Source organism: Dipteris shenzhenensis, chromosome 31, assembly GCF_047967505.1.
Source record: "Dipteris shenzhenensis isolate YYH24624 ecotype China chromosome 31, Dip_SZ_1.0, whole genome shotgun sequence".
NCBI lineage: Eukaryota > Viridiplantae > Streptophyta > Polypodiopsida > Gleicheniales > Dipteridaceae > Dipteris > Dipteris shenzhenensis.
In genome coordinates, this window is record NC_141626.1 from 25,309,919 (window position 1) to 25,382,007 (window position 72,089).

The 72,089-nt window shown below is 40.9% G+C and overlaps 1 protein-coding gene across 2 annotated transcripts; it reads right to left on the minus strand.

The window, feature by feature from the left end:
- Positions 1-34,547: 34,547 nt before the first annotated feature.
- LOC147881251 (uncharacterized) lies at positions 34,548-47,608 on the minus strand. Of its 2 annotated transcripts, none has more exons than XM_087369739.1 (6): positions 47,023-47,608; positions 46,261-46,939; positions 41,477-41,714; positions 40,737-40,816; positions 35,345-35,449; positions 34,548-35,048 (listed from the first exon to the last, which is right to left on the minus strand). In XM_087369739.1, the coding sequence occupies exons 1-6, from the start codon at positions 47,457-47,459 to the stop codon at positions 34,986-34,988; spliced, it is 1,602 nt and encodes a 533-aa protein (XP_087225865.1). In that variant the 5' UTR covers positions 47,460-47,608; the 3' UTR covers positions 34,548-34,985. The 2 variants fall into 2 exon arrangements, with proteins under 2 accessions (XP_087225865.1, XP_087225864.1); XM_087369738.1 differs by having other exon boundaries at positions 45,433-46,939.
- Positions 47,609-72,089: the final 24,481 nt, after the last annotated feature.

The window sequence follows — 72,089 nt, forward strand, 5'->3', positions numbered from 1 at the left end:
TATCCCTATGGAGGTTGACGCGAAGCTCTCAAACGAAGATTCATCACCACTGGTGGATGAAGCGAAGTACAGAAGGCTTATGGGCAGCTTGATTTACCTGTGCAACACACGGCTGGACATCAGTTTTGCGACTGGTGTACTAAGCACGTTTTCCAATAAGCCCCAGGAGAACCATTCGAGGGTAGGGATGCAGGTGCTGAAATACATCAAAGGCACACTTGATTATGGCATCACCTATACCAATGGCAACATCTTGACCGGATTCTATGACTCGGATTGGGTAGGAGACATGGATAGCAGGAGATCAGTGACAGGGTACTGTTTCTCACTTGGATCTGGAGTTGTGTCATGGGTCAGCAAGAAGAAACCCACAGTTGCTCTTTCTTCTACCGAGGCCGAGTACAAATCTGCATGCTTTGCTTCTTGCGAGGTAGTGTGGTTGAGGAGGATTTTGGGGGACATGGGTGTAGTGTAGAGCAAGCCTACGCAATTATCATGTGACAATCAGAGTTGCATGGCGATTGCAAAGAACCCGGTGTTCCACGCTCGTACAAAACACATTGAGATTCAATATCACTTTGTACACAAGCTCATCATGGATGGAGAGGTTGACTTGGAGTAGTGTTCGACTACAGAGAATGGTGCAAACATCTTCACGAAGGCTCTTGGAAGAGACTTGCTAGAGAGGCATCTTCATCGACTTGGCATTGGGCCGAAAAAGTAAGTTCACTTGCGGGTGGACATTGAGGGGGGATGTTAGATATCAATGCTCCACTCTCATGTAACTATGCGGGAACCAGCTAACTCTACTTGTAAGCCCCCCATATGAGGAGTAGGCATTTGAGTAGCTCGGTTATCTGGTAGGTCCTCGTTTGGACACCAGATGGGGGCCATGTGTGGCCTGATGGCTGGATGGCTTCAGATAGAGTTGGCACACTTCCAACTAGGCTACATGCAAGTGCGGGAAGGCATCCCTTGACTGTCCGCACTGAGGGTAGACGGAGCATTTCTTGGGGCAGCCCACTCTCAGGTTGCGAGGCCCGTTTGGAGCCTCAGATGATCCCGGATGGGCTGAACGGATACCGTAGGTTAGCTGCTCTGTGTTGCGCACCGGTTCTATCGTATGGTCAGTGGCCTATTTTGGGACCAAAGAGCCCCAGTCGACCGTTTTGGGCAGACTGGGTTGGCCACCCAATTGAGCCTAACCGACTACGACTGGTGGCTATATAACAGCAAGCCCGTGAAGCCCATTTCATCACTAGCTACAGCAACCCTAATTCTTTCACAAGAGTGCGCAGTTGGGAGGCAGCACCATCTATTGTATTAGTTCTACAGTAATCAAATTTTTGATTCTCCATACTATCCTATTTTCTCTCTTGCATACGAGATCCTGTTATCTGTTGAGCACAAACGTTGTATTATTTTCTTACAATACCTTCACACTACCAATGTTGAAATGAAGATAGAGATGTGGATATGGAGATGCCACTACCAATGCCGGGTCCAATTGATCGAGATGGATTTAGAGATGAAGATGAAGATCACAATATGAGCTAAGAGGAAGATGTGCATAATGACATCATATGGGAGGAAGATGGAGATATTGAGGAAGAAGATGATGATCATTAAGAATCACCCGACTTTATTGAAGAAGATGATCAAGTCTATGGTGAACGTACGATGCTAGAGTACGATGATGATATAGGAGATCAACTCAAGATAGAGTTGGAGATAGACTTGTTTGGCACACTAGACTTGGCTCAGGTCTCAAACGTGGACATGAATATATGAGCTTCAAACTTGATGTACATGCTCTTGTACTTTTATTCTTTCAAAGGTTCAAACATGTATGAAAAGAATTTTTTTTTGTCATTAGGTAAACTATCTTTAAAGGTTGGTATGGGAAAAAACACTCTCTATAAGACATCGCTATATAATGACCTTATACAAGTCTGGCAAGTGTTGCTATATAGCGACACTTTCATAAACATCACTATATAGTGACGTTTATAAAAGTGTCGCTATATAGCGATGTTTATAAAAGTATCACTATATAGCGACACTTTTTAAGCCTGCTTTGCATACCGATGATTAGTGCCCTCTGCGCATGCTAAATGTCGGTGTGTAACCGTCAGAAAAGGGCCTATGCCTTGTAGTGCTTCTATGTGTGAAAATGTCAAAACAAATGAGAACAAATGAAATTACATATTCCCTTATGGTGAACTCACGTGATAGTCATATAAATTATTGAGTTCCATGAACCCCTCGAGGATTCAATTGATATAAAATAGTTTCCAATAAAAGTCTACAAAGCAGGTCTCTTTAATTTTTAGACATTCTTCCCATGTGGTGTACTTTTGAGGGTAGAGTTGAAATCTACCCATGCGTTGGAAGCACCATTGGTTCCCAAACTGGCAACAAAGGTTTTCCAAGAGCATCTATTTTCCACAACTCTAAGCCACCACTCTTTGGCATCTAATGAACTTGCATATGGTTCATTTTGTAATGCATTACTGGAATGCCATCATGCATCAAAGAACAAAAATGTAGTGGCTTTGAATGCCCAATAAATTTATCTTGGCCTTCACATAAGTAACCATCAAGCTTTCACTTTGAACATTAGTATGATCCTCTTCTATTCAACCATCTTATCATGTACGATGCATAAGCTTTGTTGAGGGCCCTTAAAAGGTTTCAAATGGATGGGTTGAGAAGATCAATACTAGAATCCTCTACTAAGACCAAGACAAAGGCAAACAAGACGAAGATGCCAATGGGGTGACTCATAGCAAGGGACAAGCAATAGATAAAGAAAAGATGCAAAAGGGAAATAAATCAATTAAAAAGACCAAATGGAGGTTGTAGTGAAAATAGAAAGGAAGGTGAAGTGAGTAACAACTCCCCATAGCGAAATACAAAGAGAACAATATGAAGCACATTTTAGAAGCTCAAGACAACAAACCAACCCATCCATAGCTACCAAATCTATTCTTCAACTCTTTCCTTGCCCTTTTAGCCATTTTCACACATTTGAGCCAAAGCTATGTCAACATGGGAAATAAGCATGTGAGGTATTCATACATGATTTATTTAACATTGTGAAAATTATATTTAAGCAAATTCATCCATTTCCTTGTCATAACTATTATGCATTTTCTCCTACAATATACTAACCACTTTGGCCATTTTCATAGATTTGAGCTGAAGTTAGGGATAATTTAGATCACCTTGGGATATTAGTGAGAAACTCATTTATACATGATCCATTTACATTGCCATAACTATTAAATATTGTCTTCTCTTAGAACTTTCCAAGCCTTTTTATCCATTTCACCTAACTCAAATTGAACCCTTGTTGATTTTCCATTACTCTTATATAGAATTGTCACAAGTCAATTTTGGGAATTGTCTTGTCCATCCCAAATTTTTGTGATTGATTTACACCTAATTCTTAAGCATGCTGTTAATCGGTGCCTATCGTTTTACACCACCAAATGCTTAATGATTATTTTAGCCACTTCTCCTACACTACTCTTGCCACATCATCCATGGTCCTTGTGAAGCAACATGTGTGGCTTTCAAGGGGTCTTTGCCTAGGATTAGCTTTGGTTGAGACTTCATGGTTGAAATCTCAAAAGGGACTCAAGAGTTGGGTGGGAAGGGACCCTTTTCAAACTTGAGTTCCAACACACTGGAAAAAAAACGTTTAAGCAGAGAGAGTAAAAAATTCCAATGAAATGATCCCAAATTAAATAATGAAGGGGTTTTCAAACTCTCAAAGTGCAATGGACACCAAAAGAAGGAAATGATTTCCTCTAGAGGTCATTCCAGACTCTTAGTTATCAAAAGGAACAGGGGAACCATCAAAAAACGTCTTTTTCCTCCAAAACCACTTGTAGGCTTGCAAAAAACCACTCAGGAATCTTTTGAAAGGTTTTTGTAAGGTATGTGCCATTAGGGGAGAATTGGGGTCTCAAAAGCGCCTCATAAGGAATGGATTAGGGAATGCTTAGTGGGTTAATGCAAGGGGCTTGGAGGGTCCCAAAGAGGCCTAACCAGCCCAATCTAGGTGGGTTAAGCCCACATTACCTCTCCCCCCATCAATGAGGGGAGGGGGCCACTTTTTGAAAGATGATCCATCATCTACCCTTAATTGTGTACCTAGGGGAGTACCTGATGGCACCATTTTTGCACCTTTGGTGCATGGACAACTTGTTGTCTATCAACATATGCAGGTGGATTCACATCCTGGAAAGTGACTCTCATCATTTCCACATCCCTCATGGGTGTCTTATGCATCTTCTTCTCATTGAAGGCCACATCATGGCTGCATTTGATCTTCTTTGCTTATGGATCCCAAAGATGATAATCCATCTCTCCACTTTCTCTTTAACTCACAAAGATGCATTTCCTAGACTTAGGATCTAGCTTCTTTCAAAGCTCATTTGGCACATGTGCATATGCCTGAAACCCAAATATCCACAAATGATTGAATGAGGGCTTCTCTCCACTGCATGCCTCTTCAGGAATACCACCATACAAACTCTTACTAGGTGATATATTGATCACATGCACTGCAGCCTTCATTGTGTCAGTCCAAAAACCACCAAAAAGACTTGCATTAGAAAGCATACATTGCATCCTTTCCTAAATGGTGCACTTCATCTTTTTTGCAGCTAGAGTTTGGTTTGGAGTATGAGGGGATGTGAGCTCCCTCTTGATCCCACATGTATCACAGAAATGTTAAAAGTCATGAGAGATATACACTCCACCATTATCAGCTCATAGGCATTTAAGTGTTCTACCTGACTAGTTTTCAATCAAAACTAGCCATTTTTTAAATACTCGGAACACATCTCTCTTTTGAGCCATAGCATAAGCCCACACTTTCCTAGTTGCATCATCAATGAATGTCACATAGTATTCAACCCCATCTAATGACCTTGTAGTCATGGGACCACATACGTCTGAATGCACAAAGTTTTGTTTTTCTAGGTCTTTCTTTCTCCTTCTTTTATGGGTGATTTAATTTGCTTGCCATAGAGATAGTGATCACAAAATTAAAGTCAGCAAACTCAAATGTGTTACATGACCCAAATAGCATGAGACTTTCCTTCCATTTTGGCTCATACGGCCCAACTGACAATGCCACGAATAAGTAAACTACTACCATAATAGCATACATCCTAGAATTTCTATAGTCATATCACTCCAACGATGAATTGGTAGAGTCTCTATTGTCATATCACTCTTAGGATGAATTGGTAGACAAATATGGCACCATCACGATTCACAATACATCAGAGATCGCTTAATACCATTCTTGATACCATAGTGATCCAAAAGGCTTTTCACTTCCAACAAAAGGGGCATGTTGAAGTTTCAGGATATTTAGCATTTCTCACCAAGTTTCATTAGGGATGGAATAATATTTCTTACAATCATAGACCCTAAACTCAAGAAAGTAGCTACATTTCTATCCACAATCTTAGGTGTAAAGTGTGGAAAGAATCAATCTCTTCCACTCTGCACATTTGTTCTACTCAGTGGAAAGATGAAACAAGACTAGATTGAACATTTGGTCCTCTTCTTTAAAAAGAAAATCGAGTGTTCATCTAGCCAAAAATGTAAAGTCTCCCACTTATTGATAGTAATCATCAATACGAGGTTCAAAAATAGGATATGTCCCTACCACTATCTCCATTGCAAAAAATTTGGACTCAAAAAGGGCCCCATAAGGGAGCCCTTGGGTAATGACATTGAAGAACAAGGTGAATAAAACCCAATAGAATATTGGCTCATGGAGGGAAATATAATATTGAAAGTGGCCCGACTTCTCTATTTCTTTATTTAATGGCCCAAACAATGATGTGGAGCACCCACTTGCTACCTCAACTCTCCCATCACGTGTTTTAACTGTAACCAAACTGAGAAACCTAGTTTCTCAACCAAACTTGTACCATTTGACCTGAAACCAAATCCTTCCATCCAACTACCCCTCATTTTTGAGCACCATTTCAATTTTTCTTTGCTCCAACTCTCTTTTCAAATTTCTTGCTGACTCTTGACTAGGCAAGTTCTTTCTCTATTCTCCCTATCATGGTATGGACTCTCATGCCAAAATCTCGTCACTTCTCTTCTCTAGATGCATTTCCCTCCTATTTGACTCTCATTCTTTCAAAACTTTCAAGATTTTTGAATGAGATTTAACCTACCTTCTCCTTTCTCTATTTTGAGTGCTTCTCCTTCAAATCTCACCACTTCCTCTCTCATATGATATTCTCCCACGATCTAAAATCATTTCATTCAGGAAGACATGGCAATCAATGTTTTGAGTGAACCATGGATGATGCAGGGTGTTTGGAGCATAGAAGGAGCTACTAGATGAGATTCTTTGACAAATGATCAAAGAAGATTAACTTTTAGGCATCGCAGTTTGTTGATACATGAAAATAAATCTTTGTCCATGTCTCAGATTTGGGCTTCAGGGACTTTGATGCATATGATGTGCCCTTGTACTTCTTTGCGGGAGACTCTCGTCTCATCATATGGTCATATACCTTCTTCTTTGTCAATTTTTTCAGTAGGTGAATTAGGGGAGAGTTGCCTTGGCATTCAGCATCTGCAATCTCAAAAGTAGTATACCTAGCAACTGCATGACCTGTGATGATGAGATTGTCAAGCATCTTTGACATTTGTTTGCCACTTGAATTCATGAGGCTCTCAGTTTTGCAGGGCTCTTAGGTGGATTCTTCAAGTTCCCTTCAATAGATGCATCCTGCACCTTAATGGCTACTAAATCATCTATAGACATAACACTTGGAATTTACAGACATCACACAAAAAAGAACTAAATATTTGTATCTTTTCAAATATGAGCTCATGTATTCACAGCAGCAAATAAGGTAGCTTCCATTTAAACACCCCACCAACCACATGTATCACACAACTATAGTTCATGTAAATCAACCAACTGTACCAGCACTATATAACTCCAAAAATTTACAAATATAACACATAAAGGAAGAAAGATATCAAAAATATGTAAATGGATGCTAAATCATTTACAGAAATGGCACATGACTTTCATAGACATGTATAGAGGGCTTTTCAACTAACTTTATCAACACTATAATCACAAGTTGTTTACATATGTTCCAATAGCACCCATGTCTATTTTTGCCTTCAAGGCCAAGTAATTGGTGGATATTGTGATGCATATGGATTACGTTTCAAAATTTTCTGCAACATGTCATTTGGAAGCTCTCCTATTTGTTGCATGGTAGTCTTCATTGTTGTGGGTTTTGGATTTGTACTTATGAGTAACTTGATATCTTCAACATAGTCCATATCAGCATATTCTGCTGAGAATACCTCAAGAAATAGCTCGCAAGGATCCTTACCACAAGTAGTTTCCTAGAGCTCAAATATGTGCCCTTCATAAGGGAACCTCCTTGCAAATACAAGAACATTTTATCCGAAATGTGCTATGAGCTTGTCACATCCATCACACCCTGACTCAGCTTCTTCTTGTCTTTGCTTTCTGAATCTATATCGAGGACATCCATTGCTTCCTCACTCAGCTTCTGCTTGTCACTGCTTTCTGTATCTTCATTGTGGATATCCATCTCTTCCTCACTCAGCCTTTTCTTCTTACTTCTTTCTATGCCTTCAATGAGGACATTCATTTCCTCACTCACATTTTGCAGGTTGTCATCACTTTCATTATTGTCATTGTCTACTGTGAAATCACATAAAGAAAAAAAATCACATAAAAATAGGTATATAGAAAACTCATAATAATACTCTTTAACAATAAAAATAAAAACCCTTATAAGTTACCATTTGCATTTTTTATTTTGTACAATGATCGCATAGCAGATCTTTTTTTGTGTCCTATATCCTGCTTAACAACAGCATAAGAAAATAAATATTATGCTAATCTATGTATCATTACAATCTATATATCACTACTATATTTGTATTACTATAAGAGAGTACTATCTTAGTACTTATAGTGGTACTACTTAGTAGTGTAACAATACTACGTTTGTAGTTATGTAACAGAGTACTATGTGCTATCTTAGTAGTGTGGTAATAGTTTGTAGTACTATAATGTAGTACTATCTTTGTATTGTAACAAAAGCCCTATATCAGTATTGTAAGAGAGTGCTATCTTAGAGTACTAATATATTAGTACTCTAAGAGAGACATATATCTTAGTACTGTAAGAGAGTACTATCTTAGTACTTTTAATAGTACTATAATAGTAGTAGGTTTGTAGTACTGTTATATAGTACTATCTTGGTATTGAAACAATTCAGTACTATATAAGCACTATAGCAATACTATGTTATAAGTACAAAAGTGAATAACTGAAACTCCAAACGAACTTACTTGGTTTTTTGAATCCCATTGTTGCAACCCAGTCCTCTGAAACAAACTTCTTACAAGAAGACAACACACACTCCTTATGCTAAAAAAAGTGTATTGTTGAACACAACATATGAAATGTGTACAAGTAGGGAGCGAACATAACATCCAAGGAGTTGGTTGTAAATCTAAGGCCAGTCCCACAACTACTCAGGAATTCAAATCCATGACCATATCCAAGAGCACCAAACCCAGCTCCCCAGGCAGTTCCAATACATCAATTACAAGCTGAGGAAGTAGACTCGTTATTTGAGTATGAAGCAGAGTACCCACTGTACTATGTAGAAGGTGTAGAGGGTCTGATACTAGTTTATGCAAATCAAGTACGACCCAACACATTTCGAGCACTAATCAAGTGCTATGATTGTGGTGAAAATCACCGAGTCGCAGAGTGCCCTCATCGTGGTAGCCCAGCTACTTTCCAACCACTCTGTCGAGATTGTGGCATAGGACATGCCTGTATGGATTGTCCCATGAAAAATAAGGTCCCAGAAAGGATTGTCCCATGAAAAATAAGGTCTTAGAACAAAGACAGGTTAAGCCTGACGTCCCAATCGGCATCATTGGGGTGGACCATCAAAGTCTGGGTCCAGCACACTTGCATATGTGTTGAAACACACATGAACTTTAGCATGCACACTAAATACTTGAAAGTATGTTAATGGAATCTTATTGTTTAATACACATTAGAATCACTTCATAGCATGTTGGTTGCTCAACAGGTGCAGGGATCAGATTGTGCAATCCATGATTTGTAAGCCTCCTTACCATATGTTGTGTATGGTATACAAACCCACTTTTTGCATCCAACAGTTCATCCATCAAGGCCTCATGAAGGCACGATGCGTACTTGCTAGCAATGACTTTCGCACTTAGGTTGTCTCTCATTTTCATGTGTTATATTAAAGCCCACAGACCTCTCAGATGAGGATGATCGTGCATTGCTTCTGCTCTATGTTCAACTGCTAGAGCCATGTTGGTCCATCTAATTGACAACATCTTTGACATTGTGCACCCAATCCATTTCTCCTTTGTTTTAGGGGACACCAACATAGCTGATATCACCCTCTTTCTAGCTAGTTGATCTAAGCTGTGCACCCCTTTCACTTTCTATAGGCCATTTCTCAGGTTAGAGAGCACTGCCTCTTAGGCGTGCATCTCCCAAGGTGTTGGTAGGGCTGTTACTCTATGAAATTTAGGGTGCAAGCAAAAGCCTATGAAGACTCAAGACTAGTATTCATGTGAATGGCCTGATGTTGCTACATGAGAATAATAATGATGATACATAATTTAATCTTATAGGCATTGATAATACCATTGACTAATGAAGATTAGGGTGTGGATGATGGATGCCCTACTGACACAACTCCAGAACTACCAGATTTCAAATTGTTAGATTAGTAGACTCTGATATCAAAGGTGATGAAGGTGATCAAGGAAATGAAATCATGCAACAGAAATTTTGTCGGCGAGGCTTAAATGTGAGTGTAACTTGTGCCGAAATGTGCGCGTGATGTAACGAGCGCGTAGAGCACAAAAAATCGAGCGACTTTCCTTTTTGGAGCACCCTCAAATTCTTCCTGGATCAAGAGATATGACTTGATCTAGGTGGAGGGGCAAAAGGAGTGCAAATGGTGCTCAATGATGATGTGTCACTGTGAGTCACATGCAGTGATGATGTGGCACTGTGCTTAGCAAGAGGTGTGCCAGTGAAGCTCTGTGCTGAGGTGGCAGTGCTGAGGTGTCACTGATGACGTGGCACTGATGACGTGGCCAGATGACGTGGCACAAGTGACGTGGCAGATGACGTGGCCTGATGACGTGTCACTGATGATGTGGCAGGTGACGTGGCCTGATGACGTGTCACTGATGACGTGGCAGGTGACATGGCAGTCGGTGCTGACGTGGCAGGTGATGTGGCACTTGGAGATAAGGTTGCCACGTGGCATGAATCTAACCAACTGATTTAACTGTGATTCACTTGACTTAACCACAATTGTTCAACCACGGTTAGGGGCAAACCTTATCTGGTTAACTGACTAGGGTTAGGCTGACCAACCCTATCTGCCACGTGTCGCAAGGTGAGTGTGTGCCTTATCCTCCACGTGTCAGGGCGTGGGTAGCCGGAATCTTTGGAGATGCCGACGGAATCTCGGGATTCCGTCGTCTTCTACGATGGTTTGTTGAGAAAACTGTCTGATCTCTCTCTCTCTCTCTCTCTCTCTCTGTTTTCTCTGCCTTCGTCGTCGCCCGCTGTGTTCCCTGTCCTCCATATGCGCATCCACGGATCATGAAGGAATGCGACCACCTGGTTGATCAAGACGATCCGTCCAAAGGTGCGGGAAAACAGAACGCGTTTGAGATCTTGGTCGAGGTGTGAGCGGTTATCCAACACACTCTCATGACTTCCGTCAAATTCGTAAAATGCGTAGCTTGATCGCAACCTTCATGCTTCTTCGGAACAAGAAGAGCTTGACACGCCTGAAGGTGTTGCAGACTATACGGCTTTGCTCCCCGATGAGTGTTTAGCTTGCATCTTTCAAAAGATGTGCGCCACTGATCGCAATCAGTGCTCTCTTGTATGCAAACGCTGGCACTCGGTGGAGGGGCAGGGACGCCAACGCCTTTCCCTCCTTGCGCACGCTGAGATTGTTTCGCATCTGCCAGCCCTCTTCACTCGATTCGACCATGTCACCAAGCTTGCTCTCAGATGCGACAGGAAGACTGCTAGCATCACTGACACGGCTCTCTTTTTAGTCGGCCGAAACTGTATCCATTTGAGGAAGCTCAAGCTCAAAGGTTCGTCGTTTGCAGTGGAGCTGTAGTATGTCCCTCTCCAGTCCTCAAACTCTGAAAAAAAAAGGACTCTTACTCCCTGGCTTTTCTTTCCATCAACAACTCTCTTTTTCTCTCAAAAACAAGATTTCCTCCTCCAAATCTCAACCTCACGGAACTCTCCCTATCTTTCTCACAAAGATAATGGATGGACAATCTCTCTCTCATTTGAAGGCAGCACAATCTGCCAAAACAACTACTAGCTTTTGCATTATCTCTTAAGTCATTGTTAGTATTTCATTTTGTCAATTTTCCAGTCTTTCAATAGTTTATAGAAAAATGTCCAGTAGATATAGAGTCCTACTCTTTCTGTAAACACTTGGCACCATTTTGTTATTGAAAAATTTTGGGGTTTACTTAGGGAGAAATGGACAGTTGTGGTGTTAATATCTTGGTACTACACCAAGCTATGCTAGTAGATACAAGACTTCACTACTTAGGGAGAAATGGACAGTCTTGGTCTCATGGGATGTTACATCAGATACAAGACTTCACTACTTTTTGAAAGTAGCGATCTGAAATTTTGTGGTGGGTTCAGGTTAGGAAGTTAGTCCAAATTCCTATCCACCGAGTGTGCTAGGTGTTAAGGAGTAGAATAAGTAACCCAACTTTAGTATCGAAATGGTTAAGAGTCTTAAATATTAGAAGTTGTAAGTGAAATACCAACCGTGAAGTTGGATATAGAAAGATTGTAATTGTCAGACTGAGAGAGAAGTATGCAATGTGAGTTCTTGATTGTAGTATCTAAGATCATGAATACAAGTTTAGCCTGATTGTCTATTATGTGCATTATGTTTCCATTAATATTTTTTTGAGTGCAATGTTGAATCTATTTCCTTCTTATTCTATTAGCAATGAGACAAAGAAGTGAATTCTATTTTCAAATCAACAACATCCCAATTATCCTATAGATGTTAGTTCTTTGCTTCAGCCCCAATATTATGCTGATTTAGTTCACATATTTTCCAACCCCAATAGAATGGAGTTTTGTATTTTGTTAACATCATTGGGCATGATTTTTGTTTGGAAATTCTATCTCCCTACAATGAAAAACCCTCTCTATATAACTTCTTGATGTGCACCCATTAAAGAGTCTCAATCTAGTTTTTAATCTTTACAAATGGTTAACATTATCATAGAAATATTTATTTTACAATGGGATTAGGATATTACAACCTTTAGAGGTCTTTAGGCCCAAGATTGTGCGTGTATTGTGTAACTTCATGGTAATCAATGTCATATAATAATAATAATTTATGAAGATTCATTGTAAGGTTTTGAAATTATCTTAATTTTTGAAAAACAAGAGTAATGATTAATAGTATAGAAGAAGTATGTTACTTTTCTCAAAAAGCTAACATAAGTTGCCACGTCTCTTAAGCATTCCCATTTAATAAGATAAGCCTTAAATTGGCATCCATTCTAATCTTAGATGGCTATGGTACCATCGCATACATGCAATATTTGATTGTGAATAAAAATTTGTGAGGAAATACTTTGAAGGATTCAAATGGGATTAAGTTTGAGGTAGAGGTTAGGTTTTGTTCCAAAAATAATATTAACATACACAAGTGCTTGTCACATGAAATGTTTTATTCAATGATATGTTGTGGTCTCATGATATGTTACCAAGTTTACACCACTTTGAATAATCTGAATCCAAACAAAGTATTCAAATGTTGATCAAAAAATTACGCAGTGTAGGTGTTGGGGATAAGTCTTTCTAGATCAATAATTTAGTAGTTGTCTTGGTAACAACAATGCCAAACTAGGTTTTAACATGCTAGCATACAAGTTTCACTCATTCCGTATGGTGTTGATATTGAATAATTCACAAAGATCACTATTATAAAAGGTTTCCAAAAGTATTTTAGATGTCATTGGATAATTGGAATGGAATGAACTTCTCTTTGGACAAACTATGTCGATGGGATAAAGAAGCTGATTAGGTAAAAGTCCTAGTAAGATATTCATATCACCTCAATATGTTTCCCTAATGTCATGCCAAATCAAAGTGCTCAGTCTTATGTGTGCTAAACATTTATTGATAAAGAAGACATTGCACAAATATTCATAACATAACTCGATTTTTCTACAATCTAGCCAAGAATATGCAATTGGTTTCCATTTAGTGTTGCTTCACATGCAAGCACATCTTGATGGATGCCAAAGAGCATGCTCGTTGGCACCTTATAAGTGTAACCATATTGTTGTACTTGATTTTCACAAAATACTATACATTTCCCAAGACTAATTTTTGTTGATTCTTTGTTGCACTTGTTAAGAGTGACAGTAAGGTAGACATATAGTATATTGCCAAGAATTATAAGAAAATCATTGTAGAGATCACTAGGGCTACCCTATCGTAACATATCGCCTTAAAAGAGAAATTTGGATATAAGGTAGAGGCTAAGGAGCAACTTGATCTATGCCACATCATAGTTGAAGAAATAAAGTTTGAACCTCTTCTTACCTATTTCAGCCTTTTGGTCAAGCTAAGAGGTGTACAAGATCTTTTTGGTTATTTGGTGCATATGATAGGAACCAAAATTTGAAAAGAATGCGTGATAAAATAAAAGTAGCATGTGCATTGGTGAGCACTGAACACACAAAGTTTGTACAATGAGTACAACTTAGTTAATCCCCATCTTAAGATATAGGTCATCCTCCACCTTTAGGAACAAATCACAAAAAATAGGTTGAAGGAAAGGAAAAAATAATGAAGTCCACTAAGAGTCCACCTGGATCAAATATTGGTTGACCAAATGTTGGTTGCATGAATGACCATGAATATGATAGCGTGTTGAATATGTCATCAATCTCTATTGGCTATCAAGCTTCTTTGTCAAAGTAGCACTAGATGTGAATCTAATAAGTATAACTGTGAAGATGAAATCAAGTAGATTGTTGTGACAAACAAGTGTGTCACCAACCAAAATAACTAATAACACGTTTGAGGTATGCTGTTTGAGGTATGCTGTAATACAAAAATCTCTATCATATGGTGTGGGGTCCCTACAGACTATGTATTTGGTGTCGATAGAGTTATCTAGGTTGCATAAAAGTCAAGGCTGAAGGTGCAAGTATTTACTATGCTCTACTGAAGAGGCCCAAAACATTTACAAGGCATGGTAGCATGTCAAATGAACTAGAGGCAATATACTATGTCCATGGTTAAACATATGTTGGCATGCAATGTAGCATCTATCATAGGCTATCAAGGATAAGCTAATAGTAAGAAAGCCTAGAAGCCTAAAATACTACTTAAAATGCATAAACTAAACCTAGCTTATATGAGATACTCAATGCTAATGTTGGGATTGTTTTGAAGTCCTAGATCCGACCTACATCAAGATTGGATTATATATGATATCTAAAATTGCCTTTTCAAACACCAAGGCTCCCCAGATTGTTTTATCAACACACTTAATAGTTTCCACTGAAATAGGGTAGGGATGCACTGATGCATAAATGTCCTCATATAGAGGAATGATTTGCTTTTAAAAAATGGTGGTGATCATTGGATCCAAGTGTGATGCAATGTGGCATAATTGATCCAATGCTATAATGTCTTGATGAATAATCTATTGATCGTTCGCTAGTGGAAACTGCATCCAAGGATGTGATATGCTCTGTGCAATAAGTGAAAGCATCAGTGATAGATAATGGATGAGTCACATCTTACGAGCTAGATGCACTAAGGCATTCATATCTGCATGATGCTAGACATATGAGAGCCTCGTACTGAGCACTCACTAATTGCATTGCATATCTGCATCATCTAGTGTCATAGTAGATGTAGTCAAATCTATGCATATATGTGATGGTAGTACATCACTAGGGTCAATATGTTTTGATGTAAAGGAGAGTGCCTTGTGTGATTAGGGACAACCTACAAATGTGCATAATTAGAATATGGAAGTTAACCCATGCTAGAATGTGATTAATTTGATTCCATTCTCTCAAGGCCAATGAGATGAGAACCAAAGGTATAAACTGGTACATAAACTTTGGCAAGAAAAGTTGAAATTAGGTTCTCTTTCCACTTATGGATTTTATTTGGACTCGTGAGTGGAACATCATCTTTGTGACATGAATAGATCAATTTTGGGGACTACGTGGTACTTTGTGACATAGGCTAAGCCATGTACCATCAAGAGTGTCTATCCATGAGCACACTATGAGCTACCAACTCTGGTGCCTATGGTCTGAGTTGCCAGACTGTGGGGCTTATGCTATGCATGTCAACCAATAAACCTCAAATACTTCCTCTGAAAAAAATAATATTTTCTAATCACATGATCCAATCATTTTGAGACGAGTACTCAAGAACTCAATGAACCAAGTCATGGTGGAATAACTATGTGGCACCAAAGATCAAGTCTATAATAGAATTATGGCAACAGTGTGTCAAGAGTATCTTTAAAGAAACTATAAAAAGTCTAATCTATGTGTGGAACCAATGCCAAAAACTATTTAACAAAGTGTGACTTTACATGGATGTCATGTGAGTGCCAATGTGTACACTACCTTGATTCTAAGAGGAAGACTTCTTTGCCAAGTGTTACACTATGTTTACGAGCTGCCAAATGCCAAAAAATTGAGTCGGTGTTAGATGTATGAGTGTGAAAAACAATGATAGAACTAAATGGACTAACACTGATGGGAAATAACATATTGATTCAAGAAATAGATTTACTTGGATTGGTGGAGTTGGATCTCACTTAAGGCTATGCTAAAGTGTAGTGAAAGCTTTTATATTGCATTCCTTTTATCTACTAGCTTGAAGATGCCACATTGAGTCATGAGTTGGATTTGATGAAGAGGATTGAATGATTTTGTACTCTTGAGATTCATAATCCACATCTTATGTGCATAGTGCACAGATCATGACAAGCAACATTGAAAAATTCCTTCAAGATCAAAAGCTATTGCCATTTGAAAATTTTGCCAAACTTGGTCCAAGAGAGTGGTTAAAAAAAGGATGACATGGCATTGTGTGTGTATGTGGTTGTTTATCTTCACGTGCTACTTATAAAGTATGCCTATGTGGTACTGTGTGCTTGTGTGCTTAGATGTCACTTGATGATGCATGTTGATGTGGCCTACGCACAAATTATGGCCATTTGAAAATTGTGCCAAAATTGGTCCAAGAGAGTGGTTTAAAAATGATGATGTGGCATTGTGCGCTTATGTGGTTGTTTTCCTCATGGGCTACTTACAAAGTATGCCTATGTGGTAATGTGTGCAATGTGCTTAGATGTCACTTGATGATGTGGCATGTTGATGTGGCCTTATTGACTTAGCTTGATGATCATGGATGTGCATGTTAATTAGATTTGTTGGCATGGTAATTGTGATGATGTGGGACGTTGATTGTCCATTAATGACATGATATGGGTGCCACATGGCATAGAGGATAAGGCTATTTGCCATGTGGCACTGTGCTAAGACCAAGCGTAACTCTATCTTTAAAAAAATTCCACATAGCCTAGGTTGAACTCCTTGTAAAAAAATATAAAGTAAAAGATAGAAAAACTTGTGATGACTAGAGTGATGGTGTTAAGAAGCTCTTTGATAAGAAAAAGAAGACAGAGGATGTTGACTCATTTTGTCCTTGAGTTGTTAAGGAATATTTTTGGAAGTAGAGTTTATCTTTGTTCTACGCTACCATGTATACTTGGCTTTTGTGTCCATCCCATTTTGCCTTTGTGGAGCAATCATTGCCAAGTCTAGATTCATTGAAGTGTTGTTGGTCATAATATGCTTTGCCTATTATGCTTGATACGTAGTGGCACTTTGTTTTGTGCCACCTGGGCATTGTTGTTTGTGTTTGAAGTGGTTTCTTTCTTTCTCTATCTTTGTTATCACCTTGTATAGTCCTTTCGTTGTCTTTCTTATCACCTTGTACAGTCCTTTGCTATGTGGTCATGGTCATTATTCTTGTTTTTTTCCATTCCATAGCTTTTTTTGCTAGTGTTGTGCTTTGTCATAGTCTAAGTGTTGTTCATTGAATGCTTTGCTTGTGTTGTAGTGACAAACAACTAGTCACCATTGGACTTGCCACTTGAAGTTTTGAGTCCTTCCATAGCTTTAGTGTTGTTTGGTTATTAGGCCACTATGATTTTTGTAGCTTGTTTGTAGAGTAGAGTCCCAACTATGTTGATGCATTTGCTTCATTGCTTTGTTGCCACTGCTTGCTAACTTTATTCTTCATTCGATCTATTAGTATAGTACTATGTTTGACATTGTGTTGGTCTATAGTGTTGTATTTTGCATTAAGCTATAGGCACCTTTGTAGTCCTACTTGTGTGGAGTTTGCCATTTAATCATTGTGGTCTTTGTTGCATACAAACCAGTTGTTACTTTGGCTATTATCAAGTCACTTGAACTCACTAAACTTTTGTCTATTTGTGACTATTGTTTTTCTACATTGTGTGCTTTAAAGTCATTGAACTTTTGTTGTATTTATATGCCATTGTGGCTGTCTATCTATCCCCCCCCTCTTTCTCTCTCTCTCTCTCTCTCCCCACACATGTGCACACATGCGTGCATTTTTGTGTGATCTACATTTGCACATTCATGCACATGGTGTGATGTACATTTGCAAATGCATGTGCATCATGTCGTTCTTCTGTGGTGATGTTGAAATGTGATTTGGGAAGCTCTTATAGTGCTTTTTTTTGCTATACTTTGTACGAAGAGGGGTTTGTTGGTATCAAAACATATCACGTTCTCCAATGGCCTCTCTTGTCTATAGCTTTTAGCTTGCATCCTATGCTTTGCTTTTAGGCCATGCCACCTTCTTTGTGCACCCACCTCTTTTGTGCATAGCTTTTATCTTGCATGCCATGCATTGCTTTTAGACCATGTTGCCTTATTTGTGGATCGTCGTTAGCCCATATTCTTTCCAATTTGGATTATATTAAAATTTGCATGTACTCTTTTATAGGCCCTCTAATAATATGTTCTCTATTACTTACTTGTGTTGTAATTTCATTCTTTAATACACATTTTTTTAACTTTTGATGCTACTACTTCCATCCACAAATTTTTCCTAGTCCATTATTTTTTTGTTTGGAAATTGCATCTTCCTACAGTCACAAAACCACTCTCATTATAACTTCTCAATGTGGAGCAATTACATTCCTTAATCTAGTTTTTGATGGCTACAAATGGTTGATATTATCATAGAAATATTTACAATGGGATATCCCCCCCCCCCATATAGGTATGTAGGAAAACATTGCCTAATGGAAAACTATAGTCCTACTTTAGGAATATTTTATGTTATCCATAATAGATTTTATTCAATGATAAACTTCTTATGAAGGATAGAAAAGTTTCATGGTGGAAATATTATTTTTATACATGTACTAAGATATATGACTTATCCTTTAAGAACCTAAGTGTGCGATTGGCAAAATTGGACATTGGTATTAGTTGCTGTTTTTTGCCTTATAGACGAAGACTGTGCTTAATAATCTAATATAAATTGCCAAGGCTCTTGAGCATTAGTACCTATTAAGAAGTTGAACATGTTGACCCTCAATCTTATTGTTTCGATGCTTATGATAACATTAAACATGATCACAAAAAATATTTAATTGTAAAACACTCAAGGGTGCCAATATATACAAAAATGGAAGATAATAGGTTCATTAAAAAAAGAAGAAAAGGGGTAAAAAGGTTTTGACAAAACATGAAGAGGGGAGAGGAGAAGAGTGGAGACGAGGAGAGAGGGTACGGCTAGAGAGAGGACACCACAAATGACTAACTCTGCACTAGATTTAGTTGAAAATGTAGAATATATACAAACCCATTCAGGGTTAGGGTTAAGGCATCTAACCATTTCCTATATAGCACTCTATATGTGTTAGTGCTATGCACATGTAATCACATGATGTTAAGCGTGGTCTCTCAACACCTTCCCTCAAGATCAACATCATGAACTAGGCCTTGCCTCAAGATGATTATGGGGAATCGAAGAAGGAATGGGCATTACATTCCATCACGCCCCTTTAATGGGAATGTCCTTCTTCTGTGTTAAACCAAGAGCTTGTCGGTGTTTATCGAAAAGCTCTTTACCAAGTGGTTTGGTAAAGATGTCTGCAACATTCTCTTTGCTATCACAATGCTACAATGTGATGTCACCCAGTAACTATGTTTCTCTGATGAAGTGCTCTTTGACATCAACGTGCTTGGTCCTAGAGTGATATATTGGATTCTTGGCCAATGCTTGAGCCGATTAATTATCATAGTATATTTTTGTTGGCTTTGATTCATCAAAATAATCTATTTTTAACAATAGTCTTCTGAGCCATATAGCCTTACATGCACCTATAGTGAGTGCTCTATATTTTGCTTTAGTCTAAGATAAGGAAACAATAGGCTGTTTGTTTGACAACCATGATATAGCACCTTGACCAAGGAAAAATGCATATCCTTGTGTCAATCTCCTGGTCTCATGATCTCTGGCATAGTCACTGTCTCACAGTATCCATGCAACCTTGGATGACATCCTCTATATTCTATTCCAAACTTTCTTGTACCTCTAATGTATCTCAAGACTCTTTTGGCTGCATTCCAATGAGACTATTTTGGATTTCCCATAAACTATGCTAGTGAACTTATTGCATAACAAATATCTGATCGTGTGATAGTCAGATACATAAGAGATCCGATGAACTACCTGTAGTACCTGTCATTGACTGTAGGCTTTTCTGAATCTTTTTTAAGTTTCAAACTCTATTCCGTGGGAGTGGTTACAATCTTGCAATCTGCCATATGAAACTTCTTCAGGAGACTGTCAACATATTTGAGCTGCTGACTCATGAAGATGATGTCTGAATCTCTCTAGAACTTAATTCCAAGACAATAGTGCATAAATCCAAGATCTTTCATGTTCAACTCTGCAGATAAGTCTTGTTTTAGATTTTTGATAAAGCTATCCTTGCTTCCGGTTTCAATCATATCATCTACATACAAAAGTGCAATAGTAATGTATTCCCCTTAAACTTTGTAGTAGAGAGTATGATATGCATTGGATTTTATGTATCCCAGATTAGAAAAATACTTATCGATTCTGCTATACCAACTTCTTGGTGCTTGCTTTAAGCCATAGAGACTTTTCTTTAGATGGCAAGCCTGATTCTCCTTTCTTGGTTCAACTTAAGTTGTTGATTGTTGCATGTAGACTTCCTCGTCTCGGTAACCATTGAGAAAAGCATTCTTGACATCGAGATGGTACACATTCCATCCGCTGAGTGTCGGTAGTGATATCAAGAACCATATGGAATCCATCTTTACTACTGTAGCATAAGTCTCATCATAATCTTGACCATATTGTTGTGTAAATCCTTTTGCAACTAGTTTGGCTTTGTATCTTTCAATGCTTCCATCTAAATTGTACTTCACTTTGTATACCCGTTTGTTTGCTATGGCCCTCTTTCCTGGTGGAAGGTCGCATAATTCCCAAGGTTATTCTTGTACAAAGCTTCCATTTCTTCATTCATTGCAGTTTGCCATTCTATCTTATCAACTGCATCTTTGAGGTACACTGGCTCTTCTATAGCCATGATGGTAGTCATCATAAGAGCATAGTTGCTGGTTTCAACCTAAATTGCTTTGCCTTTCTGAGCATATATCAATCTGGTTGGAGGTCTGCTTTTCCTAGTAGACCATCTGAGTTGCTGTGGCTCTGTTTGGGGTGCTTCTGGAAATTCTTGCTCTTCTTTATCAACCTTTCCATAGATGACTGTGAAATCGGTGCGTTTATCTCCTGTGTATTTGAGGTTTTCCATTTTGATTCCTCATAAAAAATTACATCTCTGGAGATAATGATCTTGTGGTTGATGGGATCATACAGCTTGTATGCTTTTCTTTCTTCACTGTAGCCAACCATGATGCATTTGCATGACTTCACATCCAATTTTCCGCTATGATCATCATGTATGTGGGCATATACTATGCAACCAAATATGCAGAGATGCCCAATGTGTGGCTTATGTCCAGTGAATGCTTTATAAGGTGTCATACCCTGAATCGGTTTGGTCAAAAGCCGATGGTACTATAGCTAGCATTCTGAACAAGTATCCTTCCTTGACTCCTTTTCTTGCTAGTTGAAATCCTTAAGATTTGTCTCTATTCATCTCTATCGAAAACTACTCAGTAGTTGTGTTCCATCATTTGACCTACTGACAAGAGGTTGCTTTGGACCATAGAGCACATCTTTCACCAATTCTTTCGTAACAATGAAATTGTTCATAGGGATAATGCATGTCCCTTGAATTGGATTCGGTGTATTATCTGTTGTGTAGATGACATTCTTCTGACCTTCTAATGGTTTCATTTCTGGCAATTCTAGCTCTTCTTCATCAACCATTTCTATAGATTACTGTGAAATCGGTGCATCTATCTCCTGTGTGTTTGAGGTTTGCTATTTTGATTCCTCATCAAAGATTACATCTCTGGAGATAATGACCTTGCAGTTGATGGGATCATACAACTTGTATGCTTTGCTTTCTTTACTGTAGCCAACCATTCATGATGAATTTATGTGACTTTGCATCCAATTTCCTACTACGATGATCATCATGTATGTGGGCATATGCTATGCAACCATATATGTGGAGATGCCCAATGTGTGGCTTGTGTCCAGTGAATGCTTCATAAGGTGTCATACCCTGAATTGGTTGGGTAGGAAGCCGATTAAGCAAGTAGTTTGCACTGGCTATTGCTTCTTCCCAATACTGATTCGGAAGATGCTTCTCACTAAGCATTTCTCTAGCACTATCTCCTAAAGTACCATTCTTCCTTTCAGCTCTTGCATTCTGGTGAGGATTATGTCCACAAGTGAATTGTCTCTTTGAATGCCCTGACTTGTGCAAAAGTTCATGAATGCTGAAGACATGTATTCACCTCCTCTATCTAATCTCATGACTTTGATCTTTCTGCCTATCTAGTTTTCTACCATGGCTTTGAATTCTTGAAATCTAGAAAAGACTTCAGATTTCTCTTTCAGAAAGTAGACCCGACAATATCTGCTGTAGTAATTGATGAAAGTCAAGAGTAAAGTGAACCATTGATGCTGCGGGTCTAGGCATAACCCCATACATCTGTGTGAATCAAATCAAGAATACCTCTTGCTCGAGAAGTGCTTTTGCCAAAGTTGGTTCGCTTTTGTTTGCTGAAGCAGCATGCTTCGCAAAATTTTCCAAGAAACTATAGCTTAGGAATCCCAATTGCCATATTCTGATTCTTGAGATCTAGCAAGATCTTGAAATTAACATGATCATATCTCTTGTGCCGTTTTGCGGATAGTGGCATCTGTTGCGGTTGAGATGGCATGGCATGCTTATCTAGTATTGTAGCTAGCATTCGGTACAAGCGTCCTTCTTTGACACCTTTTCCTACTAGCTGAAATCTTTTGGATTTATCTCTGATAGTACATTCACCTCTGTTGAAGATGACTCGATAGTTGTGTTCCGTCGTTTGACCTACTGACAAGAGGTTCTTGCTGAGCTTCAGAACGTAGAGTACATCTTTCACCAATCCTTTTGTACCTGTGAAATTGTTCATAGGGATAATGCTTGTCTCTTGAACTCGATTTGGTGTATTATATGTTGTGTAGATGACATTCTTTTGACCTTATGATGGTTTCAACTCTGTGAACCATTCCTAATGATTTGTCATGTGAGATGATGCACCGCTCTCAATGTACCAAGGATCTTGATCTGCTTGGTTAACTTGATAGAGCTGAAATCCTCGTTTAGATTGCAATCAGTGTCTAGATACACTGTCTAGATACACTGTATCAATCTTTTGTATTTCCTCCTTTGCAAGAAACATATTCCCATGTTCATTTGCAAACTGACTGTGACTAGAATGTCCACCGCGATGATTTCCTCTTCCACGAAATTTCCCTCGATTACTACAGGATTGACCACCTTGGTCATACTACTTTTTGCGGCAATCTCTTTCATAGTGTCCAAACTTATGATAGTAGCTGCACTGAATGTTTGACACATTGGTGGATGCATTCCCTTTTCCTTGGAATCTTCCTTGATTGGAATGATTTACTCTTTGCTGATTCTGATGTTGCTGAGGATGATGCTGATGCTGATTCTGACTTTGCTACTGTTGATTTTGTTGCTGATGATGATCAATTCGCTGGAATGATCTACCTCTTACTCTGCCTCTGCTTCTATCTGAAGCTGTGAATGCTTGATCATTGGAATGACCTTTGCGTGCATGAATGGCCTGAGTCCTGAGTTCTTCATGAAGTAAAATTGACTCGAGTTCTTCCAATGTCAGAATTTGCCTTTGAATGGCAATACTCTAGACTAGATTCTCGTATCCCTCTCCTAGTCCATTCAGGATGACTTGAACCATTTCTATGGGATTCATAGTCTCTCTTGCTACTGCACGTTGATTATTATAATCCTTGATTCTGATTATGTAAGCATGACCAGTTTCACTACTATTGCGAAAACTCTGGTTTATCTAGTTTCTCAGTGTGAGAATCTTGGAAGTGTTCTAAGCCCACTGAACAATCGGTTAATGCCTCTAAACACTCTAAAGTATGCTCATTGAACCAATGAACGTCAAGTTTCAGGTAATGTGATAATGTGAAACCGTATGTGAGCGTAGTGGCTAGGAACTAGTCAAGAATTTTGGGCATGGCTTAGATTAACAACTTGGAGAAATTCAAATCGTCTCCACTATGGCGATCTATTCTACTATGATCTAGATCTAGACCAACCATCGATCAAAGAAAAGAACAGCAAATAATTTCTTTTTCTTTGGTTCTTTTTATGTGTTGGGTCAGATGCGTCGATGTAGAGGCTAATGTGTGTGAAGGAAGTGGATTTGTTGATGAGGTTCAAAAGTGAGTGATACTTGTACCAAAATGTGCGTATGATATGATGAGCACATAGAGCACAAAAAATCAAGCTTTTTTTTTTTTGGAATGCCCTCAAATTCTTCCTAGATCAAGAGATACGGCTTGATCTAGGTGGAGGGGCAAAAAGGGTGCAAAGTGCTCAATGATGATGTGGCACTTAGGGGGTCGGATGCACTGACTGTGCCTGTGAAGAGGTGTGCTAGTGGAGCAGTGTGCTGATGTGGTAGTAGGCAGGTGCACTTGAGTGTGCTGATGTGGTAGGCAGGTGCACTTGCAGGGTGCCAAGTGTGCCAGTGAAGGGGCAGCTGTGCCTGACAGGGGACAGTGCCACGTGGCAATTGATGAGGTGGTTGATGACTAGATAGGGTGATGTGGCACGATGATTTCAGCCTAATGACATGGTAGAAGTGATGCGGTAGATGACTGGACCTGCCTACATGGTAGGTGATCACGTGGATGCCATGTGTCAGTTGAGGTGCTAAGGTGACGTGGCAGATAAGCTTGCTGATGTGGCAGTCAGTGATGTGGCTTTGGACATGTGTCAACTCACCTCACCAACTGTGGCCATTGGATAGGGTGAAGTGCTGACGTGGCACTGTGCAAGATGTTGACATGGCAAATAGGAGTCTACGTGGTAGATGGGGTGCCACATGGCAAGACCCTGACCAAGCTTTGGTGAGGGGACCCTGGATGACGATAAGATACGTGTCAGCTTCTTCTGAGTGGCAAAATCTTGTACATACCACCAAAATCTTCGTGGTTTCAGTGACATGAAGAACCTGTGGAAACGCTTTAGTCGTATGTTGACCTGGAGGCTGCTAGAGTAGCGTTGTTTCATAGAGTTCGCCCGTCCGAATCATTTGGAGGCGTTGTCGTAGCCCGTGCTGGATCGTGGTCATCGTTGATGGCGGGTGAGAGCTGCCGGTTGGAGAGGTTGCATGCGCAGTGAGGCTCGGTTGGCTTTGGTACTGTGTGGTCGTCCGTTGTGGAGACGGTCTGGGAGTTGCTGCAGAGTTTGTTGTCCGTCAGGATCCGTGAGGCTATGGCTTGCGCTATCGGCTGTGGCAATTGACTGTGGATGTCACCCCTTCGTTGGAGCAGATGGTGGAGAGATGGGCTGGTGAGGCTGCGCCTTGGAGACGTCGTTGTGACAGAGAACGTCGGGAGGCGCTGATGAAGCGGCCGTTTGCTATAGCGGTGAGAGTTAGAGCTTTGTGGAGCCGTTCGGAACCTTGCCTGAAGATGTGGGCTATAGCGCAGCCAAATTTGCTGCCGTAGATAGCTACTTAGCGTAGTTGCCTTAGAGTCGCTTGCTAGGCCTTAGTTGTCTGTGCTTGCCTTAGGTCATGTAGTCAAAAGTCATTGCTATGAGTCAAAGCCATAGTAGACGGGAGTTGCCTTGCTAGCTAAGCTCGCCCAGAGATAGTCGTTGATGGAGGCCGAGAGTAGGAGTAAAGGCAGTTGAGGCGCAGTCGTCTTGCGCTATCGCTGCTTCTTTTTTAAACCGGAGATGAAGCCTTAGTCGCTTGCTTGTTTAAGTTGCTAGTCTTTGAAGGGTTTTCTGACAAAATCTCTCACAAGAAGAAGATTGCACGTATATCTCTCTTTGTCTGTGAACACAATGTAAAGCAACCTTTCTCTCTCAATGAAAGAACATATCTCTCAAGAAGCTCAATAAATTGAGTAAGGAACACTCCGAGAACTCTCTCACATGAATCTCTAAAAGAGATCACTCGCAATCTCTCTCTCTTTCAATCAAGGAACTCTCTCACATAGAGATGAACAGAATGGATGGAAATAGAATGGATGGAAATTCTTTCAAAATGAACGAAAATCTTTCATCAACGGAATGAGAGCGTGAAGCTCAATCTCACTCTCTCAAGGATTGCAATGCCTCAGCGGAAGGCAAGGGAACTATGACACCATGACAAAATATGAAGAGAGGAGAGGAGAATCTGAGTGGAGATGACGAGAGAGGGCACAACTAGAGAGCACTCCACAAATGACTAATTGTACACTAAATTTAGTTGAAAATGTAGAATATATACAAACCCATTCAGGGTTAGGGTTAGGGCATCTAACCCTTTCCTTTATAGCACTCTATATGTGTTAGTGCTATGCACATGTAATCACATGATGTTGAGCATGGTCTCTCAACAAGGTTTCGACAATTATGATAACATCACATATGATCACAAGAACCTGTATATGTATGGAAAAAGGCGTAAACAATTATACAAAAAAAGTGGAATTTTACGTTTAGGGCTATATTAAACATGTGTTGGCTCGCATGTGTTTTTTGGGTTTTTAGAGTATGAATGCCTAATGATGTGGCATTATGTCTGATGATGTGGTAATTTATCTCCACATGTTGCTTACAAAAGTATGTGTATGTGGCATGGTGTGATTAGGCATCACTTGATGATGTGTCCCTACTAACATGGCTTGATGTCACATCAATGATGATGTGCATGCTAATTGGATTTATTGACATGGAAATTATGATGATATGGCATGTTGATTGTCCACTAATGACATGGTAGGGTTGCCACATGGAATAGAGGATAAGGCTATCTTCTGTGTGGTTGAACTACCATGTGTGGACCTAACGGCAAGCCTAGCCCTATCTTAGAAATCTACCACATGGTGTAGGTTGAATCCCTGGCAAAAACTATGAAGAAAATCTGGAGGAGGTATTAAAGCTTAAAGCGATGGTGACGACAAGCTTTGCAAGATGAGACTATCATTGAAATTTGTCATAGTATCTAGTCCCTGCTATGTGTGATGGAGTTTATGGTTTTCAACCTTGTTGAGTGTTTGTCATGAGATTGAAACTATACTATGTGTTGTATTCTCAGAGGATGAGTTTTAGCATGTTCTTGGCTTGGACCTTCCAATATGGTGTCAGAGAGGTTGGACAGTCTCACATTGGAGATTTGTCCTATTAAGAGAGGACAATCCATTCATACGTATCATGGGGGGCACAACAATGTAAGATCATTCTTGCATTGTGTCTGCATGTGGAGCAACTCCAAGAGGATCTAGAATGAGCTAATAGAATCTGGTGTATCGTAGGCAATGAGCAGGGATCCAAAGAAGTAGGCTGCCTTATGCCCCTCCCATGGTCCATAAAGAGGCTACATTCTTGCCCTAAAACCAAGTCCATGTGTGGCCCAAAGGATGGCCAACTCCACGGCTGTCCTGTCCTAGATAGATCTACCCTAAAGGATTAATCTCTATTAAATACGAGCCTATGTGTTGCTATATGGCATGATGAGAGCAGCAACTCTCAGCATGAGCACCTGCTACTTAGGAATGTTGTTCGAAAACATGGGGATTCAGTTTATCGATGCATAATGGATGATGACTCAGAGAGCATGGCTATCCCACAAGTTGGGAAAGACCCTAACATGTGTGGCCTTTATGGCAGATGTTGAGTGCTCATTTGGAAGTTAAGGAAAATCCATTGATATGCATCATGCTGAGCACAATGATATAAGATAACTCTTGCATTGTCCCTACATGTGGAGCAGCTCTGAGAGGATCTAGAATGAGCTCATGGAATCTAGTGATTATATACCCAATTGCATTGCTTGTAGGGATCCACAGATGCATGTTGCTTATGCCTTTCCACTAGGGCCACAAAGAGGCTACATTCTTTCCTTAAAATAAATTTCGTGGGCCAAAGGAGGGCAACACCATGGATGTCCTGTCTTGGACAGATCTGCCCTAAAGGTTGATCTTTATCAAATACAAGGACACTAATGTACTGTCCATGTGGTAGCCTATGTGCTACCACATTGCAGTCCCTATTGGTGCACCTCCCCCATGCTCTCCTCATTTTCCATCTCAAGAGTGGGGAGGTGACCTACCAAACTCAAACACCCCTCTCATTGACATACCATGATCCAATCCCCACACATCAATGTAGATGGTCCATTCGCTCCCATGGAGAAGTCCTCTCGAACAAGTTGGAGTCATCCTTGTTTATTGGTTTTTCAAGCTGGCACTCTTGTTCCTCCAGGTTCAAGAAACCACCCTAGTACATATATACAATCCTACATCCATGGCACTACCATCTTCAGTCACAAACTTGCAAGTCATCTTGAGCAATCTTGGTACAAACATCATCCAGCTGCCTGGAGTCTTCCAAGCACCATGCTTCCCACATCTGTTTCGACTTATCTTTACTCTTGGTGAGCAATGAGATCCTGGTGGTTGTTCCACATAAACCTCCCAACCCAAGGGCATCTTAGAAAAACATGGACCATGAGCTCTAGATGAGCTCTCATCTAGGTGATTGTCCGATGACAACATACTCTTTTCACCTATAAAATTTCCATGTTTCCACCACCAAGGCTTTGATAGGCTTCTTGGCTCCAACTTCTAGCAACTTGTCACAATTAATCGTTGAAGAAGCACCAATTCTTCCGTCTCTGCCTTCTCTGCCTTCAAGGAAGGCTTTAGTCCTCCAATCTCTCATTACCTGAGAAACATAAAGGAAAATTTATGCCCATAGCATGCCACTAAGGTTTAAATGAATACACAATGAATATACATACTGGTAGATCCACACATTTGTTTGAAAACATGTCACGTACCTTATGGAGGCACAGAGCCACCCTGTGTAATCCTTAGTGCTTTCTTCTTCCATTTGACTTTGACTCCTAAGATCCTTTCAAAGAGACTTCCGTCATGTTGACGATATCAACTTTGCATTCAACGCTGGGTGCTTATGGTAACACTAAATATATCACAAAAAAGATTTCATTGTAAACCATAAGCTGCAAAGACATACTTTCAAGGATTTAAATGGGATCCAATTATGAGTCACACTGAGGTAAATATTTAGTCATATGAAATATTATGTTTGATGACAAGCCCCTAAAATTGATGTTGTGGTGACATGACACATCACCAAGTTTACACGTTGTAAGATAATTTGCATCTAATTCAAAGAGTATACAAAAAGCCATGCTATTTAGATAGATATAAATACATAATTTGTGTTACTTCTATTTTACAAGAGCCGATGTTCATATATCTCAATATTTTTTACATACAACTCAACCTCATTGCTAAAATATGAAATATATCCAAAGCTAGTGTGATCTATAGAATGTAAATATCCCCTTTTTTGCAATACATGAAACTAGAGCATTAAAAATTTCATAAATCTGGATGCAGTAATACATTTATAACTCAGCTATACTTCTTTTTTGGAACCAAGCACAATAATCTTTCTTGTGATTTACACTCTAAAGGGGTGCTCTAAATTGGTCACACAAGAATGTGAAGGAAATTTCAAGCCACAATCTTACATATGGGAGTATATCTTTGGTAGAATCTCTGTTTATTTTGTACAAAAGAAATTTATCTTGGTATATAAAAGAATAGACACTTTTTTTCCACAAATTTAATTTTTATACAAAATGATTTCATAAAACTTTTTATAGATAGAAGAAATCCTTGAATTTTCGATGTGCACATCTCCATGTTTACCCCCTTCATCTAATTTAAATTATTCAAAAATTAAGAGATTGTAGAGACTTAGGTTACAGGAGATTATTTTTAGATGTATTATTTTCTAATTTTATCGTATAAAAATACCATCATAAACTAGGAATAACAAGCTAACATGTGTGTCTCACTCATTTCTATGGAGTGATATGGAAAATGATTAAATACCACAGATTGGGTCACAGTTTTATGGGCACTAAGAACAACCTACAAAGTAGCAACATGCCTAACACCTTTTCGACTAGTATATTTCTGTGCATCTGTTATCCGTGAATTTATTGCAAGCAGCCTAAGAGTGGTTGTGGAATACAGGCTTTCTCTAGACGAATCAATCACTTTCAAACTCCAACAACTATTACAACTGAATGAGAACATGTTACAAAGCTCCTACACGGCCGACATCATCCAAAAACGAAGAGCTGCTTGGATTAATCAAAACATCAAGTTCAAGCTGTTCAGATAAGGTGATCTAGTATTAATGTTCAACGTAAAATTAGGGAAAAGACCAGGTAAATTCAAACTCGGGTATGATGGCCCTTTCAGAATTTTGGAGGTGTTTGATTAGGGCACTTTTAAGGTTGTTGATCTTCATGGCAATATTTTTGATAAACCGGTGAATGGATTCCAACTAAAGCCCTATGTGGGGCCTAACCCATCAGATCCAAAGATCAACCTTGTAAGAATAGAAGCTTATTATGATTTCCATCAAATTGCAATTCTAATTTATGTGATACAAATATCAGCCCGAAGTAAAAACTACATTCACCAATCATTTAACAATGCCAACGCATCGAGAGATGACAAAGATTTCCATAATACTCTCGCATGCTACAAGCCACAACTTTATAGAATGGTGCCACAAATCAGAAATAGGCAACATGAATAGATTGACTACTCCATCCCGCTCCAATTTTAAGAGCTTGAAGATGCGCTACATTCCGGCTACAATAGGAAACACCCCGACAATTAGAAGATGATCACCAAGGGCTCCAACACACGCCACACTGAGCAAAGTGTATCGGGAGTGCAGAGCACAAACAACAATGCACGAAGGATCCATTTGCACGTTTGTGGTGCAAATGCGAACCCGGCTACATACTCTGAGTCACAACACAATGGCAAAGAGGGGGAAAACGATTGTTCACAACCACACCAATCCATAGGGAGAACAGAGGAACGAAATCGATGTGCGACAATAGTCGACTGCCACTTAGCAAGCAATCACTGTTAGTGTAGCAATGGAGTTCAGTTGAGCGATGGTACCAACCACAAGATGTAGTCCGATCTACCAACACAACTCCGACTAGGTCCACTATTCGACTGCATTCAGCCAACCGGAAGTTCGCCGACCAAGTTTCAATTGCTCTATGCAAGAAAAGACTAAGACAGTCTGACCACCATCTGACAATCATCAAATTAGATCTGCATCCGACTAGAGTCCGCAACAACAACGGCACTCGACATACAAACAGCTCTGACCCATGCCGACAAGGTTTGATGGACTGGTAACAGCGCTTAACACTCAGGTGAGACCCCAACCATTGTCATTTGAGGAGTTCTCACCGCTAATATCATCACACACAACACGAATTGTACAACGTCCAGTCAATCTCGAGAACGACAAGCCATCTCATGTGACATGGATAGAAACCTCACACCACTTCACCATTCCCGATTGCCCACTCCAAGCTGCATGCACCGTTCTCCTATGGGAGGAGACAACTTTGACTCCATCGCGTACTTCACTGCAGCTCACACAAGGCGTTCTGCAGTTCTCTTCGATCGACTCTCAAGATCTACACATACAGCGACATGGCACTAAAGTGCTCCCTTCCACTCACATCTTCACAAACTGCGAGAGACGAGCATGTGTCCATATTTTGGATAAAGCAGCAGTGGGAGAAGACTATCTGGTACAAGATGTGCCACCTAAGGTATCTACCCAGCCCATCCCCGATGCCGCTGACAAAATAGAGGATGATGAGAAAACTGTAAAAACCCTGTGGCTGAGTCACAGACAATGGAAGACCAACCCACTGATGAAGGTGTCTCTTAATGGGATGAAGGGTCTATGTCTTCGTCTTTTTGATTCAAAAAGTCTATCCACCGGGAGTGCCAGGTGTTGAGGGGTACTTTCACCACCCTACCAGGTCATCATCCCAGGTAAGACTAGGATAGAATATAGTAGGTTGATACGTTATCCTTTGTAGTAATCAATTATAATAGTAGAAAAGCCATTACGTTGGAGTTTGTCCGAACCATGATATTGTCAACTCGGACTATTGTAATGACTTGTGCAGAGTTCAAGAAGGATCTTCATGTAGTTTTCAAAACAGAATATGAATAGAGAGTTTTTGCAGGCAACAATAGCTGCAGTTTTGCCTCCAAGAATTCTGTGTACAACTATTATTTTATTGCTATTTCTTCTGATTATGTTCCGACTATTCTTATAGTTTTCAAGATCTTATGGATTTTTGTGCATGAATTCATAAGTGTTCTTCATTGTGTATACCAAGAACAAGATTATACTCGCCTTGTTGTGCCAATATGCAACCTATTGCAAATTCAAGGTACCAATGTGGACATAAAATATTAAGTCTGAGTTTGGTGCCCTTAAGGTCAGTGATGATGCCAATGTGAGTTTAAGGGTTTCGAAGGCAATCTAGCACTCCTTGTTCAGATAAACTCTTACAAGATTATACAAAGAGGAAGCGATTTTTGCATAGTAGAATATAAATCTTCTATAGTAGCCCATGCACCTATAAAGCATAAAAAAAGGTAGTGACTTTCGTGCAGGAAGGCTAGACCAGATCTACTCTCGTTGGGTGAAGGGTGGTGGATGGCTGCTCCGCCTTTTGTGACCAAATTTGGTACTTTGAAGCAAACAAGAAGTTAGTTTGTTGATTTGTATGAAGGTTGGGATGCTACAATCAGGCCTATTGTACAGGTAGCTATCAGATGGAAGAGAGATGATCTAACTACTATCAGATGGAAGAGAGATGATCTAACTACTATCAGATGGAAGAGAGATGGTAGCTATCAAATGGAAGAGAGATGATCTAACTACTATCAGAGGGTCACTTGGGTAGGTTGTGAGTATGATGTCTACTAATCCGTATTTGACCACTCTTCTTCCAAAAATAAAGCAAGAATTACAGGCCAGGAAAATTGAGGATGCTATCTTAGCCAAGTTATACAATACTAGGCAAACATAGCTGGGATTGGGAGATTATGTAGGTCCATGGGTTGGTGGAGGAGGAGATTTGAGGAAATTTGGCAAGGTTGTAGGGTGAGAAAATTTGTGTTCCTTCTAGGGAAAGTTTTGCACAAATGATTGCTTGTCAAAGCCAAGCTAGCAAATAAGGTGCAGGTTTTTCCCTTGTGCCTATTTTGTGGGAAGTTAGTTGAAATGCCCAACATTTGTTGTGGCACTCACCTGCAACTAAAGGTTTTTGGGTCCATGTTGAAAAAATGTGGGTGTCAAGTTTGATGGCAAGGTTTAATGTCAGATCAAGTTGAAGGCTTTCTTTGTTGGGGGACTCTACCAATCTACCCTCTACTCTGAAAGCTTATTGGCCCTACATCTATGGAGCAATATGCAATGGTGCATGGATGAGTAGGAATCAGTTGATCTTTAGAGATGGCCCCCGATAGTGGGGTGGAGTGAGAGTCTGAGTTTCAACTCAGTGTTGGATCTGGCTCAGGTGGCAAGTAATTTTGATGATATGGTGGGAAGTTCACTCCCAGATATCTGCTCTGTTTTGGTATAGCCCCTTTTCTTGATTCAGGTGTCTATATTCTACTTTTAAGCGGCCTTTTGCCCACAAGTCGGCCATTTTTTGTATCGGTTCTAACCCCCCCATATAATATAAATTGGCACTTTTATTTATTATTATTTTAAGAAAAAGTTAAGCCATGTGTTTCAAATTTCCATTTAAGGAGAATATACTACAAATTTTTTCTTCAATAGGACCAATGCCCTGGGCAGTATGAACCTGAGGGAATATTTCACTGTTGGGCCATCATGTGCCAAGTGGGCATTGGAGGATGGTCATGGGAAACAACAATACTAGACGACCAATGTGACAACCCTCCAAGAAATCTATAGCACCACATGGCATCTCTACTTTGTTGCACCATAGAACATAGTTTCACATCACTCCCTCACCCTGAACCACTCTCAACTTGGAGCAAGGCATCTTGATGTCGAGTAATTAATGTTTTTTGGTGCATTTGTATTCAATCAGCCAATCTATCGTCCAAAAAGTTAGCATTGAGCGAATTTCCTTTCTGCAAAAGGCCGCCTCCTTTGGTTCGTGCTATATCTAGTGTATAAATTTATGCGTTTCCTCCTCAACATCCTTGTCAAAAGGCCTGATTCATTTATCTATCCGCTCAAATTTTATGTACCAATCCTTTGTCCTTGCTTGCAAATTGAATCCCTCTGCATAGGCCTTCCCCTAATTAGTACCTTGTGAAGACCGAGCCTGGCCCATAGAGAATCATTGTGTGTACAGGTCTGCAAAGGCTTCACGAAGTATCACTGCGCATGAAGAACTTACATTATCCAAAATTATCAGTTTGCCTTCTGTTTTCATATTCTTTGTTTGTTAAAATTGAAATTATAACAAAGAAGAACATTGCAATTGATGTGAATGACAACAATTGACTGGTTCCGCTTTTTCTACAACTTTTGTTTGTGGTTGGCATTTGAAATTTACAGATAAGGATGGTCGCTGAGTGAAGATTAGTCTGCTACGCAAATTTACATGTTTAATGCTTTGATCCTCTTTGAAGAAAGAGTGCTTATATGATGTGATTGAAAACACAATAACAACAAAATGGGAGACAACGAGGATCTTTATTCTTTCTACAATTGCTGTTCGCAGTTGCTGTTTCATTCTACATACTGTGGGTTAGTACAAGAAGGCACTAGAGCTCGCCCTTCAGACTCCCAACATGATCCTGACATTCCAGCAACTCAAATCTTTCTGAGATCATTGCTATAAGAAGGCATTAAGGGTTTTGCGATCTCTCAATCATTTCAAACGTTACATGATCTAACATTTCATCAACTTGGAAGATTCTTGGTGAAGTCTCCCATGTCCTCCATGACTTGAGGCGTTACGACCTGGCAAGCAAGGATTCTGCTATTCTGCAACCATTTCAAAAGTTACCAGGTGTACGACTTGGGCATTTCTGTTATCCTCTCAATGTGCTTGGAATTTTTTTGGTGTAGCTTCCCAATCCTCCATGATTCAGAAGAACGAAGGAGCCGATTGGATGTTTCCCTTCAAATCCTGGAAAAGTTTGCTGGATGTTGCTCATCATCTACTGAACAAACTATCGCAAGTATCTGCAGGACATTTTTGCATCGGTAACTAATAAGAGCCGTGGGAAAGAGGTATACAAAATATCATCCAAATACTAAGACAAGTAATGATCATCTTGCAATCAGTGTTCTTTTACTCTCCACTAAAGTATCCTACACACCATATCTACCACACAAGTGGCATATGTAGACCGGATAAAAACACCATCACCTAAAATCAACCGCTCAGACTTACTCCACACTGCATTTCGGAACTAAGTCTATCAAAAAATCAAAGCTTAATGAAGTTTTTTAAGGTTGATGCATAAAATTGAAAGTACCTCACAATCTGGTCCATCAATCTGTACACAATCATCATCTTCTTGTAGCTTGGACAAGCGCGCTGATTCAATCCATGGTTTAAAAACGCCTGCGGTACTTGCATGCTGCATGTACATTAACAGTATTTACTAGCTGACAGAACAAACTCTCTCTTTATTCAATTATCACTCCCAAACTAGATGCCCTCTTAACTACGATGATGCTAGTTTGTCAATCAGGGGACACTTCAATCATAGAAACAAAGGAGCTCAAAACAAGTCAGACATAAATTTTACGCATACTTTCTCCTTTCATGCACTGCCCCTTGGTGGAAAATTGTTTCATGCATAGTTTCACATTTTACGCACTACCAGTCCCTAGACTCTTTTCACCTCTCCTCACTCCCCCTTCCCTCCTTTAGTCTCTTTGCAACGTCGCCTCCTCGCCTCTCCACCAGCTTGCCACATCAGGGAATCAGGGAAGGAGGGTGAATGACACCCATTCCTCTAGTAGGGGTAGGACTCCCTATGGAGCAGCCGTTCAAGTCCCTTCGCACCATGACCTCCGAGAAGGTATACGAGGCCATTTTGCATCAAAGAGGCTTATGAGCAGATCATGGAATCAGTGAAAGACCGCATTGCCAAAGCAGAAGAGGCCTACTAGATGCAAGCCAACAAGCACCAGTATGTTGTGGGTCACAAGGACGGGCAGTGGGTTTATCTCCAGATCATGAAAAGCGCCTTAAACAGATTGGGAAGAAGTGCCAAAAGCTCTCACATTGAAGATTTGACCCCTTTCCGATCATTAAAGTTATCAATGATGTGGCCATGAAGTTGCAGTTGCATCCAGTTTTCCATATGTTGTGGCTCAAGCCATATGTGGATCTGGCACTAAGAGCAATACCAGATGTGGAGCAGCCCAAGATTGTTGATGAGGCAAAGGTGGTCGAGCCCAAGCAGATCTTGCTTCATTGGTTTAACAGAGGGACAGGCAACCGTCAGCGCTTGTATGCAGTTCAGTTCAAGCACAGGGGTTCCCACAAGGTACCTTGGGTTGAAGAGGATTTTTTCACAGATTATCCTGATCTTCTTTCAGTGTACAGGGAGGCCCTTTCCATACCCTGGTTTGAGTTTCAGCAGAAGGGGATGTCAAGGACATCCTCAGCCCGTAACATGTTGGACTGCCACGTGGACCGCCAGGCCAGCAGCCACACAGAGAGCCACATCAGCAGCCACGTCAACAGGCCCTGCAGTGCAGACATATCAGCAGCAGTGCAGGGCCACATCACCACCAGCACAGGTGACACATCAGCACAGTGCCACATCAGCCACCATGTGGCACATCAGACACCACGTGCCAGTAAGTGATTGGATGGACCTGACCTGGATTGGGAACAGGGTCGGCCCCTGGTCTGTCAGTTTAGGGCACAAGGGGGCCAATATAAGGGCAGCCCCTTGGCCATTCATGTCATCCAACCTTCAGGGCTTCTAGTGCTCAGCCAGCAGCAGGGCTCCAGGCCAGGATCGGGGCAGGACAGGCCATGGCAGACCAGCAGCCTCTCCACACCTTTCTACAGGTTCCAGCAGTCCGGTTCAGTCCAGGTTACAGAAGCAGGCAGGGACTGCCTAGTAGCAGCCGTCAGTTCCAGCTCTACAGTGAGGGATCTCCCTCTATACAGTATTCTTTTCCTTTTGCAGAGAGGTTATTCCCTTCATACAGTTCTTCCTCTTTCAGTGGTATTCAACCCTATTGGGCAGACAAATATTAAGTTATTAGTTCCCTCCTAGGACACCACAGTTCCACTTGTGTTTGAGTGCATTATTCTTTAGTTCAGTTAGTAGTGAGTAGAGAGAGAGTGAGTTAGGCTTTCTCCCTGCTACATTAAGTCCCGCAACAGGAAAAAGAGTGGACTAGCGACGTAATCAGGAAATAGGAAAAGAAGAGCTATCTTCATTCCAGGGATTCAGCGCTATATAATAGACAGACAAGGACGGCAAGTTTCGTGACAACATGTAGGTTGCTCAGTTATCAGCTTTTACAATATCTCGTAAACAATACTCAGTTGATCTCACTATATGTCCATGTTATGCATTCATACTTCTCACTTTTGGCAATTTGCTTTCCCCCCACTGCTACAAACTTATTGAACCTGTTCAAAACACATGGTGCTCTTGCTACCTATGCCTGCTCGCAACTTAGTGACAAAATTCATACAGATATGCTCAAGGGGCTGGTTCAAAATTTCAAGGGATTCGAGCAAATCAAGCAGCTTCCCATGAGGGACCTTCACCTGTGCCTTTCTAGAACAGCCACCGTTCATAATCGCCAGGCTGGTCATCTAACATGATCTTATACCAATGCTGTTGGAACGCTAGGGAGTGTTGGTATTGATTCTTCATGTTAGGGAGCATGATCTCCTGAACAGTGGCAACAGTGGATATAATGCCTTCCTACCGCGAGCATTGACAACCACTTTTTCTACTCCTTGGAGATAATGACCTGAATTGATGGAAATTGGAATACCTAGCTCCATCTAATTTGTCGGTTGGATCACTGAGCAGTTGGAACCGACTGTAGCCAGTGCCCACATCTCCATTATAAGGCTTAGATAGGATCATCATCTGGTCTTTCCAGTGTCATGCAATTGGTTTGCTTGAGAAGCCTTGTGATCAGCACCATTAATTAGCAACTCAAACTTGTCGAAGTATTTGTCCCTAACCTCAAGGGCAATCTTGTACCCAGAGTTGAAAGCCTCTACAATGAGAATCGTCCCTCTGTCTGTGCGGAGATCTTTCACCCTCCATTCTCCATTCAACTAAGAATTCTTCTACAAACAATGATCCCAAAGCAATCTACTAAAATCTCCAATAAAGTATATGGAGGATATATACCCTAGAAATGAGGATACGTACCTTGGAAACTCATTTTGATGTTGCTTGACCTTGGAGCAAGCCAAGTATGTTTCAGAAGTATTCACTTCTTCAATGCTTTCATCTAACTCGGTATTCATGCTTCCTCAATTATCAAGCTCCATTTCTGAGTAAGCTCCTCCCGTAAGAGTGGAGTGCAGTGTGGAAGCATGCAAATGAGAGAGAGAATCAGCACAGGTTAATCCTAGCAACAAAACAACAGCTCACCCAGATCTATGCGATCACAAATAAATAAGGTACACATAGAAGTATGCAAAGAAGATACACAAAAAGAATGACTTACAATGTGATGGTATCCTAGAAGGATCAGCAGACCCATATAAAAGCCCTCATTCACTATGAAATGAATACAGCTCCAACTTCAGAACTAGTCCTTCGATCCCAAGAATAAGTAGCACCAACTCTGTACTCCAATTTTTAACGTCTATAGATACTGACACTTCGGTCTACAAACTCTCTCAATGGAACATGGAGTTGTAAGAAAAGTTGCTCTCATACCCAAAATGGCAGATGCCGTGTCTAATTGGCTCTCTTTCTTGGCTTGGTTAGCCTTTTTCTTCTTGCAATCTTTAGCAAAACGTCCAAGGCATGTTGCAATAGAAGCACTTTTTCCTATTAGTTCTCATTTTATTTCCCCCCCTTTAAAAGAGTCCCCCGTCATCATTTGATTTTATGGCATCCTTCTTTTTCCACGACTTCCCTTTTCCATTCTTGCTTTTGGCCATGAGAGTCCTTTTGTAGCCATCATCACATAAGTCATACAGTTTCATCTGGCCTTCTTCTTGAAGCAATAGAGGGTCTAGTTCCTCGAACGTGATTCGTCTTGTTCATTCTCCAACAATGAGAGTCGTCACTAACCCTCGATAACTATTCTCTTTGGCTGCAGGGGTGCACCAGCAAGTGGGAGAGAGAGTGCACAATGAAGGGGATGGGTCTCCTTTTATAGGATTTTGGGCCCAAATAGGCATGGAGGGGTGGAAAGGCCTCAGATAGAATGACACCCTTTCCTCCCCTCTAGAAGGCGATGGTGGCCTCCCCTTTGGGATGTGAAAGGAGACTAAGTCCATGATGTGACAAGTGGTGCAATGGGCCCTACGACACATCCTATGCCCTCTCATAGGCTGCCACGTGTCCTATGCCACCTGACAAGGTGCTATGCATCTTATGCCACCTCAGCATGCCACATCAGCATACATGCTATATTATGCACTAGGACATCGGCATGCCATGTGTCATGGCTGCCACATTAGCATGCCACGTATCACATGCCATAGTTATACATTAAGGTTGTTTCAACCAATTATTAGTTCCATTTGGATGGTCAACTCTACTTCCTTCTATATTCATCATTAGGTTTCTCGCAATTAGCTCTATTCAAAGGACTAGTTTAGGACAAGTTGAGTTTGGCTGGCCTCTTCTCGCATAACCTATTAGGCCTATTTAGTTTGAATTCTTTCTTGTACCTCTTTGACTCTTTCATGTTCATAGGTCCACACCCAAGGCTATTGCAAACATTCTCCTTAATAATTTTCTTACAGAGATACATCTCAACTTGTGGGACACTAACGCCCTTAACCCCATTATTGGGGGTCCACCCTCAAAATGCTAGACCCTAGCTAACTAGTACCTAACTGAACAGGAAAACCTATGCATCATTTTGGCAAACATCCTAATTTAGCGAACTTGAAATTGCAAAAATAAAGATATGCAATAATACATTTCCAAGCAAGTGGATATGCTATGTGAGAAGAACTGACAGCTGCCAATCAGTTGCAGAGGCTGTCTGCTGCCAGCCAGTACTGGTTCTTCGCAGGTCTGTCCCGCCACGGCCCACTAGTACTAGGGCCTGTTACTAGCCCTGGTTTCAATCCCATGTAGTGCTGTCTGCCACAACCGTCAGATCCTGACCATGGGCTCTTGGCTGAGCCCCACAACCAGCCTACTCTTTGGGCCTTCGGTCATGCCATATCTGCTGACCAGGGTGGCCTCATTGGCTGCCCTAAACTGAACATCTGTAGGATGATTTGTTGCTGCCCAAGTGGCAGCCTGTCAGTCTTTCCACCTCCCTCTCCACATGTGCAGCTAACACAAAGAATACCCATACTCTTACAGATATCAAGCCCCATCGCACTTCTCATATGGGGCTGACAAGTGGGGGCCAAGGGGGAAGGGACCCTATGTATTCAACACTTAATCTTTTAACCTTTGCATTCGGCAAGTACTGAACCTGGAGGACGAGAGTAATATGTCTCAAGTCAAAGACAGTACAATTCAAATGCAACCCTTGGCTCTTTCCATGCCTTTCACATCCTTACAATATCAAGGAACATATCTAAGAGTAACCCTGTTAACATCAGGTGGATTATACAAAGAGGCAATGTAGTCTCCACATAAGCCAAAATGTCATTCTAAAAGTATAATATAATCAACAACAGGAAATTTCATGTACACAAGAAGATGCATGAACATAGACAAAGAATACCTGAAGCCAAAAGAAAAACCCCCTCAGCAGTTCAAGCTTGGTTTCAGGATTATTGGCTGATTGCAATCGGACAGCGAAGTCTGCAGCATTGAAATAGAAACATAAGGAGGTCTGACCATCTGCAAGATTCAGGCTTCATTTACATTGTATATAGTAGCAGGCCAAACATGTGATCCACTGCATAAAAGAAGTCACGTTTGATCCAGAGATTGATATGCCTGGTGGTATGTAACTCGTGTGTGATAAAACAAAAATCTAAGAGATTATATGTGCTCTGGTTTCAAGCATAGTCACCAGAAACTTTTCGAAACGTAGAAAAAAAGCAGAAGTTTTGAAACACCTGATTGTACTTTTTAGTCTAAAATATGTCCCACATATACATGGCCAGTTCAAATGATGCCTAACATCCAGTAATACTACCCTTGGCCACGTTTCTTTGGGATCAAAACGTTTCTTTGGGATCGAAACGTTTCTTCCCCAAAGAAACGTGTTTTGTTGTGACTATGGTTTCAAGCCAAGTTCATGCAAATATTTCTGCATTATTGTTCCTTGCTCACACCTTACACCTCCTCATAATGATGAAAACCAAAGAGAAAAGCTGCCTTTGGAAAATAATGTTAGCACTTGCTTAATCAAATATGAAAAAGCATCGTGTAGGTAAGCTGGTAGAACATAGGAAGCACATAGTAATTAATACTCTCAATAAAAAATAGCATAAATGCACTTAGTTGCAGAAATACCTGGATGATGATCGAGATAAGAATATCCTTCTTCATGTAAGAGAAACTGAGATGAACCGTGTCTAGTTTCACGAGCTTTGTAAACAGGTTTTCGATGGCTTACTGCTTCATTGAGTCTCTCCAGCTCTGCATTGTTGAAGGGCTCCAAAAGTCTTGCTTCCAATTTTTTCCTATAATTATCAACCATCCAAAGATGTGTCGGAGCCCTTGGGCCACTAGTCTTCTTCATTTCAGATGCCTTTTTAAGCAATAATTCAATATAAGAATTCCAGCAAATCTCTCTCTCTCTCTCTCTCTCTCTCTCTCTCTCACACACACACACACACACACACGCAGATACAAGAACTCGTTAGGCAACAGATCATATAGATGGAAAGGAAGTAATAATAAGGGAAAGTAGGATTTGGTTACAACTGTGCTTTCATTATTTTTCCCTGACATCTTCTTCATAAAAATGAGTGCAATATAGATGGAATCTCTCCCTCCCTCTCTCTCTCTCTCTCTCTCTCTCTCTCTCACACACACACACACAGATACAAGAGCTCATGGGGCAAGAGATCATATAAATGGAAAGGAAAGTAGTCAGTAATTACTCTTTAGGGGAATTTTCTAGGATTTCAACTTGCTTTAACTTTCTTCTTTTTCCCTCCATTTTTTGGTAAAAATGAGTGCAATATGCAGATACAGGAACTCGTTAGGCAACAGATCATATAGATGGAAAGGAAGTAATAATAAGGGGAAGTAGGATTTGGTTACAACTGTGCTCTAACTTTCATTATTTTTCCCTCACATGTTCTTCATAAAAATGAGTGCAATATAGATGCAATCTCTCCCTCCCTCTCTCTCTCTCTCTCTCTCTCTCTCTCTCTCTCACACACACACTCACACAGATGCAAGAGCTCATGGGGCAAGAGATCATATAAATGGAAAGGAAAGTAGTCAGTAATTACTCTTTAGGGGAATTTTCTAGGATTTTAACTTGCTTTAATTTTCTTCTTTTTCCCTCCATTTTTTCGTAAAAATGAGTGCAATAGATTCCTCTACAGCAATGGATTACCTATGTCAACAAACAGACAAATGTATGACTGATGCTCGCGATGAGACCGACATAGCTGACTAACTACCTGATTAGCTACTAACGACCACCTACTAACTAACTAGCTAGCTACGTGATTAGCTACTACAACCACCTAACTAGCTATAGCTATCACTGACACACCTTAACTAACTACCTAATTAGCTCCTACGACCACTTTACTGCCTGCCACAACATAGTGGCAAGCCTTGATGTTTGTTTTCACTTGCTTGAGCCTCTATAGTCAATGTGGACTTTTAGGCTCACAATGGTGAAGACATCAATGGACAATTATGGAATCTTATAGATCCATTTAAAGCCTTTCAGCAAATTGACCAATTACCAACCAAATTTTGATGGAATGAAATGTCAGACATCAATGCCTAACATTCCAAAGCATAATGGTGTGCTAGGAGCAAAGAATGACACTCATGGTATTGATCAGATGTATCATTGAGCAGAAGCACTGTAAATTGAGAAGGTCAAACCATCACTATTAGGGACACACAAAGATATTCCACAGTACATAGGAGAGGACCTAAGCTCTCTCACCATGTATATGTTCCAAACCAAGGGAAAGTGTGCTTCACAAAATATAGAAGGCATTGATGGATGCCAATATTAAAAAGACAGAATTTGGTGTTACGACCAGAGCAATTTTTCAGGCGGCAGCCTTGCATCATCTGAGCTCAAATACCCCCACGTTCAGGTAGTTCAGCAGATTCTCAGATTCAACACTTTCAATACAGTCTATCTGTTCCATGAGTTGATGACCACAAATTTCCCCAATCACATTGGCTCCAGGAGCAGTCAGAACCAAGTTGCCAGCAGTATACCTTTGTAAGACTAGAATATATCCAATCAGCCAACTTTGACTTCCTTCTCTAGCTAGGCAATGACAAATTTTTACTTTCTTCACGTTCCTTCCTAAAATTACATTCCTAACTTAGAAAGCACAAGCATACTCAATCAACTCTCTTTTAAGACTAAAAGAAAAACAGGCTATTCAGCTCCCCACTTTTGGTTTTCAGCTTATGTTCAGTTCAATCAATCTAAACATGCCTAAGGCCGATACACCATAGATAAAAGATTTAATATCTAAGATTGTGCATACTTTTTAAATTATTTTTCTTAGATTATACCTCTTGTGAATCAGTAAAGTGATCAAATTACTACATTGAGTGACTAAGGACTCCTTAGTTGTACAAAGCCGGGAAAATCTATGGAATTGGGAAGAGACAACTCCATATTTTGTCAAATCAGAAATGTTTGAGTTAATGTGAGGCATTTTTATAATGTGTAAACCACTATATTCAAGTTGTTCACGCTTATCATATATATCAACCTCTAATCCTACGGTAGATTGAGAAAGTCTAAGATCTAAGAAAACACAAGAATCCTTTCTTGAAGTGCAATTCAGTTCACAAGAGTCACTCCTCCAAAAGCACAAGCGTCTTTGTAAATAAAGTCTTGACAGTCAGGAACATCTGGTACAAATAAATCATCTATAAAACGCCTAATTTGGCTGAGCTTATGTAAAATGATAGGGCAAGTATTGATAGAAATAAGACGTTGCATAAACTTAAATTCATAAGTGAAAAGATAAAAGTTTGCTGAAAAGACAGCACAATTAGTGCCCATGGGGATTCCTATAATTTGTTGAAACAAAGAATCACCTATTGTGATATAAAGATTATCTAATCGACAATCTGTCAAAGAGCAAACATCTTCAACACTTACTACCGTTGTGTATCTTTTCTTTTTAGAATCGATGTCATTATTTAGCCACCAAAAGTGGTTAAAGTTTTTCTACTCTTATGTAAACCTTAAACATTTGCTTCAATACATGACATGTCTTCCACTATCACTCAAGTCCTTCCTTAGTTATATATCTAGACGAGTCCAGGAACATGCCCAAACTCATCCTCTAAAAACACAACATAGTGCAGTTTCAATCCCATGATAGTCACTCATAAGGTTGAAAACCATAAACTCCATCACGAATAGCAGGGACTAGCTACTATGACATCCCCACTGACCCCAACAGTGGGAGTAGACCACAGTACAAACATATGCTCTCACACACATACAAATCCACACACCCACACAAACCTGAGCATCCGTTTATATGAAGTCTTCGTACTGAGTTTCTATCCGACTTCGGAGGTGAAGGGTAGACTCAGCCATGACGAAGGCTAGCACTAAAAGGAGAAAGCTTATCAAAAGGTAGTCCAAAATCTCTTCACTCAAGCTACAACTGGTTGTGAAAACTAAAGGATTTCATTTTAATCTCTCCCCAAAGAGCGTCTAAATCTAGTTTACTCAACTAAAGTCCTTCATTAGTTTACTCAACTAAAATATCAACAGATTATTCGATACAAAGCTTAACCTAAGGAGAGAGGTAAATTGAAAAGGCCTTAATTTTTTAATTGAGAAAGTCGATTGATTTCTTGAGTGAAACAGTGGCATATCCCAATTAAGCTAAGGTCAAAGGGATAGCTTCGAAAATTCATGCATAGGACTTGAACTCAAGACTTCCATAACCCACTCAGTCTTACCACTCTGATACATGGAGTAGTAGAGTTTAGGGCTTTTCAATTCTCAGCCTCATCATCATAAGGAGAGGGGGCCCTCCCCTGATAAACAGAGGGAGTCCTCATTAATAACTCCCCTCCCTCCTCCCTTTTCAGCTAATTAATGCACTTTTAAATCGTTTCAATTGGGAGGACCTATTTGGATTATGCTTGTCTTGTAAGCAGCAAATAGAAACGGTAGATAGCTGCTAGGCTTGCTGTATTCCTATATTTTCTCACCTATATTCCTATAATCATTAGGACAAGCTGTTTATCAGCGATTAATGCAGAAGTCAAGATTCTCAGACCTGAAGCGTTCTTTCCTTTCGTATCGGATAGTTGTCATCATCATCAATGGATATCACGTCCGGCGTAGAAGTAGCAATCCTATCTTCTTTGGCTGAAAACTTATCGTCCCTAGTATTATCAAGAGTCAAATCCACATCCCATATATTTATTTTCTCCTGTTTCACAATTACAGAGTGAAATGAACCTTTTGGTTGAGAGTAGCTCCACCTACATCTAATGTGTGGAAGGTCGTCCTCTTCATCGAGACACACAATCTTCCCTCCTTCCTTTACTCGTGAACTATCATCCATACTCTCAACTTTGACAGGGCGCAAAGTCCCAATGTCACATTTTGACTCTTTTACAATGGAATTTTTTGCCTCAATCGCGATCATTTCTTCTCCCTCACTACTTCTAGTGTGTATTATGGCTCTCTCAGGAGTTTGTGTTCGTGGGCACTCCAAGTATTTTGTTTGAACTTCATCAGATGCACATAAATCTGAAGAATCTTCCTCTTCCTCTGAACTTGAAGTCGGAAATGGGAAATCGAAGTCTGAGTGAAACTTACTCCACAAAGCATCGCTTTCAATCCTGGAAAAGGCACCACCCACGCTGTGACATTGGGACACAGAAAAAAATCCAGACTGAGAGACAGGACTAACGTGGATTGGCGTGCCCCTTACTGGTTCATCCCACGTGAAGAGTGAGCCAGGTTCAGGTTTAGGATGCAAAAGGCCTGTTGGTCTTTGCATGGAAGTTTCTGATTCAGCCCTCCTGATATCAGAGGCAGCTTCAGCTTTGGGACGCAGGAGAGTTGTTGGACTTTGAATGCCAGTTTCCAGCTGTACCTTCAGGTTCTGTAGATCTTGATTCTGTGAGTCGGTAACAGCAGCTTCTGGATAATGATTTGGAAACTCCTCTTTCACTCGCACTGGTAGCTGGTTGTCCACGGACTTCTTTTCGGGGGATAGCGGATGATCCTTGGAGTTCTCGTGGGGAACTCGTTCGATTTTCACGCTAGGCAAACATAGCTCTGGTTCCAAAAGGAGCCTTGAAACTGGTTCTTGATCTTCTTTCGGATCTGTTGGAGCTAATTTCCTCAATTCACCTACTGGACGATGGTAATTGGTTCTTTCCTCTTGCGCAGGTTCGACATTTTCAATCTTTGGACGTTTCAAGGTTTGAGTTGATGAAACTGACTTCTTCAAATCGCCTACTGGAAGCTGTGAATCCGTCTCTGACTTAGCCTTCACAAGCATGACTTCTTCTGGAGGCGCAGGCGGTGTCCACGTTATTTCTTCGCGTCGTTCCTTAACCTTTTCAATCTTTGGCTTTTTCGTAAACGATTGTCCAGTTTGGCACCATCCTTTGCTTCGCTTTCTTTCAGAAATCGTTTCTTGCGATTCACCAGTTTTCAGATGTACTAGATAGTCATGGACGTTGTTAAAGCCAGATGCGCGTGCTGTGTGCACCAGTAAGCCGGTAGGCTCGAACCCCTGGGACTTTCTGCATGGGCCACAGTTACAACTGCACAATCGCCGATATCAATCTCTATTGCTTAGATAGATGATAGAATGCCCAAGGAAGAAAGAAGCGAGACAGAAGCATACCAATTTTTACAACCGCGGCCACAGCCTCCCCTGCACTTTGGGCAGACCCAATGCACGTCCTTCTGCTTCTCCACGGCCATTACCTCTCCATGCCGGTTTCTGAGGCAGCCACCACAGAACGCAATGGTGCAAAGGGAGCAGTAGACATGGTCCTCCACAGTCTTCTGGCGGCACCAGTGGCAAGTGACGCCGAGCTCGGAGTCATAGATGCGCCCGCCAATCACTCTTCGTCCGGCGAAGCGGGAACGCTGTGAGAGATGCTGGAGGGAGCGGTCAGGGCTGGATTTAGAAGAGGAAGAGGAAGAGGAAGAGGGTGACGACGAGGAGGAGGACGGGGAGGAGGAGGAGGGGGGGGAGGAGGAGGAGGAGGAGGAAGAGGAGGGAGAGGAAGGGGGGAAGGAGGAAGGAGAGGGGGAGGGGGAGGGGGAAGGAGCCATGAGGGGGGGATGAATGGATATGGCGAGAAGGGAGGGGAGGATCAAAGCAAGCTGCGCAAGGTGAGGCGATCGGGAGAGGAGCTATAGGCTGGGAAGCAAGCAATGCGAGAAGGAGAAAGGCTATGAAGGATGGAGATGGAGGCAATCCGCCATAGCCATAGCTTGGAGAACAGAACAGAAAATTAGCCAAAGAAGAAGATGAAGAAGACGACGTATAGTATACCGTATATCGTATCGTACTGTCGAGTATCGACAGTGACAGTCCCGTATACAAGATACTCGTGTCAGCGTAGAGTATCTATCCTGTCCGGAATCCTGCCGTATATTCTTTCCCTCCATTTTTGTGTGGCATATTCTCCTGGCCACGTGTTCTCCCCTTATTGGCTACCTTGGTGGGCCCACACTTGTCGCATCCTCGGATTCCCGTCCCATCGTACGTGTCCGTGTTTTAGCTGCACCACATGTCCATTCTTTTTCCGTCCCGTGCTTTTATGGTTTCCATGATCCGGGCTCACGGAATCTGTTTGGTTTTAATTGTTTTGGCAACGCACTCTGTACTTTGCAGATTTGGTTGAGTACCCCAATCCGAATCTGAGGTGGTCGGTCACTTTTGCCACTCGCACCCTTTGGCAACATCCGTTTTGCTCACCTCTTCGATCAACCGTAGTTCCGACTTCCACCATGTCCCGAACTCGGCTCGATTGCCAACCACACCTCTAGTTGTGCCTATCCATACTCAATCAAGAACTAGCATCGCAATCTCCCATGATTTTGTTGCTGCATTTATGCACCTTGCACCTGCTTCCTGCACCTAAATTGTTACGCAGTGTCCAACTGTGAGCATTTGTTGTCTTTGTTGGAGGAGAAACTATTACTACCCGCTACATTGGGAATTCCAAGAGCTTTAGCCCACAAATTTTTTTTTATTTGTTGTTCATCAATTGTCTGGTGCTTGGGCCAGGTGGAGATGCAGCCAGCTACAACATTTGTCAAACCATATTCTTCCTTATCACCCTTTTGATGGAAGGCGTCCACCGCTGTCTGAACCCAACCTTAGAGCTTTTTAAGGAACCACAATTCTAACTTACACAATGTGGTCACATGAGGGAAATGGGGACTTGGCATTGGGCACAATGCACCCTTTCTTTAATTACACAAGGTCCCTCCATAGGACCACCTTTCTTAGGGCCTAGACCACCACATTTTGAAGCGCTAGACTTCTCCCAATCCTCTAACAACACAACGAGCTATGCCCATTTCCATTTATATGGAGGATGGCATGCCAAGCACTAGATGCATGGTGGGGGCTATAGAATGTGTCCATTCAATTCAATCAGTCAAAATCCTTAATGGTGGGCAAACTTGGTATTGTGAAGTGTACTAGGGTTGTGGGTACAAAAACAAAGGTAAAATCAAGAAAAAACATGACAACTTGCTAGCATTTGAGCCGCACCATCATAATCTAAGTTTTGGATCATTGCCTTCTATCAAACGAGATGTCCTTTGAGAGTGTGAAAAGTATCCCCATTGTAGCTATTATCATATAAGACACTAACAGTCTAGGTGAGGATTCTTTTATAATGAAGGCAATCCTACTCAAGCTTGTCATACCCCCCTAAAAAATGGCTCTACTCTATTTGTATCCACCACTCTAGTGATGATTCTCAGCTCCAATCAGTTGCATCTGATTCCTAATTTTGTGAAGAAAATTCTGGAACGGTGGTTAGAGGTTTGGGTGGAGTAGTTGTTGCCTGAGAGGAAGGCCAGAGAGGGTCATTTAATTTGTTGTTTACATGCTTGATAATGTAAGTTGTTTTTGTTGATTAATTTCTTTGCATTGTTGATTAGCCTGGACGAAGAGTCATGTAGAAAGGAGCCTTGGAGGGAGAGGGAAGGAGAGAGAGAGAGAAAGGAAGGACCGAGTGATGAAGGGAGCCTGGAGGGAGAGGAAGCCTAGAGGGAGAGAGAGGAAGGACCGAGTGATGGAGGGAGCATGGAGGAAGAGAAAGGCGGCAGCCGGGTGAGAGAGGGAGACGAAGCCTCACAAAGTCCCCCCTCACCCTCATATATTCGCTCAGGCCTACTATAGAAGTTTCTCAATCCGAAGTTTCTCAAATTCGCTCAAGGTAGGAGCTGCACGGATGTCCTGCTATACGAACCTTCTCGAATTGACAATTATAAACTTATGTTAATTCGACTGTTTCTCAAAAGTTACATGTTATAGGTTGATTTCCCATCAGCTCTAACGCTACTAATACAAATAGAGGAATAAAAGTGATCGAGGGCACCTACTGGCTTTCACTTAATTCTTCCATTAGTTTGATCATCTATACTTCACTACTTTCACTTAATTCCTCCATTAGTTTGCTCATCTGTACTTCCCACTACTTTCAATTAATTCCTTCATTAGTTTTCTCCTCTGTACTTAATTTCTCCATTAGTTTGTTCGTCTATACTTCCCACTACTATTCTAAAGGCCCTTAATATTAACAAATTATTCCATACATATGACTTAAGCTAAGCTAAGGACAAAGGGAATTGAGATTTTTCTAGGGGAGAAATCCAATTGATTTCTTGGTGAAAAGTTGGAGTGCCCCCATTAAGCCAAGGGAAAATGGATAGCTTCAACACTTAATGCAAAGGGGGGACTTGAACTCAAGACACATAGTACCCACTCATAAGGTCTTGCCATTGTAGAGGACGTTTTCCATTAATCAATCTACCCCTAAACCCTCCCTTTGCCTTTCTAGCCCTCCCCTCCTTAATTTTTTAAAAAAAAATCCCAATGGGGGAACCTAACATTAGCTTGATCACTAAAGAAATTTCAAACTCTACAGCTCAAATGCTCCCAAGAATCACCCATGATTGCATATAATATCTCAAGACAAGGATAAGCTATGAAAATGAAATGGCCTCTTAATATTTCAAAGAAATTGTCTCCTTGATCTTTTTCTTGCACCCTAATACATCTGAATTTGAAGGATATGTTAGATTTTGCTTTTTTTTAAAAGGAAGCCGTATGGCAAAGGTGAACCACATCCAATGAACCTCAACCAAACATCATATGAAAGATACACAAAGTGTGATACAATGGCTAGCCAAATTGGTGTACTTAAAAGTGATGGTAACCTAGTTAGTGCAACAAGAGATAGCATAATCACTATGTTTCCCCTTTGTTAGATTGCCCTTGAAAGAGGCGGCGGGCTATAGCAACAGTTCATGGATATGTGACAAACATGGAACGGTCTCACTTGAGTCCTTGAATTAAAATCTTTCCAATCACCCAATTTGATGGAAACAAAGGGGAGACATTTTCTCATGGGATGTTTTTCAAAAGCAATCAATTGCCATGTGTTTGATATACTAACATTCATAAACGGATCTTCAAGGGCAGTGCTTGCATGCACCCATGCGTCTTGTTTCTAATCTAAAGCTTCAATACATCAATATTGGCAAACATGAGAAGGTTGGAATTTGTGGTACCTTCAAGTAGAGCATCGTTCCTTGAAATAATTAGGGAATTTTAGACTCAAAAAGGGCCTCTTGGATTAGTCCCTTAAGATTTGTGATTAGCAAACCAACCAATGGGACGGCTTGGGCATTAAAAGAATGGAGGATTCCATATTGGCCTCTCATTGGTGGAGAGTCCTCCTTGGTCCCCACTAGGCTTCCACTTGCCTCTCTCTTGCCCCCACCACCTCTTGAGGCATTTACTCCCCCCTTTCACTTTTGGATGGTCCCCATACCCTCCTGGGCTCTCTTGGTAGGCCCCCAAATCCGTGACTTTTTTTTTCCCTCCAAAAAATTAAAAATTTCCAAAAGTGTCCCTAGCACCCCAAACTCCTCCCAGGAGTCTCCCCAAACTATCCCCATTGACTCCCCACCTTTCTCTGAGCCTCTTCCTCCTCTCTATCTCCTCTCAGCCTCCTCCCAACCTCTTCCTCCTCTCAACCTCCTCTCAACCTCCTTCCAACCTCTTCCTCCTCTCAACCTCTTCCTCCTCCCAACCTTTTTATCTTTGCTTGCTCCCATTCTTTCTACAATGGTGAAGCACTCCCCTTCCCCTAGGCCAAAGCTATCAATTCAATCCTGTGTGGGTCGCATTTTGAAGGACAACAGTGATATTTGGATCCCTCAAGAGTTTAGGTTAATGTCATGGGTCACAATGCAACCATCTGCAATAGGTCCATTCAAGGTTTCTAGAAAGGATAGAGCAAAGAAAGAGAAGTATTGGAAGGGTCGCATTGTTGGGTTTTGTAATACAAAAAAAGGACTTAAGGTGAAGGTTCAGCACGTGTACATGGCTCGAGACATGAACTTTGATCTTGCCAGTCAAACTTGCTTTCCTTCAAACTATATCTCTCTTTTACATCAACTTTTTTTCATTTTCAGTTCAATCGTGTATTCTAATGATTGTATGTGAGCATGCATTTTGAGAGAGGGTGTCTTGTGGTGATAGTAGAGGGGGAGGGGGGGAGGGAGAGAGAGAGAGAGAGAGAGAGAGAGAGAGAGAGAGAGAGAGATGGAGGGGTGTTAGGGGGAGATAGTAGAGGGGAGAGATTTGTGTGTGTGTGTGTGTGTGTGTGTGTGTGTGTGTGAGAGAGAGAGAGAGAGAGAGAGGTGTGTGTGTGTGAGAGAGAGATGGGTAGAGAGTGAGAGAGAGATTGATTGGCCCATTAACATCTTTCTTTGCTTTCTATGTCTATATCTTTCCCTCTACCAAAGTTGAAACCCAGCCTCTAGATAGTCTCACAGGAATATTTCAAGCTTTCCATTCAAATATTGGGGAATTAATGTTCTTAGGACGGAGTGCTGCCTCCTTGACAAAGTCTAGTATTTTTTTCTATAATTCATGTTACCAAGTTCCTCGAAGAGAAGGTGCATATAGAAGCCTACGTCCTATTCCTCTCCCTAACTTTGATAGTCCAGAATGGCCTCTTCCTAATCCATTCTCTATAGATGTATTTAGAATGAAGATGAGATCAGATATTCAATCATGAATGAAGTTTACTTTCAGTTCAAAATCTGTGGCTTTTAGTTGGTTCATGCCCTCCATTACATTTATTTATTTTTTCAAATCAGTCTTCTGTTAGATATCAATGCTCCACTCTCGTGTAACTATGCGGGAACCAGCTAACTCTACTTGTAAGCCCCCCATATGAGGAGAAGGCATTTGAGTAGCTCGGTTATCCGGTAGGTCCTGGTTTGGACACCAGATGGGGGCCATGTGTGGCGTGATGGCTAGACGGCTTCAGATAGAGTTGGCACACCGCCAACTAGGTTACATGCAAGTGCGGGAAGGCATCCCTTGACTGACTGCACTGAGGGTAGATGGAGCATTTCCCGGGGCAGCCCACTCTTGGGTTACGGGGCCCGTTTGGAGCCTCAGATGATCCCGAATGGCTCTAGGTCGAATGGAGACCGTAGGTTAGTTGCTCTGTTTTGCGCACCGGTTCTATCGTATGGTCGGTGGCCTGTTTCATGACCGACCCCCAGTCGACCGTTTTGGGCGGATTGGGTCGATCACCCAATTGAGCCTAACCGACTACGACTGCTGGCTATATAAGAGCAAGCCCGTGAAGCCCATTTCATCACTGGCTACAGCAACCCTGATTCTTTAGCATTCAGCCTCCGTCTTCTACTGTTTCCAGCATGCCATCGAAGCTTCTTTCACAGGAGCACACGGTTGGGAGGTAGCGCCATCTATTGTATCAGTTCTACAGTAATCAAATTTTTGATTCTCCATACTATCTTGTTTTCTCTCTTGTGTACGAGATCCTGTTATCTGTTGAGCACAGACGTATTATTTTCTTACATGGTATCAGAGCTTGGACTCTAGCAAGAAGATTTGGTAGTGTGTTTCTGTTTGCGAGCAGATTGTGAGAGATGGCCTAGCCCGCAAGGCTGCGAATCCCACCGTTCAGCGAAAGCGGAAAGTTGGATGGCTCTAACTATCCACTCTAGAAGTTCAAGATGAAGACCATCCTAAGCGCATATGAGCTTTGGGACACTACTACTGGGGTGGACGTGAGGCCGATTGCGAGACTGGATCCAGCCAATGCAGGACAACAAATAGTACCAACTGCGGATGAGATTCTCACGTGGACAAGAAGAAATGCAGATGCACTGTGTTCTATTGTCTGCAGTGTTAGTGATTCCGTCATGGCATTAATTCAACATGTCACCACAGCGGAGGAGGCATGGAAGGTCTTGAAAAATTAGTACAAGACCACGAATCAAACGCAGATTCAAAATCTGGAGACTCAACTCGCAAACGAGAAGTTGTCTGAGTTTGAAGCGACAGAGAAGTTCATCACCAGGGTGAAGAATCTGCACGATCAGATGACTGTGATTGGCATCACCATCACCAGCGAGAATCTAGCACGAAGTGCATACAGATTCTCCCACCAAAGTACGACGGTCTTGTTACGACGCTGAATACGCAGAACAGAAATCTACCCCTCAACTTTGAGGATTTCAGCGCGATGCTTTTGGAGGAGGAGATGCGTCAAAAGACGAGGACTGGAGAAGATTCGGCTTTCTGGACCAGATCAAAGAAAGGTAAGGGTAAGGACTCTGGTAACCCATCTTCTTCTGATGATAAAAAGAGAAAGAAGAAGATCAAGTGCTTCTATTGCAATAAGGCAGGGCACAAACAGAATGGGTGCCGAAAGAAGATTGCAGATGAGAAGAACGGAGTAAAGAAAGAGTCCAGCAACAGCGCGTAGGCAACACCAATAGAGCTATTCGTAGCAATTGAGGAGATTTGCATGGAGGCAGTTCATGTACCTGCGGATGAACCTTGGATCATTGACAGTGGTGCATCGTGCCACATGACCAGTCGAAAGGATTGGTATACCTCTCTACAGCCGGTAGGGAATGACATCCTCGTAGCAGTCGGCAATGATGCAAAATGTCCAGCAAAAGGAAAAGGTATCATTGCTCTCAAGTTAGATGGAGTTGTTAAACAGTTGTCCGATGTTCTTTAGGTGCCAGATATCAAGAGGAACTTGTTGTCCGTTTCTGCGATCACGGATCGGGACCTCAAAGTTCAATTCGATAAGAATGGTACACAGATCCTGGATCTTCAAGGAAAGGTCATTTGTAAAGGTACACGGTGCAACAACATTTACGAACTCTCAGCTTTCAATGCTCGAGCGGATGTGAAGAACACTAAACTGTGGCATGAGAGGTTTGGTCATCTAAACCTTAGTTCTTTGAAGGAGATGCATAAAAGTGGAATGATTGCAGACCTACCAGAAATTTCATATATGCCCGATGTATGTGAAGCTTGCATGATGGGCAAGTAGCATCGGCATCCCTTTCCTAAAGAGGCCAGCAGGGCAAAGGCTCCTCTAGAGCTCGTTCACACGGACCTCTGCGGAAAGATGGAGACAGAAGCTTTGGGTGGTTCCTACTACTTCATGACGCTAATCGATGACTACAGTAGAAGCATATGGATATACTTCCTGAAGACGAAAGACGAGGCTTTTAGTAGGTTCAAGGAATGGCATGTAATGGTCTAGAAAGAATCGAGGAGGAAGGTGAAGAAGTTGAGATCAGACAGAGGTGGAGAGTTCACATCGACTGAATTCGAAAGTTACTGCAAAAGTCACAGGATCAAGAGACAGAAACCCCCGCCACATACATCACAACAAAATGGAGTAGCAGAATGCAAGATGCGCATCATCTGCGAAATGGGCCAGGGTATGATGAAAGGGAAAGATTTGCCAAAGACTTTCTAGGCTGAAGCATGTAACACTGCAGTTTACATCCTGAATCGTAGCTACACGAAGGTTGTGAACGGGATGACTCCACTGCAAGCCTTTTCTGGTAAGAAACCTTCAACTGCACATTTCAGAGTTTTTGGATGTGACTGTTTTGTGCATGTCCCTGATGCTACCAGGACCAAATGGGAACCGAAGAGCTAGAAGTGTATTTTCTTGGGCTACAGTGAAGAGGCGAAGGGTTACCATCTCTATAACCCTGTTACCAAGAAGGTAATTATAAGTCGCGATGTGGTCTTCTCAGAATAGCCGCATCAATTGGAGGAGGATGCTTCCTTCCCAGATAGCTAGGACCAGGATATCCATACAGTACCACCACCAACAGCAGACCGAACTCCCCCAATGGTGCTTGGGCGGATTCAAGACAAAGAAGATGAAGAAGAGCCTACAGAACCACAATGGCAACGGCCATTCCTGAAGTGGGTAAAGCAGCTTTTGGACGGCAGAGAACCTCCAGCCATTGAGGAGGAACCATCCAAATACCACCGGTCCAAGAGATTAGAGAAGCAAAGAAGGGCGCAAGAACACTTGGTCAACTATGCGTTGATGACAGAAGTGATCCGTGCTGATGAACCCAAGTGTCTTGAAGAGGCACAGGGCGATGATAGGTGGATGGAGGCTATGCAGTCAGAGTATGGCTCCATAATGAAGAACAACACTTGGGACCTTGTGGATCGACCACCAAAACACAAGGTAATTGGAACTAAGTGGGTGTACAAGACCAAGTACAAGTCTGACGGCACGTTGGATAAGTACAAGGCTCGGCTCGTGGCAAAAGGATTTGCACAGGTACATGGTTTTGATTATCAAGATACTTTTGCTCCCACAACTCGACTAACCACAATTTGCAGTGTTTTGGCTTTAGCTGCCCAGGGAAGTTGGCATGTGTTTCAGATGGATGTGAAATCCGCCTTTCTGAATGGAGATCTCAAGGAGGAGGTATACGTGGAACAACCACCAGGTTTTGAGATCTCGGTTCAGAAGGTAAAGTCTGCAAACTAAAGAAGGCACTTTACGAGCTGAAACAGGCCCCACGAGCATGGTACCAGCGAATGGATACCTACTTTCTGAAAAACGGGTTCAGGAGGAGCCCAACTGATGCAAATTTGTATATCTTCAGAGAAGGAGGCATGTGTATGATCGTGGTCCTTTATGTGGACGACCTTGTCATAACAGAGAACCATGAAGAGAAGATCTCGCAGACGAAGCATTTGCTAGGAAGAGAGTTTGAAATGACAGACCTCGGACTGATGCATTTCTGTTTGGGGATTGAAGTTTGGTAGGAGCTGAAAAATAATCATGGCACATGGATACCTATGGATTGTGATGTAGTGGACACCACAGAGATAGAGGTACATATGCCCAATGGGGATATCAATATCTTGAGGTCACAGGTAGTTAGAGCTTGAAGCACATTCAAGAATACATAGTTGTCACCTTTGACGATAGTGATTTTTTCTTTACACTAAATGGGAAGATAGTAAGAAGGCGACTCGAAGGAACATCAATGCTTGAGAAATGGAACCCTCCTTGTAACTTGTCCATTCATACTGGTATTGAATAAATGTAATGGTTTTTGAAGTGTGATGTCATTTGTACTGGCAATCAGTATACTTAATAAAATTAGTAGTTTTTGATGTGTGTTGTAATAGTTTTGAAAATATGATATAGTTTTTGAAGTGTATTGTAATAGCACTTGAATAAATGTAAAAGTTTTGAAACTGTGTTGTAATAGTTTTTGTTAAGTGTGATGTCATTTGTACTAACATAAGGCCCCCTAAATTCCAAAAAAAAAATCCATTATTTTGGGTGGTGGGGGAGCAGGAGTGGAATATGATGCCAAATTATTTAGGCCAATATATTACATTTTCCAATATTTTATTACCTAAATTGTAGTCAGACTTTTAAGGTATTTAAAGAGACTGAAGTCAACTATATAAAGGACCATTAGGTATGACATAGCCTTTATTGTCCTCACCTCCTAGACAGGCTGCTCTTGCCATCTTCCACAAACCTCCAATGGCCACACCCCATGAGGCATACCATGACTTCTCGCTTCTACTCATCATTCAAGTAGAGAGGCAGAGTTGTATGACATTTTTTATTGTCAAATAGATGTCATCGGCACAGTCCACAAGCATCTAGATCTCTTTAGAGATGTGGTAGATTACGTGAGAGAGAAAATGAAGCCTTACTTGATCCGGCTAAACATAGATAGAGTACAGTGGGTTCTTATGAATCTCCTCATCGATTGTCACCGGGCTAATAGCACTTTCAAGTTTAGGTTGCAAAGAATTTGCAAATCCCTTAGTCCGAAAAGTTTATAAGGATTTCCAAGGATGAAGAGTTGGATCTGCAAGCGGGTCCTTAGAAACTCATTTTGTATCCTTGGAAATAGCCTATTGTGTAATTCTTTTGGAAATGGAGGACACAAATACACCTCCATTCAGCAATGTAGAGCCAACTCTTCTTCTAGCAACACGGCAAGATGTGGATGTAGAGGAGAATCCTGATGTGGTTGTGGAAGCCGCTGTTGCTCTAGATTGGTCTAGTACAACTTTGGACAAGGGAACGCACACAATAGAAATAGAGCAAATGATAGAGTTGAGCAGGCAGGACATCATCCCCCACAGGACAACCAGAAAAGGAAGAGGAGGAAGGAGAGTAAAAAGAGGAGGAAGAGGGTATGACGGATGAGGTTTTGACCCTTCCGTATATTTTGATTGAAAAAAAAGAATATGTACTATTGATTGACATTTAATATATTAAAAATTTGAGAGAAGAGGAAGTACTGGGGGCACTCTTCGATTGGGAGAGTAGTAGTAACTTAGGTTACCCAGAAGAGGGGTTGGATAGGTGCATAGATTTGGCACCTGCAAACACTTTGGAGCATCCGATCTTAACTATGTGGGAGGAAATGCATGACTCTACTAATGCAGCAGTTACAGAGACAGAGTTCCGTGAGGTCCAAGAAAGATTGGAGGTAGAGAGGGCATAGAAATGCTAGAGACTTGAGAATATTGCAGAGGCCTCATCATCAGCACCACCTCCAGCAATTGATGAGAACAAATGCTCCATCGATATAACTCTGGACAAACAAGATGCTCCCCACATTGTAAGTTCATGATATTTTGTCAATATGAATGAATTTATGTTCTTAGTTTGGCATTGAGAAGATTACTGATGTTATCTCAATTTTCAGGACGTCATCGAAGTTGATAAGTTTGCAACACGTAAAGGGGGTCGAGGTGACAACATTGGTGTGGATTTAGCACTAGGACGCTACATGGGAATGTTCGAGCACCATAGCCTAGTGTGCTTCCATACTTTGTTCTCCCCTTATGGGAAGGAAGAGATGATAAAGTGCAGGGCACTGTCAAAGCTAGTATCCCTTGTGCCCTTATCCCCTTTTGTGCGCAAGTGTATTTTGGTGAGGCAGGACTTGGTGCTATCTACTTTTGGAGAGAAACTAGCAGGAAGAATCATGACGGTTGCTGCTATGGGTGCTTCAATAGGTGTTTATGATGCTGGGCAGCTTGTAGAATCTTTCAGTGAACCCATTGTTTTGTCAACTCATAGGAGAGCAGCAATAGTAGCTAAAGCTAAGCAAGCAAATATTTTGTGAAAAGTGCATCTATTGGATGCAATATATTGTATAGACATCAAAATTTAATATATATTTCTCTTGTTTTCTAGATGGGTGGTGTTTTGCATTATAATTTTCATTTCATTTCATTTCTTGGATTTTAGTGTATCCCTAATTTAAATATACAGTTGATTTTTAAGAAAAGTGCATTCCCTTATCAAAGGTTTCAAGAATTCTTCAAGTTACTAGGTGCATGAATAGTCAAGATCAAGATTGCCAATATGCTCCATGATTGAGATGGCAAGCTCTCACTTATGCCAATGGTTCCACATGGAGATGGCAATAATCCACACATATACTTGATTGGTGTTTGTGTATTATCAAATTTGGATAGAGAACAAGCATATGAGTGACTCATAATCCTAGCATAGGAGATTGGGTTTTGACTTTTATGGAAATTGTGGCTAAGGGGTGCTACACACAATTGAAGATGTAGGCCCTTATGGTGTAAAATGTTGTAAAGTATGCTAGGAATGGCCAAAATCACTTTAGAAGTGTGCCTTGATATTCTGAAGGCATTAGTGATGACTGCAATGAAGTTTGATACAAAATGGTAAGGTTGACAAATGCACTGATAGCTATGAGCAACAATGGATTAAAATGATGTGAATAACATGACATATGAAACCATTATTCAAATTTGGTCCCAACTTTGAATGCTAATGATCAAGATATGGGTTTATAAATTGGGACACATTTCAAGCATGAAGAAGCAAATTGATTTGGGCAAAAATTTTGCATCTTTGATCGGAAGGTGGCCATGACATAGGCACTTTTTTTTTGTTTTTACATGTTAGGACCATCGATGGCACAAAGCAATGGAAGGATTTTGCAAGCCATAAGATTTAACCTAATGAGTGGCATCACCCAATTGTCCAAGAAGGAAAAGGCTACCATACGAGCCGCGTGAATGCTAATGCAAGCTAGGTTAGCGTCAAATGGAAGCATCACCACTGGTTGTGAGAAGAAGAGTGTCTGGTAGCATAGCCTTAGTTAAGGCACAAGACGAGAGGACCCCAAGAATGCTTGCAGGGTCAAGCTCAATAGTGGAGACTCAAGAGGAAAATGGGGAGAGGAAAGGAAAGAATACAAGATCTAGGTGAAGGAAAGTGGAAAAACGTGGGGGAGGAGAAGATAGAGAGAAGCCTCGGAGATCTGAGCTCACATGACAAGGAGGTATAGGCATTGCATGCTTGTGAGAGATGTAAGGTGGCATGTGTCCTTGCACGACATGTAATGGAATCTAGGCTTCATTGTTGCATCCGATTTCCTCATGAGTGCCACAACTAGGATATGTACTCTTAAGGATATAATTAAGTGAGTGGTCCAAAAGAAATGTGAGGTCCTTTGTTCAACATAGGGTCCTTGTAAGCATGAAACGTATTAATTTTAAAGTAACAATTATCTTACCATAGTCCCTTTAGTGGACCTAGTGGTAAAATGACCCCAAGGATGAAATGACGTCTTAAATACCATCTTAACATTATCTAGATAGATAACATTAGTCAGTGAGGTGCCAAAGGGGATGGGGGAAACAGAAATATAACCAACCTTTAGAGTCAACCTTATGGAGAGGCATGTTATTGTACCTAAGAAGACAAAGCAAGAGGGAGAGGCATGTTAATGATGAGGGAGTAAGAGAAAGAGGTATCTTAGACAATCATTTCCATAGGAACATCGTGAGAGAATCTGACAAGGGAATAGGTGTGTGTGTGTGTGTACCCGCCCTAACCCGAGTCCGCACACCTGAAAAAATAAGGGAGTTGGTCCCTACCTTTCCAAGTGTGGGGCCCACCTCTCAAGATTGAAAAATAAAATGTAGTAGTTGTGGCAATCCAAATGAGTTCATCACCAAATGGAGGTAATCTTATACCATTTCCCATTTAGGAGAGCCCTGGTATAGGCACTTTTTTTTTGTTTTTTAAAATGTATTTCTTGTGTATGTGATGGGTGTGTGTGTAAGTGATGGGGGATGCATCCCCCAATTTTTTTTTAAAAAAAAAATAGCCCCTGAGAGGCCCAAGTCGCACAGGCATGACTTTGGGCTGCGACTTTGGGCTAGACCAGGACCTGGTCTGGCCCAAAGTCGTGCTTGTGTGGCACACCTGGGCCTCTCAGGGGCTATTTTTTGTTTTTTGTAAATTGGGGGATGCATCCCCCATCACTTACACACACACCCATCACATACACAAGAAATACATTTAAAAAAACAAAAAATAGCCCCTGAGAGGCCCAGGTGCGCGTAGCCACGACTTTGCTAGACGGGGATCCCGTCTGGCCCAAAGTCACACCTACATGCACTTGGGCCTCTCAGGGGCTATTTTTTGTTTTTTTTGAATGGAGGGATGCATCCCCCATCACTTACACATACACCCATCACACACATAAGAAATACATTAAAAAAACAAAAAAAAGTGCCTATACCAAGAAATACACAAAAAAAAGCCCCCAAGAGACCATGGTTCGTGCAGGTGCGACTTTGGGCCAGATGCGGTCCTCGTCTGGCCCAAAGTCGTGCCTGCATGCACGAGGGCCTCTCAAGGGCTTTTTTTTGTTTTTGTTTTTTTGCGGATGCATCCCCCATCACTTACACACACACCCATCACACACACAAGAAACAAATACACCCATCACACCCTCTAGGGCTTTTTTTTGTTTTTGTTTTTTAGGGGGATGCATCCCCCATCACATACTAGTATCTAATCACATTCTACCATGATTATTGACTAATTACATTCTACCATGATTATTTGCCATCAACAACCATGATATGGAAGTAAATAATACACTGCAAGATTCCACTTGAAAATGAAAGCTCAAAGTTGAAATCTATAAGAAAAATAGTTTCCAAAGGATTTTATTACAAAAAATATTTACAACCATCTTTGCACAAAATTGCTTTTGACAACCAAAATTGGTGTCCATAGTGAATACAACAAAAAATATGATCTATGGCCTAAGTTGTGGGTCTTCTCTGATCGGCCTTGCTAGTAATTGCATGTATTTTTCCATGATCATAACCCTCTTGGCATGGATTGTACACAAGTTTTTGTCCTCAAGAAGAGTTACGATCGCCACTTTTACTGCTTCTTGTATGGCGGCCAGTGCGATTGATTGAATACGATAGTCATCCTTGTAGGACTCCATAATCTCCTTCACCAATCGAGCGAACGGAGCTCTTGGGATTAGAAGGTTCACGCTACTTTGATACTTTCTTATCTCTTGAAGTGCCTTCCTTCCAGGCTTTCTGCAGTGTCTTCTAGGGACTCCACCTCCACCTCGCCTATTGCGAGCTTTGCCTTTTCCTTTTGCTGTGATGCAATTCTAGCAAAGATTTTCCACCTTGTCTAGAATGTGGAAAGTCCTGAGTAGCATTGTGCCATGCGGGTCGTCGTTGTTGGCTCTCCATTTATGCCCTTTGTTGTTGAGCCAATTTTCTTGGCATTGCCCTCTGGCCCATTCTTCCAATCTGCGTCTTTTGCGCTCCTATTCTTCTGGTCTGCTTTCTGGCTCTTGAGGTGCCTCGGGCTGACTTTGAGGATTAGATTGCTCCCCATGATCTTCTTCATCATCATATGTTTGCTCATTGGTTTCTGTCCTCTCCTCCTCCTCCTCCTCCTGCCTCCTCTTTCTTCTCTCTTTGATCATTGCATTGTATACATCAGGAGGGATTGGGAGCTTTGTTCTGGAATCAACCGATCTTCCAGTCTGCTTTGTTCTTGCCATTCGATGATGGTGGGGCTATGGGAAGTGTGATGGTAGGAAGGAATGTACTAGTATGAGAGAGTACTGGTGGTATTGAGAAAATGAATGTATTTGCGTATATATATATAGGGGTATATTTATTTTGTGCATCATTATTAGTTAGCCCCCCCCCCTCAACCCCTTTACCCCCCCTCAACCCCTCCTTCCCCCCTCCATTTTTCATCGTCCCCTCGGGTGTTAACCTCACAAAATTTTAGTGTACCACGTGCATTGTAAAGAAGTGATATTTATTTAAAAAATTACTTAGTTCATTAAAACATTGGGTTTTTTCATAACTTTAGGACAAAATTACATAAAGAGGAGGGGTGTTTGTTTTGGGGGAAAAAAACTCATTTAAGGGGTTTTTGAAATTCCCCTTGAACTCCCATGAGGTCGCTCCCCCAACCTTTTCTCATCGCCCGCCCTTGTTGGGTCCACAAGTGCAAAATTTAACGCTTGTTTTAAAAAAAAAGAGCCAATTAATCAAATGTCCACAAGAAATATTGAAATGCAATTTTAATTAACATTAAAGTACATTTGGTTTAGCGATCCAATGCTTTCCAACACGACTTTCCAGTATATCACTCTAGGACAAAGCACATTGATGTCAGAGAGCACTTCATCTGAGAAAGAGTGTTACTTGGTGACATCACACTGTAGCATTGTGATAGCAAAGAGAATGTTGCAGACATCTTTTCCAAACCACTCAGTAAATAGCTATTCGAGAAATAGCAACTAGCTCTTGGTTTGACACAGAGGAAGGACATTCCCATTGAAGGGGTGCTATGGAATGTAATGCTTAGTCCTTCTTCGGTTCCCCAGAATCATCATCTGGAGGGAAGGCCTACTTCATGATGTTGATCTTGAGGGAAGGTGTTGACAGTTCACGCTCAACATCATGTGATCATGTGTGCATAGCATCATCACGTGATCATATGTGCATAGTACTAACCTTATAGAGTGCTATAAAGGAAAGGGTTAGATTCCCTAACGCTAACCCTAAAAGGGTTTGTATATATTCTATTTTTTCAACTAAATCTAGTGTACAGTTAGTCATTTGTGGTGTGCTCTCTAGTTGTGCCCTCTCTCCTCATCTCCACTCTTCTCCTCTCCCCCCTTCATATTTTGTCACCCCTTTCACACCCTCCACACCTCTCGCTCTCTCCTCTCTTTGAATGTGTGTTTTCCTTGCTCTCATCTCACATGTAATCTCACTCTTCTCAGCTCCCCTTTATCTCCACGTCCCCTTTCACACCCTCTCTCTCTCTCTCTCTCTCTCTCTCTCTCTCTCTCTCTCTCTCTTCCCCCCTGCAATCTCCCCTCCTAGTCACCCTCTCCAATCTCCCCTCCTACTCCCCCCCCTCTATCTCTCTCCTCCCCCCTCCCTCCTTGTCTTCCTCTCTCTTCCCACCCCCCTCTCTCTCTCTCACATGTGACACACACACACATGCACACACACACACATTGATCCCATAAGCTTTAATGTGGCCCTAGTGGCCTTGGATCTATGGTTTTGATTTCCCCCCTCTCTCTCAACCCTCCAATGACCTTTTGGGAGAACAGGGTATGCATGGCTAGGAGATGGGGGAATGGGGATCTCCCGCACTCGACAGTGTCGTTGGGACACATGGTAGGCATGCATTTTATCCTAGCAATTAAAAGCATGACTATACATTTGATCCTACCAATTGAAAGCAATCCAAGTAAGTTTTACTTCTTAAACATTTTCACCAACAACCCAAAAAAACCACCTAGAAAAAGTTAATTTATACTAGTTAAAAGAGATACCATGTGGCATTTCAACCGTCAAAATTCCATGTGGCAAGTTTTTTCCAGGTGTAAAGTTGTTTCCAACCATCAAAATGCTGAGATAGATAGATAGATAGATAAATAGATAGATAGATAGATAGAGAGAGAGAGAGAGAGAGAGAGAGAGAGAGAGAGAGAGAGAGAGAGAGAGAGAGAGAGACACACACACACACACACACACACACACACAGCATGTGTGTCCCCATACACACTTTTTTTTGGGTGAAATGTCCACGTACACACACACACACATATGCATACAAACACACACACACACACCTCTTTTGAATGATCTTCCATCACATTCCCATACATGCCCCTAAAACTTTTTATGTTGAAATAGACCTTTAGTTTGTTTCCAAATCTCAAATTTGAGCACAGGAGCAGAAAGATCTTGAAATTTGAAGTAAGTTTCCTTTTTGGACCGCCTCAATCCGAGCTATGCATCAAAATTTATGACGCAAAAATGCCACGTGGCCTCTCCTTGTTTATTTTATTTTTTAACCCTTTCCACATACACATAACCAAAACTTCGAAGGGTCATAACTTTTGATGCATTGAGGGTGTCCAAAAAGGAAACTTACTCCAAATTTCAAAATCTTTCTACTTGTTCATTCAAATTTGAGATTTGGAAAAAAATAAAGGGTCCTTTTTAAAGTATTGTTGGCCACACACGTGGCCCAAAATTAATGCCAAGTAGAGGGGGTTCCCAATCCCACTTCCTCTTAGCCATGCTGCCTCTCTCAATCTCCAAAAGGACTAGCAAGATTATGAGAGATGCTCTACAAGTACTTAAAACTATACGCAAGCACTCCATGCTTATGGGATTAGTATTTCCTTCATACAATGCCTACTTGAGGCATTATTCCTTCAAATAGGTGCTTATCTTACTAGTCACACATATATCTCCTTATGCCTTGTGTAGGGGTTTGTGCCACACAACCCATATTCCAACCCCCCCTCCCCCCCTTTATGGGCCAAACACATGAAACAACATCTCGGCTTTGAAATACAGGATCTTGGCAATAGAAACTCGGCTCTCCACAAAGGTCAACCCATCACATGGATACAAGAGTCGAGCAACAAATATAGCCACTCTTGCCAACACACATGGACTGCATAGTCCATCAATCCCATGTTAGCCACCTTCCAATCAAGGTTGCCTAAAACCGCATTTCTACTACCAACTAAATCAGCCCATAATCCTGCTCTGATGTAAACACATCTACTTGCAAACATATCTACTTTGTGGTTTTAAGAGTGACCATGGGTCTCCATCAAAATGAGCACATGTTCACCCATGAACCTATGCTCTCAATGATAGAGGTGGCTATGGCATTATCTCATGAGCGAACATACCCATGACTATGTGTGTATGATAATAGAAAATCACAATGTAATTCAAGGAGAGTTTTTGGGATGTGAAGTTGTGACTTTCGTATCGATGCAAAACTCCATGGTCAAATATCTTCAAAAATACAAGTTCTCTTAAGTTCAATTTCTAGTCTATTCCACAATCGTTCATGTTTGAATTTTTCCTTTTCAACTTAAGTGTAAAAAATATTTTGGAGTGGTTTATTTTCAAGATATAGCCAAGATTCATGCCACTCCTTAAATGTGAAGGTGAGGCTTAATATAATCATGTGTTTGGAAGGGAGGGCGAAGACATGGGGTGAGACTAAGAGAATATCATAGGGCAATAACATTGACAAAGAAGACTAATAATTTCTTTTTATGGGATGTGATGGGGAGAGAGAGAGAAAGAGAGAGAGAGAGAGAGAGAGAGAGAGAGAGAGAGAGAGAGAGAGAGAGAGAGAGAGAGAGAGAGAGAGAGAGAGAGAGAGAGAGAGAGAGAGAGAGAGAGAGAATCATAGCATAATAACAATGGAAACAAAAACTGATTTATTTCAAAAGGAATGTGACAAAGAGAGAGAGAGAGAGAGAGAGAGAGAGAGATCATAGCACAATAACAATGACAAGAAAAACAATAGCAATAATGAGAGAGAGAGAGAGAGAGAGCTTGCCATTTTTGTACATCCTAGCCAAAAAAATGCACCCCACACTAGTCCATGCGTTCCAACCAAGTAGCGACCCATGCCAGACCATTAGTTGCTCCTGAGCTTCTACAAAAACCAGTTAAATAATTGTTTGCTAGTGATGCCAATCCCAATTGGAGCCCCCAGATGCCTCACTAGCTCACTGCACCTCAACATATGGACTCGGAGATCAACTAACCATTGGGGGGAGGGTCGTAGTTCGTGCAAAGGGCAAAAGTTTTGGCCACGCAGCAGTTGGAGCCGGAAGTGGTACAAAACACTTTCAACAAGTCGAATAGACTAGACACATTGGCTTGGTCCTCTAAGGAAAAGGCAACAAGGTTGTCAAAGCGAACATTTGGGCACAGAGCTGAGAGCCTGACAGAAGGGAAACACCCTTTACCTTTCTTTTTGCTCATGAACATGAAGAGGTAGAGATTGCTAGAATTCATAGTCACCAACTGTGGTTGGCTGTAGGGGACTGCCCCCCCAAGGATTTCTTCCATGGTATCAAGAATAAACAAGCTCGAGATTTAATTGAGCATATGGAAGACTCCAATGGCAATTTGATCATGGATTTTTTCGCATGTAGCTTATACGTTTAGAAAAGAGTTATGTGCAAGAGTGGCAGAGGAGGTAGTGCAGGACCAGGGCTAGATCCAAAGGATGGAGTTGGCATTTGAGGGTCTTGCAAACAGAGTTTTTGACTACCAGAGAAGTAGCCTAGCACGTCCATTTTCCCTTGAAAATTTGGAAGAAGAATTCAAAGCACTTGAGGACAACAAGGCCCCAGAACCAGATGGTTTTGTAACAAAATTCTTCAAAGAGTTTTGGGATCTCCTAGGGCCCCTGATCTACTGTCAGCTATAGCAAATGATGTGTTGACCAAGGGCGCTTTATCTTGGGACGTCAATATGGGTCTCTTAAAACTTTTTCCTAAAAAGTAGAGTCACCTCAAGGTGATTGGCAGCCGATTTCTATGCTAATCTGTGAGAGAGAGGAAGTAAGGTGGTAGCATTGGAAGATGGCTCCACAAGAGGCTTTTAGGGATATAATATGAAACTTGTGGAGGAAGGTTTGGAAATGGCGAGAAGAGTCAAAATGGAATATTGATTACTATAGTGCTTAAGACATCTACTTGAAACTTTGGATTACGATAGTGGAAGTACCTCCCTTTTCATCAACACGATTCCTTGCTATTAGCAAATATAGTTCCTTTGAATAGTTTGATATTATGTTTTTTTTAAAAACTTGGTATAATTTTTGAAAGCATAGGAGTACATTCTACTTAGTAAAGTTGGCACTATTCAACACCAATATGGTATCATTGTTACTATATGCCATTATTATACTATATCCTCAAACTATTATTACAAAAGCCACTATATTAGACTACTTCTTAATTTGCTCTACTTTTAAGACTAAAAGTAGTTTCCAATTTTAGTATATTTTTAAGAGTAATTTAGTTTCTATTCTATAATTATATTATCTTCTATCATCATAGTGCTATTATGGTTTCTAAATTTACTATACTTTTAAGAGTAATGTAGTTTTAATCCTACTATTTTGTAATCTTCTTATCATCAAAGTAATAGTCATGTGACCTATTATAGTACTATTATGGCTTCTATTATTACTTAGCTTGTCATTGAGTATTTCGGGACCAACCCCCAGTCGACCATTTTGGGTGGACTGGGTCGGCCACCTGATTGAGCCTAACGGACTATGACTGTAAGGCAAAAGCATACCTAATCCCAATGATTTATTGGGAGTTTGCTCTTGGGTTTTTTCCTAGGGGGTGCACTACTAGAAAACCCACATATGGTATGCATCCAATGGGTAACATTTAAAATGTACTTACATACAAGTCCTACATTCCTCTCCCTTCATAAAAAGGCGCTATGCTTTTTGAATTAAAAATCCCTTATGTTAAACCCACATCATGTCATTACATATTTTTAGGTGTAGCCCTTGGGTGGTTTGTTGTGTCCATGGCTTAGGGTTATGTATATGAGAATTAAATGACATGATAGATTGACATAGCAATAGGAGAAGGTAGTCTTTACACCTCTAATAGTATGGGTGAATGAAGTTATTGAAACCTGCAAGTTGATTTATATGACTATGTCACTTTGCTTACATGGTCATGATTCATCCCACTTATGTTGCTTCTTATATTCCAATTGTGAAGACAATAGTGTCAAAACTAAGACAACAAAAGGGAGAACCTAGCAAACAAATATTGAGACACTATTATAAGCACAAAAGCAGATTCACAGAAATACCCTTCTTCCACTACTAAAATAGAACTACTAATGTACACTACTAGAAAACTATAAAGAAATGGCACCCAATTTCCATTTTTGCCATTTCTTATATATGAAATAGCAACCATTTCTTAAATTGCCATTTATTCGGGCAGAATTGGCAACTTATTCTCAAATTGCCCCTTGGTCACAGGGCTAACTTCCAAACTTCATGCAAAGGAGGTATTTGAACTCAAGACATCCTTTAACCAGTCAGGGTGTTTTCAGTAGGCTATATGGGCTATATAATTTTTATTATATAATGTCTTTAAATTCTCACCCTCATAAATAAGAGGGGATGTGATGTCCTCATTAGATACTCTCCTTTACACCCCCCTTGCCTTTTCCATCACTCCCATCCTTCCTTTTCCACTAATTAATACATTTTTTTATTCTTTTTTAATAAGAGGAACCTATTCTTTATGGAAATGTGTAAGGGGAAGCACCGTAATCCATACATGGTTGTCACATCAACCCATAGAAGGCCTAAGCATGGGGATGATCTCTACCCACTAAAATTATTTTTATGCAATGCTAAAGAATTGACATGGGATTATGGTATCGAGTATCAAAAGAGGGTTGAGGGGGGGGGTGGGGGGTAATGCAAGGACTTAGTCACATGACTTAGTCACATTGCGTTATCCTTAAAGTAGGTGACTAACATCTTGGCTATGTCACCGATTGGTTTTGGTGATCCTTGTGAATTTTTGAGTCTCTATGCAAGATTTGTGAGCACAAGGGTGTGCTATGCTACCTATTCTACCTACTCAAATAAAAAAATCACAAACAACAACAACTTGAAAGCATCAAATGGGAGACTTTTGTAGGGGGTGGCTGGGAACTACTCACACCTCAACCAAATCTAGTCCGTCTTAAATTTTTAGTGTTTTTTAGTGAGTTTTGACATCACATGCAGTTTAGCAATCACCCAAGCTAGCTATTCCTATCATTTGACAACAAAATTCACTAAAAAACAAGCTCAAATGCATCAAAAACACTCTAGGGATAGATATGACAATTTCTACTTTTCCTACCTCAACACACACTTTCTCCCTTCAATCCCATTGTATACACCACTAACAACACTCCTAGTTAAGATAGAAGTATTGTGCAATGGGTGGTTAATGGCAGAAAGCTTATGCAATTAAAAAGCATACCTCAAACTCCCTAGCAACGGTGCTAAAAATGTGGTCTCTGGCAATGACTGTCATGGGGATCTTGGAAGAATGTTGTTGGAGTCTCTACTCCCAAACAACTCCTTATGGGAGCTTTGTATGCATAAGCCTCAAACTTGTGTCACTCAAGCATCTACCGGATTGTGTTCAGGTGATTCCACGAGAGTGAAGACCAAAAGGGGAAAGAGGAGAAGGGGAATGAAAGAAGGGAATGGGAATGGGAAGGGGGAGAGAATGATGAAGGTGGGAGAGAGGAAATCACAAAGAAACTAGAAATGGAAACAAGAAGACTCAAGAACAAGAGAATGTCGAGAAAGAGAGAGCTTCTATCTCCAAAGTCACAAGGTGGGAGAGTAGAAATCACAAAGGAACTAGCAATGGAAACAAGAACAAGGAAATGTAGAGAAAGAGAGAGCTTCTATTTCCAAAGTCGCAAGTACACAATGAAGGCCACAGTCAAGCTTTTGGCCTTAAATACATTCCACCTTTTGAAGGGATGGCTAATCCTTGTACTCTCTTGTACCTCTGTCACTCTCTTGTATAAAACTTGGGCCCATACGGTTCCAAGGCATCATAGCATATTCTAATCCTCACACCCTCTTCTACTTCTCCACTTGTTTACAACATATGAACAGTTAACCATTGCAATTAACAATCATCATCATGATTGAAAATATGAAAATTACATTCAACAAATATGGATGCATAGTTAGGGAACTTGACAATCCCAATTCTATCATTTCTAAAGGTGACAAGATGGTACAATATTCAAGATTTCATTGAGAGTTTTCATTTGGACAGCACCTATTTCTTACTTCAAAGAAGATATTGCCAAAATCTTCTCCTTGATCCTACAACATTTGGATCAATACTACAATACCATTGCCATATGCATATCTATACATGCACATGAACACTAGATTATAAGATACACAAGATAGATATGTGGGAAAAACAAAATTAGAGAAAGATAGATATATAGGAAAAAAGAAAAGAAAATACACTTAGTAAGTCGTGAAATCTCAACCATCTCCTTAGGTAGATTGAAAGCTAAAATCAAATTCTTGAAATAAAAGAAGCTAAAGTGTAGCTCCCCGAGATAAACCCAAATTGTTTAGCCTCTATTTGAATTCTTAGTGTCTAGAAATTTAATGAATTTGTTTCTCAATAAAATCCATCTTAGTTGGATGAGTGCCCATTCTAGTCCGTGAAGCAATATGGCATAAAAGGACCAATTTCAAATTGAAGGACATGGAGTAGATTGGATTGGGGTGCAAAGAGACCTCCTTGCATCATACAAAGTCTCAACAAACACTAAAAATAATATGATTGAATTAATATAAGAGGCACCTTTATTGTCCAATGCGAGAAACCTCCATAGACATTTCTATATTTTCTTGGAATATCCCAAGTGGGATTGCTCCCATTTTGTATGTGAAACTCAATAGCTTCACATTTTTGTTTGTGCATGTCAAAGGCTTTTTTCACCTCATTCATTAACCCCTTCACCTCATTCATGGCTCTATTCTAGTGATTCTTGTGGGGTAATGGGTAATATTTACTAGATGTGGCTCTTTTCATACCCTTCAAAGCATCTCTTTGTCATGCTTCAACACATTTATCATCTTATTTAGCATCCAATTATACCTAAAGAGAAATGCATAATATCTTTTTGATGCTTCAACACATTTATCATCTTATTTAGCAGCCATTTATACCTAGAGAGAAATGCTTAAGCATAGAATAGTAAACAACAAAATCATATTAGGCAACCTACTTGTATCAGAGCCATGTGAATAGGAGAGACTACTACAATGGCTATGTTGGCCCTTAGTGCATGATTACTTAGATGCCTCATGTGCAATATGAGGGGATTGAGATCTCATGGTCTTAAACTTAGCATGCCTTGAAAAATACCCCATGTGAAGGTACCTTGATCATGGGAACTGAGCTACATGTAGAGGAGCTTTCATACCTTTTTTAAATGCTAATTTTTTCATGGACTAAGTAGTAGGTTTACTACACACATGCTTGCTATTTTCGCCCCCCAAACGTGCACTCCCACAATGATGAAAATAATAAGTTTCATGAGGTTATACATTTCAAGCTTCCTTCTAAGATACTCAT

Coding starts and splice junctions, on each gene's coding strand:
- LOC147881251 (XM_087369738.1), bottom strand. CDS start 47,459: ATGGCTCCTTCCCCCTCCCCCTCCCCCTCTCCTTCCTCCTTCCCCCCT. Junction 40,817..41,476: donor TTATCTCGATCATCATCCAG/GTATTTCTGCAA, acceptor TCAATGCTGCAG/ACTTCGCTGTCCGATTGCAA. Junction 35,049..35,344: donor TTGATGGACCAGATTGTGAG/GTACTTTCAATT, acceptor AATGTCCTGCAG/ATACTTGCGATAGTTTGTTC.